Source organism: Ruditapes philippinarum, unplaced genomic scaffold (assembly GCF_026571515.1).
Source record: "Ruditapes philippinarum isolate M1 unplaced genomic scaffold, ASM2657151v2 ctg4304_1_1_1_1, whole genome shotgun sequence".
In the NCBI taxonomy this organism is placed as follows: domain Eukaryota; kingdom Metazoa; phylum Mollusca; class Bivalvia; order Venerida; family Veneridae; genus Ruditapes; species Ruditapes philippinarum.
In genome coordinates this window covers 1-68,315 of record NW_026862784.1, presented here as the reverse complement: position 1 = coordinate 68,315, position 68,315 = coordinate 1, and the positions used below count along the sequence as shown (strand labels likewise).

Genomic DNA, 68,315 nt, shown 5'->3' with positions numbered 1-68,315 from the left:
TTTGTGACCGATTGTCATTATTGATAAAAAAATGTGTTTGAAATCTCACTTAAAAAAGTACAAACAAGCAATTTTGATATTAAACCTGTTTAGTTTATAATTTGAAGACAGGTCTGTTCCAAATGAAAGCATGACAGTCTATTATACAGGGTGAAGTAAGATTGCCATTATACATGGTGAAATAAGATTGCCATAATACAGTGTGAAGTAAGATTGCCATTATACAGGGTGAATTAAGATTGCCATAATACAGGGTGAAGTAAGATTGCCATTATACAGGTTGAAGTAAGATTGTCATTATAACAGGGTGAAGTAAGATTGCCATTACACAGGGTGAAGTAAGATTGCCATTATACAGGGTGAAGTAAGATTGCCATTACACAGGGGTGAAGTGAGATTGCCATTATTACAGGGTGAAGTAAGATTGCCATTATACAGGGTGAAGTAAGATTGCCATTTTACAGGTTAAAGTAAGATTGTCATTATACAGGGTGAAGTTAGATTGCCATTATACAGGGTGAAGTGAGATTGCCATTATACAGGGTGAAGTAAGATTTGCCATTATTACAGGGTGAAGTGAAATTGCCATTATAAAGGTTGTGAAGTAAGATTGCTATTATATAGGGTGAAGTGAGATTGCCATTTTACAGGGTGAAGTAAGATTGCCATAATACAGGGTGAAGAAAGATTGACCTTAACATTTAAACAGAATAAGCCAGTGAAGCTGATATTTGGGTTTACTAGCAATAAGGAACCAGACAGTTATGGTCTGATGATGTACCATAAGAACCGACTTATCAGAGCCTATGAGAAAATTGGTTGTCAAAAACAAGTAAGTGACTTCAGTTATTTCACTGAATTAAATGGTTACATATAATCATTATGGCTTTCTTATAGGGTTGTTTGACAGTAATAACCACATAAATTAATCTTCAGAAAGTTTTTAGACTTTTAGTTTCTACGTTTAATTATGATCCAAACGTTTAATTTTAATAGTAGTATGTTTTTCAATTCTTTATATTATGAAATGCAGGATTAATATAATCAGCTTGATTTTCATGTATATTGTGGTCAAATTTCTTAAAGGGACTCCACTGAGGTTTAAAAGCCTAAACACATAACATTTGAATTTCTTACATAAATGAGCTGGGGCACTTTAAACAGAAAGATATGCAAAAATAGTTAAGAAATATACTTTGCAATAAATTGAAAATCATATTTTTATGCTTTTCTTAGCCCAATTTGAGTGAAAAGCATTTAAACGCTTTTCATTTTGGGTCATTTTTTTACAATTTGAATAACTATTCTGGAAAAAAGAAGTGCGCAAATGATCTGAAATTGTGCACAAAGATTAGTGGTCTTAACCTACATTCAAATGGTACATTTATCTGGGAAAAAATATTTTCAGTCCCATCATGTCACACAATCTCAGTGGAGTCTCTTTAAAATGAAACCTTGAAGAAAATGGTCAAGACAAGATTTGAACCTGCAACATTCAATTTAAAGCACTAGCTTAATATTCTTGATACTTGCAAGGGACATTATACTAGCCTCCTATGAAATGACAATCTTTCTTGTGGGTGTTACTTTTGGTGACTGTAGATAAACATATGTGTTATAAAAGTGACAATGTTATATTTATACAGGCGAATGATCATGGTGTTGGTGTGATTGGGGTTGTGGAGTGTAACTTTCTAGATCCAATACATAATAAACAGGAATTCAACAAGACAGATAAATACTTGTAAGTTTGACATTATGTTGTAAGTCTATTTTAGTTCTAGTTTTCAGTACTAGCATATTTAATGTAATGCATGTTGAAAATTATAAGAATTAAAATAGCATCCATGACAAATACATTCTGAAATCTGTATTTATTGTAAAAACTGGAGTATAACATAGTATCATGATTGAGATGGGCTAACATTATGATAAAAGTGAAAGTGAGACCTACTTGACTATCTGATTACATTGTAAGGTCCCTGACTTATAATCACTTGCTATTCACTAAAGTGTATACTTATCCCACCAGTGACTTTGGATTCTTTCATGTGAGGAAGTTATCCAGGTAACTTGATGAAAATTTGGTGTTTTCTGTGCCCACTTTTGCCTTAAAAATGCACAGAGATACATCTAAGGTTTTACATAAGACCTTTACAGTGTTGGTGCAAGTGAATACCTGGCATAATTTAAAGACAGTAAGGAGACAATACCTTGAATGCTACTGGCTTTAATGATTTGCCTGAATCAGCCCTCACTTCAGCACAGTATGATTATCCCACCATAAAGTTGGCTGCTTAACATTTTTCTTTTTATATCAAAATCTTTAACATTAAATATGGAAAATACAGGCACTGCTTGTTTGTAGTATAAATGTAGCTAACCATCAATATAAGTGTATTAAACAATATTTCTTTTAGAGCATTTATGCAGAATGCAGCTAACAAGTTAAACGATTACTTCTACGAGAAGACAAAATGTGAAAATCCGAATTCTAAGTCAATACCTCATACCTCGTAAGTATTTTATTATGTTTTGATAATTTCATTTACTGTTGTTAACATTTCCTTAATATGAGTATTATTTAGTGTACAAAAATGCAGAAATAAGTTGCAAATGGAAATTGTAATTGTAAAATAAAAGTACTCTCATGTCATTTGATAAAGAAAAAATTCAAAATTTACACACAAGAGCATTTAAATCATACTCTTTCAATATTAGCACATTTTAACAAAAGTTGATTCTCTAAAAGATACCTTCGGGTCACTCCTGTTTGATTTGCTGGGTTTTTTTTCGGGAAAGGGGGGTACTTTCACTTTTGGTGAACAGAGCATTTATAATAATAGGAAAACCCCCCTTTATTTTGTTGTCTCTGTATTTAATGAATAATTTAAAATTTAAAATTATTAACAAATACATTATACTGTCCTGAAACCCTAATGAAGCAGGGAAGGGCTTTTCATTTTTTTTTTTCAATTTTTTTTAACATCTATATATATTTTAAGGGCACAGCTTCAACTGGACTTGGCACAGTGTATAATTGTTGAGTTGGAGAGTTCCAACAGGGTATAGTGAGAAACACCAGACAAAAGGTATGCTACCCTTAAACCCGACGCTCATTTCAAGTAAATTTATTCTTTTCCCTTATTCCGAAATAAAAAAATCATAATAATTGTTTTTAAAGTTGAGTTAAATAAAAATTACTGTATATTTCAAACTGTTTATCAATTTTCATTGTCATATTGTTTTATAAAATTCATGAACATCTGTCTGATATATTTGTTTAAGAAAGGAATGTTGGTGACGCAATGAACATTCCATGGACACAAAAAAAATTGTTGAGTTGCTTTTAAAACAAAACTAACTTTGTGGTAGTGAAATGGATAAATAGATGTTGAACTTCCTATGATATTTTCATACATAACTTTGATTCAGCCTTTATTAAATCAAAGAAATTTGAATAATACTGAATTTTAACCAGGATATATTTGTACAATCAGTGAGGTATCCCACCAGCTGATGGAAGGTCAGTGGTTCTACTTAGGTACCCATTACTGACTGAAATAATGCACATATTGGCATTTGAGGTAAACCATCACCAATAAAGCTCGGAATTTGCCATATCAACTTTACAGCTTCAGTGTGACCAAAACGAAACCAAAAAATATATATATTTGTACAGTTGCACGGAGTAATAGAGTTTTGTGTTTGGTTATATCAAATAGGAATGTAATAACATCTGATAGACATTGAATAACAAATAATAGAATTAAATGACACGGTTTTTGGCCGGGTTGCACTGGTGCAAACCCGGGTTTATAGTATGGTGAATGTCGGGCGGGCGGGCGGGCGGCGGGCGGGAAAAACTTTCATAACAGTTTTCTCAGCAACTACTTTATCACAGCCTCTTGATATTTGGCATACAGCATTGACACATGGTCCCATACGGTGGGATTTGGTTTCAGGTCTGTCGCTCATCCACTTCCTGTTTATCGACTTAGTTAAATTTTCAACATTAATGGTCAATGGTAGGAAATTTTCATAACAGTTTTCTCAGCAACTACTTATCACAGCCTCTTGATATTTGGTATACAGCATCAACACATGGTCCCATACGGTGGGATTTGATTTCAGGTCTGTCGCTCATCCACTTCCTGTTTGCCAACTTAGTTAAATTTTCAACATTAATGGTCAATGGCAGGAAATTTTCGTAACAGTTTTCTCAGCAACTACTCATCACAGCCTCTTGATATTTGGCATACAGCATTTACACGTGGTCCCATACCGTGGGATTTGATTTCAGGGCTGTCGCTCATCCATTTCCTGTTTATCGCCTTAGTTAAATTTTCAGCATTAATGGTCAATGGTAGGAAATTTTCGTAACAGTTTTCTCAGCAACTTCTTATCACAGCCTCTTGATATTTGGCATACAGCATCAACACATGGTCCCATACCGTGGGATTTGATTTCAGGTCTGTCGCTCATCCACTTCCTGTTTATCGACTTAGTTAAATTTTCAACATTAATGGTCAATGGTATTATTTTCATAACAGTTTTCTCAGTAAGTACTTATCACAGCCTCTTGATATTTGGCATACAGCATTGACACATGGTCCCATACGGTGGGATTTGGTTTCAGGTCTGTCGCTCATCCACTTCCTGTTTATCGACTTAGTTAAATTTTCAACATTAATGGTCAATGGTATTATTTTCATAACAGTTTTCTCAGTAAGTACTTATCACAGCCTCTTGATATTTGGCATACAGCATTGACACATGGTCCCATACGGTGGGATTTGGTTTCAGGTCTGTCGCTCATCCACTTCCTGTTTAAAGATCCTGTATGTTTTGTAATTGAGATTGCATATTTTTTTTTTTTTTTTTTAATGCGTTTATTTAAGGTCGCCGCCGGAAAGCCCATATGGGCGACCGTACACTCAAGTCGGGCCATCCTAGAGCGTCCCGCCGAGATTTTTTCGACGATTTTTTACCCCAGCTTTTATTGGTGGAGGAAGACCCCAGGTGCCCCTCCGGGCATTATTTCAGGCTCGAGCGGGCACCCGGGTAGAACCACCGACCTTCCGTAAGCCAGCTGGATGGCTTCCTCACATGAAAGATTTCGACCCAAGTGAGGATCGAACCTACAGTGGTGAGGGACCAGTGATCTCAAGTCAGCGACCTTAACCACTCGGCCACGGAGGCCCCCTGAGATTGCATACCACTCTTCATTGAATTATATATGTATGTAATTATGCAAATTTGTCAATTTTCAAACATGGAAGAATATGTAAAATATGTATTGCAAATATTTGTACATATTTAAGGTAATCATTAAATTATATGCATTCATTTCTTATTGGAAAAATTGACTTAGAATTTATAGAAAACTAAATTCTAATTACCTCCCTTTATTTACATGAAATATTAAATTCTGTAATATCTTTATAAATAATGTTTTTTGAAACTTACAATATCGATAAATCTTAATTTGAGCATCATAATTTGTATATAAAACCATAAAAATAATGTGTTACAGGATCTTTAACAACTGAGTTAAATTTTCGACATTAATGGTCAGTGGTAGGAAATTTTTGTAACAGTTTTCTCAGCAACTACTCATCACAGCCTCTTGATATTTGGCATACAGCATTGACACAGGGTTGCATATGGTTGGATTTGATTTCAAATCTGTCGCTCATGATCTTTTCCTATTTATCTACTTGGTTAAATTTCCGACATTAATGGACAATGGTAGGAGGAAATTTTTTTAACAGTTTTTGCAGCAACTACTTATCACAGCTTCTTGATATTTAGCATACAGCATTGCCTCATGGTCCCATACTGTGGGATTCGATTTCAGGTCTGTCGCTCATCCACTTCCTGTTTACCGACTTAGTTAAATTTTTGACATTAATGGTCAATGGTAAACATTTTTTGTAACATCACAGCCTCATGATATTTGGTATACAAATGCAACCCGGCCTTTTCTGTCTTTGACCCATTTTTTCTATCTGAGGCAACAAATATACCAATGAAAATAACCGATTTGCCCAAGGGTCAAGTGGGATATTTTAATCTACTGGGTTAAAAAATAACCAATTTTAACAGCATTTCAACTGATGATATGGATCTCCAATCTGTTAATAATGAACAAATATACTGTATATTTGCAGTCGTTGTGACATTCCAGAAGAGCCCGAGGATGATGACGAGGCATTACAAACTACATATCGTAAAACATACAAAAAAACTCAGTATGTATGACAATTCTCATATGTGGAAAATTCAGTTTAAACTTAACTTACTTACCTGTGTTAAATGCATGCTTTCAAATTGATTTTACCAACAGGACATGATTTTGTCAGTAATTCAGTGTACCATTATTAGGACACAAATCTAGATTAAGAGGTCTTGGGAGAACTCTGCTAATTTTTTTGTTTTTTGGTGTGTTTTTTTTTTTGTGTTTTTTTTTTTATCAATTCTATATTGCTTCTTTTAACTCAGTTGTACATAAAAACCAGAGAGGACAGTATAATTATGTGGTGCCATGATATATGCTGCCTTAAGGGGATTGAAGGAAAAGTTCTAAAGATAAGAACAAGGATTCTAGTAGTGCAATGACTTGTTGTTGGGCATTAAAGATGGTGAATTTGTCCACAACATGAAAATAAGCCTATTAAATGCATTAACTTATTATATTTATTTTATTATTCTTTTTCCAGGGCTGAGAAAAATAGACAAGCACGTCTTATAGAGGTAAATTTTATCAAATTTTATATTCCAATTGCCTTTACTGCAAAAACAACCAGTGTTTGTGAAATTGTATTTCCTGCAGCACATTATTAATGAAACCCCTGAAACATTTGTCACAATACAGTCAAAAGGAAGACCAGAAATTTATTGATAGTCAGTAGTGGGAGGTTGCATTGACCTTTACACTTAAAGTACTTTTATCTCAAGGTCAATAGATAAAGAGTTTTTGGAAGGATGACTTGTTGTGATGTTTAAAGTCAGTTTTGCATTGATATGTTGCTTTTTTATTAGCTTAAGAAGGCTTTATGATTAACATATTAAAATCCTCAGTTTGGTTCGGCAATCTTACAATTATAATATAGATAAAGCTATAACCAGGTTGTGACACATAAAGCTTACACCTAGCAGATACTGGAAAAAAATCTATTACCTGTCAGCTAAGGCTTACATTTTTATTTCACAACCACCTCACACAAGCCCATTTTAAGACCTGTAATATGTATTTTCATAATTTACTTTTACATGAAGATGAATTAATTGATATATTAAAGAACTGTATTGGAACTTCTCTAAGATTCTCAACTGTGAGAAATAATTTAATAATAAAACTTTATTTGATGTACCTTCTGTTGAAACCTTACAGGAGAGAAAATTGAGGGAAAAAGAAGAATCATTAAAAAGGAAGGAAGAATTGCTGCAAAAGAAGCTGTCTGAAATTAACAGAAAGCAGACAGAACTTGAGGTACTTGGTTATAACAAAAAAGTACAAGACTTGAATGAAATTTGCACCGACCAATAAACATTTAATATAGGACAAACAAAAGTTCAAGTTTCCATGAGTTTCCATATTAGATTTTTAATCCATTGTCCTTTACTGCACTTAAAGCAAATTTATCCTTTTCTAGAAGTCTTCACTATGAAATTTTATTCACTGAAAAATTTCTGATTATGTCCCAAGCTTCGGTAAGTAAGAACCACTTTAAACCACAGAAAATCTTAGTGTTTTCTTATTTTTCCGAGTCATGAAATATTGCATATTGCAGGAAGTATCTTCAAGCCAGGACAAAGTAGATCGAAAACCAACTGTGGCAGATCTGGACCATGCGAAAAAGTCATTAAAAGTTTATCAGGCGAAGATGGCAATGCAGGAGAATACAATAAAACAACTTGAAATACAAAAGAAGCAGATTGAGCAGAAGTCTACAGCCATGTTACGTATGGCAGAGTCGTTACGGTTAACAAATGTTGCCAGTAAGGTATGCAGTGATTTATTCCCTTTGTTTTATTTTTAAAATTCAGCATTTTAACCAAAAAGAAATTTGGAAAAGTTTGTAAAACTTCTAAAAACATACACTATTACTCAATTGCTGATAAACAAGAAAAAACAAAATCAGTATATATATGTAATAATTTAATCATATTTTACCATTAGATACTTAAGATTTGTAAAAATTTAATCTTCAGAATTTAGAGGAAAAAGTTAAAGACTTGACAGGTACTAGCAGTTCTGCAGTCTCTTCAAGCAGGTATATTCTTTTCTTATTATATGTTTTTGCACCAGGCAGTTGTATTACATATGGAGTAGCAGGGGAAACAATCAAAGTACTGCCCCACTGCAGAGTTGTTAGTTTTGTTTTGGCTGGTGGGGCTTAATTGGGCGGGACATGATGAGCATTTAAAAATCATTTTGCACAAATGGCAGACTACCATAGTGTGACACAATGCCAGATACTTTATTGTTCAGATGAAAGTCAGCAATTTTTATTGGCTGAAAATTGTTTAGCATCATGAAGTCCAGGATCAATGTTACAAAATGTATTTTCTCCATCAAAAATCATTTTGTAAATTGAAAGTGAAATAAACACAAATAAACACATATAATGCCTCTATGTTCATCTTATTACAAAGCAAAAGCAGTTATGTCCTGGAAACATGTTTCATTTTGATTTTTACCAGGGATTTAATTTACCAGGGATTAAATTTTGGCTTATTTCATGAATGTTGGCTAAGTATCTTAATATCTTATAAATGTAATAGAACTGAAAGCAGAAATTTGGGAATATTTGATCTTGTTGTTTGTCAGAAATAATTTTGGCTTCACATTTCCTGATAATACAGTATAGGGTTATTAACATAATATTATTAGGTTGTCATAGGCTGTTTGACTTTGAGATTTATGATGTTTGTTATTGTTATATTTATTTATATTTCCCCAGTCATGCACTTCGTCCACCCCAGAAAAGGAAGAGTACAAGCAAAGATGAAAGCAGTGCGAAAGTAGCAAAAATAAAAACAGAAGGAGGAGGATTTGTAACCATAAATTTAGATGATGATCGTGTTGTAGATCTAACACTTGATGAAGATGATATTTCTAATGACATGGAAGTCGAAAGTAGTGTTTCATCTGACAATCAAACTAAATCTAAAGATAAGACTTTGGATAAAAATACCTCAGTGTCAGTTTGAACCTGGAATACCACTAAAGACAGTGGTACTGCAGGTGCCGTTGATCATGAAAATACCACACAAGTTAATGATACCTCAGAATTCGTTGATCCTGAAAACAAACTCTCAAGTGAATGATACTGAATTGTCGGTTAATCCAGAAAATAATACTGAAGATACCTCAGTGTCTGTTGATCCTGAAAACAACTCAGAAAGCAGTTCTAAATTAACTGAAGACAAATCTAAGACTATTACTCCAGCTACCCATAAAAGTATTGTAGAAACACAAAACTAAATCTGATGCTAGTCTAGGCACTAAAGAAGACAAGGACAAAAACAAGTATTAAAAACAAAAAGATGGAAGGCCAGAAGACAAAGAAATAGATACAAACATTAGTGAAAACAATATCTGATGACACTAGAACAGAAAAGTGTGATGATCAAAAGGGAACAAATGATAAAAGAGATGTAAGTGAAGGGTAGTAATGATAAAGAAAATGTTAAAGAGATAGATGGTTTTGTTAAGGAAAAAAGATGATACTGTTAATGAAATAAGTGATGCAAGAATAAAGAAGCCAGTGTTGGCACAGAAAGAATAAAAGAAGACAAGGGTAAAAAGGTTGATGGAAGTGCTAATGATAAAGACAAGGTTGAAGATGTTTAAACCTGATAAAGGAAAACTGGATAAAAAGTTGAGCGACATTAAACCTGAAGATAAGATTGAGGCAATAGAAGAAAAGAAAGTTTTTGTTGCGAAAGGGGTACAGACAGTTCCAACAGTGGTGAAATTTGCGAGTCCTGAAGAAGTTGCGCTTTTTTAAACTGTGTCCAACTGAACAGAAGCACGTTTTGCTACAAAGGGCTAGAGAGTTAGAAGAAACAAAAAAGGAATTGGGGGAGACTCAGACCACATTGAAGGGCTTACAAGACAATATTTGGCAATTGCTGAAGATTATTGTTCCTGAAATTTTGATTATGGAACCCCCTGAAAATATTGAAAAAGTTATTTTAGACTTTATTCGTGTAAATGGTGCAGAAAATAATAGTCCATCAACTTCTGGGTAAAAAGTTTTATGTTGGTGATTGGTAGAGATTTTTGTAAACAATATAAAGTTATTGTGGCATTTTTCTTGTATTCTGCAATTTTTTGCCTATTAATTTTCCTTTAATGGAGAAAGTAAGCTTCTAGAAAAAAATGCACAGAAATAGAATTTATGTTGATGACAGTTTTAGATAAAATCAGGATTTTGATGTAAGTCTAAGCATATGATAATAAACTTGATGCTTTCTGATCCTTTAGATTTTCTGTACTAATTGTTGTGATATTACATGACGGTCAAAGAAGAGCAGTGTGTCTGATAATGGATGTTATCCAGAATTCGCCAAATGCGGGTTTTTCCAAGCTAATTCCTCATTACAAACTTTAACCATTATAGCTTCACAGTTCACTACCAGTCACAATAGATTGGTCAACCTGTTGTGCTTAATTCCAAAGCTGTAACTGTAAAAGGTTGTTTGTACCCTCGGATAAGCTAGGAAAACTCCAAAATATTCTTAACTCCATAGTGAGTCTATTGATAAAATCCTATTTTGACCTTTTATTTGAATAACAATAGATTTAACCACAGACATTCACATGTGTTCTTTTGTTAACAGAGACATTGTTGTGAAATTCTTATTGTAATTCCAATCAGATATCTTTAATGAGACAGGCTAGGGTTATATAAAGATCTGTGAAAGGTTTTTGTTGTTAAAGTTACTATTCATAGTTATTGTGGAATAATTTGTATAAAATTGCGAGAATTTTTAAGTGCTGTGAATTTCATAGTGATTTGTCTCCAATGTTAAGTTTTAATTGAATTGAATTTGAAAAAGAAAACATGTATGTGTACATATTATAGATATTTTAGTATATAATTGTTTTGTGCATTCAAAAATATCTATGAAATAGTGACAGGACATATTTGAGTAACTACAGGGCAGAACATTATTGTACAGAAATGAAACATTATTATCATCACCTTATAGCAGTAATGGATTAAGTCCTTTTAAATTTAATAGGAGTTAACCAGTTATTGCACTAAGGTGATGTTATGTTCACCAGTGAACATTATGTTCATCAGTGAAACAGAGAATTTAGCATTCAGCTTTGGTTGGGAAAAAACTCCCCAACCACCCTCCATATACTTCAATAATACTAATTTTTTTTATTAAGTGCAGAATATCCAGAAAATTACCATTATTTTGACAAAATACTCATTAACTACAATTGTACTTATTGCCAAAAGGCAACAGAAGCTTAATCCTTTCCTTCATGAGCATATTGTGAAAAATGGCCGTTTTTATTGAAAAGCCTATTATTACAAGTTCAAACTGCTATGAAATATGCTTCAATACTGATGAAACTTGGCACAAATGTTGACTGGACCATGACCTCTGTAACAGCATGCTAAATCGTAAATTTTCTGTTACCATGGCAACGGGGGGGATGTCTCAAAATTGCCAAAAATCGCTATTTTTTTGCATTGTTTTTTTTACATCAAAACTGATTTCAAAGTGTTGCAACTTCTCAATGGATTGAGATAGAGTTAACGTCTTACACGTTACCTTACCATCGACCTGAGGCCACTTTTAGCCTGTCACATATCCAAAATGTTCAAACCCCCGAAACAGAAGGGGGCACATCCCCCTTCTGGTAACCCCCAGATGAACCTTTTGGATGGGGGCGGAGCCGAAAAAAAAAATTTATTAACATTTCTTAAACGAAAAACATTGTTTTGATAATTGGCCAATGAATAACTTTTTGAAAACTTTAACAGGTCATAAAAAATAAAAACCTTCTGAGAAATAAGAATAACAGCATTTCTGGGGCATAAGGGGCTTTAAGCTTGCATAAAAAGCGTGCATAAGACTCCCAACAAAGACTGTCCAAAATTGTTAAAATTATATTGATTTGATAAACAAGGCCCTTCAATGTGCCCTGGGATTGTGTAACCCTTATATGTATTGTGATTCATGTAAATATTCTTGTACAATGTGGTGAGCTATACAGGGCCATCATGCCCCTCTTGTTTAATGATATTGAAAAATATGATCGATTGTTTTCACTGTTCACAGATATCACCAAGCTTTTAGGCGATAAAGCTTACAAAATGTAGTTAGTATTATTTGATAAGATGTTAGTGTTGCCTATATAGGTATTTCATTAGTATTAGTATTAGTATTTTGTAAATAAAGTAAGTCATTGCAAAAAGATAATAAGAATTGAAATGAGCCTTAGCCATAAGTATTTCACATTTAGACCTAAAATAAGGGTGACCTTGGAGAGATGGCCTTGTGGTTAAGGTGTCTACCTCCCAAGGATTGTAGGATCAAGCTTTACACTGGTCTTGACCATGTTTCATCATTTAACACGAGTACTTCATATATCCTGGAATGGATTTGAGAATGGTTCATATAAGTTGCAATAGCCTTTTTTTTCATATGGAGATCAATATAAAATGATAACATTTTGCACCAGAGATCATGTAAAAGGATGTCAACAATGGATACTTGTTAGTGTCAGAGATCAATATAAAGTTATGTTGTTTTGATGACAGAGATCAATATCAAGTGATGTTGTTTATGTGCGTGAGATGAGTGGAAAGTGATGTCATTTTGGTGCCAGAAACCATAATAAAGGAATGTAATTTAGGCACCTTAGATCAATATAAAGTGATGTCATTTTGGTGCCAGAAACCAAATATAAAGGGATGTCATTTTGTGCCAGAGATCAATATAAAGTGATGTCATTTTGGTGCCAGATATCAATGTAAAGTAGGGTCATTTTGATGCCAGAGATCAATATAAAAGTGATGTCATTTTTACACCTGAGATAATTCTAAAGTAATGTCATTTTTGCACCTGAGATCAATATAAAGTCATGATGTTTTTGGTGCCATATTGGTTAAAGAAGAAGTAAAGTTTACTGCCAAAAATGTTTTGTTAAAATCATATTATCGAAGTAGTTCTGAACCTTGACCTGTTGAACCCAAAACTGATTAGTGTTTGCCACTAGTATAGAGCCAGGCAAGCCTACACATTCATGCAGTCTGAAAAGACTCTATACTATTGGTAACTCTATTTCTGTAATTTGATATCCAAATCCATTTAACATCAAATGTTCCATAGTCAAAATAGGGCAATTCCATTACACACTTTCAACAGGTTAAGGGTCATGTAATAGTAGCCTCTGTGAGGTCTCGGCAATGAATTCTATTATATAAATACATTTCATCATCAGTTACAACTGTATATTGTAATTGTGTATCCTGTTGTAAGATATATTGTGTTCAATGAGTATAAATGAACCAGGACTATATCACTGGTTAGCAAAATAATTTTAGACCTTTGATATGAATAATGTACAAATGTGTTCATTGAAAAGTAGAGTGAAGGTAAATGTATGGAATGTATTCCCGTGCCAAATGTAATGTAATTTTAGGTTTTAGACCAGTTTTAAATTTTCTTCCTTTCTTCTATTAATCATGTAGCAATATTACAACTTCAGCTTGTGTCGTGTTTTTGTTAGATTTAGCATCATTTCATATTGCACGATATCATAATGTTGTCATATTCTGTCAAGCATTTACCTAATATTGTATCATGTGAGTCTGTTATCATGTATTTTGTCTGGTGTTGTTTTTTTTTGGGGGGGGGGGATTTGTAAGAAATCTGTTTTCCACCTACGTTCGACAAAATTCCCCTCAAGTGTTTCCAACCAATTCATCTTGGAAAAATATATACTTTCGTTCTAATCCCTTTCAATTTATGTAACAATTATATACATATAAAATGTAATATATGTAAAATATTGAAATAAATATGTTTAAAAATATACCCCATGTTGCTGTTTTTAGGTAACTTCAGGTAATATTCATTTCATATCCTGGGAAATAAATTGTGTTAAAGTTCTGCAATAGAAAACTTATATATTGTTTCATTTCTGCCATAGAAAACTTATAAAAAGACTAGATGCTTTCAGTTATTTTCAAATTATTCAACTTTATTACTTGCTGTTCAGAGACAAGCTTTTTGGCAATATTATAATTGCGCTTTTAGTAAAGAAAATTTGGCGGTTTATAATGAATTCAATATTGGTTACAAATTTTTCACTTGCATCCACTGTTTATTATTTACTACTGGCAAATTTATTTTAACATACCCATAACATTTTCATAAAAAACATGTAATTCAATCGAATTAAACTTGAAAAATATTCAGATTGCCCCCCTTTGATATAAATAAGGGCAACAGAGTATTTCCCCATTATGCTATATAAAATCAGGTTAACACAAACCCACTACATCTTGTTTTAATTTGACCACTGTATGTCCTTTATTTAGACATTTTCTTTGTGACTTTGTATTTTTCCTTGTGACTTATTTTTTTATGCAGGTAATTACTTAATAATTGTGTAATAGGTGCTACTCTCTATTTAGTTATGAATCAAAATGCATGTTCATTTGTGTTACTTTGTTATCTAATTTATAGTCTAGTCCATTTGCATATCTCAATAAAAAAAAGTGTTAGGTTATATATAAATTCCTTTTGCACAAAATAAATCTTGTCATCTTTGATACATATATTTATCAGAAATCGTTGATCAAATGCCTTGTACCGGTATTTGAATTGGTGTTTATTTTGCAATAGTACGGTAACTTTTATATCCTTATTTTTATCATCAAAATTTGTTATATGCCATTTTGAAATAAGAAACAAGGTAAATGAATCAATAGACCCTCATCATTTATTATTACATGTATTATGTTTTTTTAAACTTATAAATTTTGTTTTTATTTGTACATAATAAAATTAATGAACAACAGTAAGTTTTGCTTGTTTGTAAAAAATGGACATATTGAATTTTATAGTTAATTTATGAATAAAAATTAACTATAAAATTCTTGAACAACAATTTTTGTTGTTGCTCATGAAATCACTTATTTAATATTAAGCTTGACTGTCCAAAAACTAGCCTTAGGGAGACCTATTGTACTCTCCCAGGTGTTGGTGTTGGCTTTGGCATTGGTGACACTCTTTGGTTAAGTTTTTGTGTGGAATTTTGTATGAAGGGACTTTGTTGAAACTTCAGACACGTATTTGATAGTATAATAAGTCACTACCAAGGCCCATAACTCAAACATGGATTTTTACAGAATTATGGCCCTTTTTGAACATAGAAAATTCTACATTATCCTGACTCTAGTTTTACTATCCAGCATTGAGAATAGTCAAGTACACTGTCCTACCAACAGTACTTTCAGTATGATCATTAATGTTAATGGGCAAGATATGTCAGATAACTTATCTGCAAAATGGACTTACAATCTTGAAAGGCCTTGAAAGTCCAACCCTGGATAAAACAAAAAAGTGCCTGAACGTTTTTCAGATTAAGTTACATTGTATATACATGTATATATGCAAATTTGACTCATGTATGCATCAGTGGTGTGACCCAGTGTACATATTCATCATAACCATTTCTCCAGCCGGTACAGATGGGAATATCTTACTCAAGTGTAACTGTTAATGAACTGTAAGTGATCAGCCTTTGCCACCAGTATAGAGCCTGGTAAGATTGCACTATGCTGCTTGAGTGCTTGCTGACCAACTTCAAACTTTGAAACTTTCATACTAGATCTAATATCGCGAAAATTGATAAAAGACAATTCCAAAAATGAAAGGTGAACAAGTCCATTTAAGAAATTGAACAGGTTAGGGTATTAAGTCTGTATTAAGTCTTGGTTTTGACATAACTGTCGGATAACACAACCTTAATCTACTAGCTACTCTACAAAAACATGCAGCCACAGATGTGTTATTAAAAATCTTAATTTGTGGTTTTTGAAATTAATAAACCTATAAACTATGTACAATGCAATAACATCTGATATGTATATTTCCTTGAAAATTTAGAATATAAAAGAACTAGCATTACATGTTCATGTGATTTTCTCGTGCTTGTTAACTGGTAGCCTACCAGTTCAGACGGATGTCAACCAGCTTATCATGCGCTGTTCAGTATTCAGTCAGTACATGAAAATCTTTTTCTTTTTTTTTATAAATGATGGTTTTGTCCAGATTAAAAAATTGACATTTAACATGTTAAAGGTTAAAAATTGATTAATCTGGGGGAAAAAAAAGAAAGACTAAAACATGGAAATTTGCTATTATACATGTATAAATGGTTGAAACTGTTACACTGAGTCGTATAAATTGACACTAGCCTTTATTACTAATAATATAAATTATAGAGGATATTGAAAAAAAAAAAAATCTATAAATACATGATTTATTTTCATTGAGTGGTATGAAAATAAATATTTCATGAGCGGCAGTAGCTGAGCTAGTAAATATCTGATAATTTTCATTCTACAAGATGAATTGAATTTTCTGTTTATTATATACATTTTTATTTTTTATGTTACAATTTGAAAGACTTCACCATTAACTTTTTGTATTGTCTTTATTTAGAAGAAAGTAGTCTGACAAGACACCAGTGAAAATATGGAAAGTATGTTTCTGAAAATAGAGAAAATGTAAATTCGCATTTTATTTCATCAATATGTGTAGTTCTTGATATTTCATTTATAAGTACTTGTATATAATAAACTAGTACATGGCCACTGCTAATTAGTGGATTTATTTTTTATTTTTAAAATCAAAGATACTTTAAATTGGTAATCAAACATGGCAGGTTAAATACATACATGTACACCATATAACCTGGTTAAAATCTTAATGACTATATATTTATACTAAGTATACAAGTATACATACTAATTAAATGTATGTTATGTTGGTTTTATCACTTGTGACTCACATATAATAGAGGGGATTTTTTTTTTTGGTTTCATAACACAGTTATCTATCATGACATAATAGAATGTTAAAAAATTGCACCAGTGTGATTTTGACTAAAGTTAAATGACAGACAGACAATATTTACATTACATTTATCAAATTTAAATATAGAAAGGTGGCGTGAAAAGTTCATCTGGGGATAAAAGTTGGACCTTCAACTCATACTTGATGAGTCAAGGTTGAAATAATGAAATGCAGTGGCGGGTTTGTATGAACTAACTTTAAGAGGTTTTCAACTTTTATGACCAGAATTATGACATGTATATAAATTACTAATTAAGCTCTATTTTTTTTACCATGTTACAAGCACCCTAACTGAAGAATATGTTCATTTCAATATACATAAAAAAGTACTGAAAAACATAAATTTCATATTCTGAACTTCATATCAGATTTCTCAACCACTGGTATTAACCTCTACACCAGTTTATGGACATTCCGATATAATAAAATGTACAGTGCATACAACGTCCCTTGCCACTTCTTGTAGACATTCGATTGGTGGACATCACTCTAACACTAATTAAGGAAGGGAGTAAAATGTCAAAAGTTTGTAATTCAAGGAATTGTATTCATCGTGAAAAAGGTTTGATTATTTTTCATACTTTATAGAAAGCCATAAAGTTGCTTTTTAATAATTTTGTTATAATTATTGAAATATTTCCTTTTTACAAATATCTATTTTAGATAATGTACATGACTGAATGTCTATATTTTACATTCATGGTGCATCCAATGTCTATGTACAGTTTTCATTCATGATACATCCAATGTCTATGTACAGTTTTCATGATGCATCCACAGTGAGTGTATACCTTTTCATTCATATTGCATCTAATGTATACAGTTTTCATTGTGGTATATCCACTGTATACATTTTCATTCATATTGCATCTAGGTACATCCACTGTATACCTTTTCATTCATATTGCATCCAATTTATACAGTTTTCATTGTGTTGCATCCACTGTATACCTTTTCATTCATATTGCATCTAATGTATACAGTTTTCATTGTGGTACATCCACTGTCTACCATTTCATTCATATTGCATCTAATGTATACAGTTTTCATTGTGGTGCATCCACTGTATACCTTTCCATTTATATTGCATCTAATGTATACAGTTTTCATTGTGGTGCATCCACTGTATACCTTTTCATTCATATTGCATCCAATGTATAAAGTTTTCATTGTGGTGCATCCACTGTATACCTTTTCATTTATATTGCATCCAATGTATACAGTTTTCATTGTGGTGCATCCACTGAATACCTTATCATTCATATTGCATCCAATGTATACAGTTTTCATTGTGGTGCATCCACTGTATACCTTTTCATTCATATTGCATCCAATGTATACAGTTTTCATTGTGGTGCATCCACTGTATACCTTTTCATTCATATTGCATCCAATGTATACAGTTTTTCATTGTGGTGCATCCACTGTATACCTTTCCATTCATATTGCATCTAATGTATACAGTTTCATTGTGGTGCATCCACTGTATACCTTTCCATTCAATATTGCATCTAATGTATACAGTTTTCATTGTGGCGCATCCACTGTATACCTTTTCATTCATATTGCATCCAATGTATACAGTTTTCATTGTGGTGCATCCACTGTATACCTTTTCATTCATATTGCATCCAATGTATACAGTTTTCATTGTGGTGCATCCACTGTACCTTTTCATTCATATTGCATCCAATGTATACAGTTTTTATTGTGGTGCATCCACTGTATACCTTTTCATTCATATTGCATCCAATGTATACATTTTTTATTCATATTGCGTCCTTTTTCATGATGCATCCAATGTTTACAGTTTTCATCACCCAATGTATACATTTTCATTCAAATTGATTCAGTGTATACAGTTTTCATTGATGGTGCATTCTTTTTTCGTGGTACATCCAATGTGTTCAGTTCTCATTAATGGTGCATCCAATGTCTTGTACAGTTTTCATTGACATACATGTACAGTTTTCATTGTGTCTACAGTTTTCAGTCATGGAATGTACATCCAATGTATACAGTTTTCATTGTGTCTTCATGGTGTATCCTACATGTATATAAAAAAGTTGAGCATTCAAAAAGCCCAATTCTCCATCATGTTTATGAAATTAAAGTGGATTTTGTTAAACAAGTAAAATATGATTAATTAAGCTGGATGGATGCCTCATCTGTGTGAAATGTTAAAAGTTTTTTAAACGGATGAAGCCGGGGACTGGGTCTCATTACAAAGATCGTGATGACCCCCAAGACAGTGTCTGTGCTATCACGGACTTACCTACACCGGTGCCTATACATTTAGTCTATATAAATAAATTATATTTTTATAACAAGGGCTTTTTTTAAAATTATTTATAGGCATACAGTAGACTTTATTTAAGTATTGTAGATTATTATTATTGTCCTATTATTTACTTTCGTAATGAAGATTACTGCATAACACTGAAGATTATTATTACAGCATAATCAGTTCAGCGGTACAAATATAGGCTATTTATAGATTAACTGTGTCAATGTCAACGGAAAATTATAACGGATATCATGCGGCACGCGCATGATCTATTTATAATCGTGGGATTTTCCTACATAGGTAGTTATAGTTTGACCTACATAACCTGCATGATGAAATCATGTAAACACATCATGTATATTCACGATTTGCTTCATGGGCTTTCATTACTGATCAGTCCGCTGTTTGGAAAGCACAACAAAAGTGCGATATGATAGACAATTTAATACTAAATTGTGGAATTGATAATATTGGAAGCATTAAATTTTAGGTATGTTAATTGAATAAATTATCAATATTTTTCATATTATGCATAAACGATGATAAAGTGCTCGTAAAATAAGTTTTGTTTTCTATAAAAGGACTATTTTTATACCTTTTTGTAATTAAAATATCATTTAATACCTTTCAAATATCATATTATTTTACGTTTACTTTTATTGCTTACTAATTTTCAGTAAGTACACATGTAGAAGTACATGTACAAATAATTTTTACTGTAACGATGTATGGGGTTACTATGTATAACGTTTCGGATGATGAAATAGTTTCGTTGATTATCCACTCCATATATAATCGTATTATTAACATATATGTACATTTTCTAAATGAAAGTATATTTTATATATTGATCGAAATGTCCCTTTTCGTGAAAATGCACTGATTTGTTATATATTACACTTTCGTATTAATATAAATGTAATATGCACCGGTTAATTAACAGATTAAGCAGTACGTGTTGTTGTTCTTGCATTAAAGTTACAGAGGGTTTAATTAACTGTTTAATTGGTTAGAAAAATTGGTGTGAGTTGATTTCAAAATGGTTTGTTAGAAAGAACCTAAACCATTAGAAATTAGGGTCTCGATCAGGACGTCTCATCGGACTATTTTGTTTGTTTGTTTATTTTGATTGATTTCCGATTTATACGATGCAACTCTGCACGTGTGAGTTAGTACTCTTCTGGTACCAAGTTTGGATAGTGGGGTTGTTTAAACGTTGCTCTTCCTTTCATATTTCGTAACATTTATCAGTTTAATTAAATATGAATTTTACAGAAACATATTTTTTATTTACAGTTGTAGAGGGTAAACTACCAATGTCCCCAGATTTTGAAACATTGAAAGTGCGGTGTTACAGCAACCCAACAAGCAGCATAAGAATGACGTCACGAGGAACCGACATGCAGAAAAATAATGGGTTCGAGTCCAAGGGTCTGATTTTACTACTGATATGTGGGTTTTATGCTGTTATCCTTTTTATAGTAGCCCGTTTGTTGAGCTACGCAGCATCTAAAATATTATCACCAGGTGAGAGAAATTTAATTTTTAGAAAATATTGTAAGTGCAATTCATAAATTTTTATAGAGGTCAACTTTTTAGCATTGTTTCTTTGTCTTGATCTTTTAAAACTTTTCTATTTTATGTTTTGATCCAGTAATGTTGAATTTTCATCAACAAAATAGTGTAAATGACACTTAATATGTTACGAGAAACAAATATCATTTTATAAAGATATGTTTTCCAACATGTAGTTATATTTTAGTATTTTAATAAGTTTTTTTAAAAGACTTGATCCAAGAAAATAAAACTGCTATTTACACTTAAGATCGATTTTTAAATAGATCTATCTGAATTTTAATAAAATCTCCTTTCAACCATTTTGACAAATTTATATACAAAAAAATATCAAATAATGAAAACCTTTCTGCTTTATTTTCAGTGAAGTCAGCTATGTTCAGAGTTGAGAAAACCGAGATGTTTGTTAAAGACCTGTCTGACCAAAACAACAACAGCAGTCCAGTGTTGAAATTCAAACGAGAACAACAACAACGAACGCGGACATTCTCGCATGGGTGAGAATATCACTTGAAATTCTCATGGATTAAAACTTCATTCTCCAATGATTGGACAAGAACTTAAGCTTAAATTTGCTTAGTTTCATCCATTAAACCCTAAGGGAATTGTGGAAATAATCATAAGTATGTTTTTAACACAATGGAAAAATGAACACAAAGGTCCAATTCTTGTGTTTTAAAAGCGGCTGGTCCAGTCTTGCTACTGTAACTGGTAATTCGTTAAATGAATAGGTCGTTTAACAGAAAACCGAACATTGGTAATGCGCAGGATAAAACTGTCCAAAAACTAAAATAACAACCAGTTACGAATAATGCCATCAATATAGTGCATGTTTTATGTATTCGGTTTTGAAACAGATTGCATTATTATTCAACACGTGAATAATCACACCATGTACCAGATATGGCAAGATAAAATAATCTTGACATTGAACTTTGACGCTCGCCTTGAACCAGATAAAACTGGATAATGTTTACACGTTGGAAATTGTACTTTGATAAGCACCTGTATTTATGTTTATCTCATATGTCTGCTCATAGGTACAAGGACTAACTGATAAGCTGTCAAGGACAACTATTTTGTCTGCAACATAAATTTGTGGGTCGCGATAAGAAGCGCCTTCTAGCGGTGCGACCTGAATGCATTTGAATGTTTGATTTCAAAGTAGCTAAACGCTTCTAGATATTATTGTCTCTTATCAGAAACTAACTATTTTGTATTAAACAAAGAATACTCAGACAAAATAAAACAATAGTGAGCGACTATTATTAATACTTTTAGTGTTAGATATACATAAACGCATCAGTTTTAGATATTTTGTTATTTTTATGCCAAAGAAATTAATATTGAAATAAAAGTGAGTATAGATAAATTGTATAAAACAATTTAATGAGTATAGATAAATTGTATTAATAAAAAATAAACAATGTAAAATAATGCAAAATGTTGATTCTCACATTTGATTGAATGAGAATTTATGTTGCTTTTTTATTTGTACAGTTGTGTTAAAAAAATGGCATTTTTATTTTGTTTCGACTATGTATGTACATTTTGTATTTTTGAATATTATTTATCAAAATGTTTATGATAATATGCAACAAAAGAAAAAAAAACGAAAAAAAAAAAAAAAAAAAAAAACAGGAAGGAAAAAAATGAAATAAAAGAAAGAAACCAATGCTTGTTTTATTTTGATTTTATTTTCTTTATTGAGACAAATTACCGTTTCTCACTAATGAATGAGAATAATTCTGTAGTCTATGTAAGCCGATACTTACTGAATGTTTACGTCACATTTCCACAGTATCGACTTGACCAAATGTTCGTCTGCAATTCCTTCTGTATATCTTTCTACGCATGTGCGGGCCAAAGACAGCTCAGCCGTCTCGAATAAAATAAAAGTGATTACTTTTGAAGATTTAGGGATTAACCCTATTAATTCAGGCGAATTGCTAAATGTAAAAGCAAGATAACAAACTTACTTTTTTCAAAATAACAAACTTAAACAGGTTTTTTTTAGAAACTTTGCACGGTGATCCAAGCTTGATTACTGAAAACTTGATTTCCATTGGAAATAATATAGAGATACTTGTTCTAATTAGTAAACATGCTAACAACTGAATGATTCTTTATGCACGTTATTGCTTTCCATTGAATATTATTAATAGGGTTAGGGTTTTAAGTAAAGCATTCTTACTCCGACATTGTTAATATTTTAAGATTCACTAATTGAAGAAGACCTCAGTTGCCTGTTTCAAGCACCTTAATGAAACCGCTAGCTAGCTTCCCCATATGAAAAAATCCAAAGACAACTAGGGTTAGAACCACAGCAATGAGGGGAACGTGGTTGGACGAATCAAAACAAAGATATATGCCTGTTAAGTCACTTGACGATCGAAGCACTTTCCTCTTCTATATAAAATTCTTTCACCCGAGGAAGCTTAGGACTGTATTCCAAACATATGTTTTACAAAAAACTATTTAATACACAGTATCAAAACTAAAGAAAACAAGGGTGCCATAGTAGTCACAAAATACGCCCGTTTACGAAAGCTTTAGATGGAGAAGGGGGCATTATGGATAAGTGTTATCTAGCAAGCAAGTTTTTATCCTTGGCACTGTGTTATTAAATGAACCTTAAAACAAATCAGGAAGGAAGATATGCACAGGATGTGTGACCTTGACCTTGGTCGCAGGGACCTGAATTTTATGCACGGCACTCAGCCTCACAATGATGAACATTTGTGCCAAGTTATATTGAAATCCCTCTATGCATTTTCAAACGGGCGTATAAAAAGTACATGTAATTGTAATTTAATAACTAAAAATTCTGATTTAAGATTTTATTCTAGGGAAATACATTTCATTACAATTCTTAATCTTTGAATGAGCTGAACTGATATTTACTTGAAAATTAAAATATAATTAAATTTCTATGAGAAAGTATTTACATTTGATAAGGTAATTACTGTATGATCTTTATGAACAAATACCAAGTCTACAGAACACCATAGTTATCACAGTTAAGAATCTTGACCAATGAATGAAACATGTGTAAATAAATGTTACATTCTTTAGAACATACTCAAGTCAACGAAAGAGGATTATTGTATGCTTTGATTAAATTCTATTTTTAGAATTGAAAGTGAAAGTAGATCAAGGGGAGTAATTGTGTAAGTCATTTATGAACAAAGTAATAACTTTGTTGTCGCCCTTTGATTAAATTCTATTTACAAAATCTGGATATTTCATCATCTTTAGTGACCTTGACCTTGTATATATTGACCTAAATTATATGTATCACAGCCATAGTCTTGATAATGACCATTTGTGTTACAATCCCTCAATAAATGATGACTAAATGGTCCATATACACATCTTCATATTTTTATCTGAACTTTGACCTCTATGTGTGACCTTGACCTTGGCCGCAAGGACCTGAATCTTGCACGCGACACTCCGCCTCACAATGGTGAACATTTGTGCCAAGTAATATTAAAATCCCTCTATACATGTGGAAGTTTTGCTCCGGACAAGCATTTTTCAATTAGCTCTAAGTGTGACCTTGACCTTTGACCTAGAGACCTGGTTTATGTGCGCGACACTGCTCCTCATAGTGGTGAACATTTCTATGAAGTTTCATTAAAATCCCTCCATACATGTAGGAGATATGCTCCGGACAAAATTGGACGCCAAACCGCCCGCCCGCCCGACCGCCCGCCCGCCAGGGGCGTCCCCTTTATACGTCCCGTTTTTCAAACGGGCGTATAAAAATCTGGTACTGTGACAATGGAAACAACACTATTAGACTCGATTCATGAGAGATGATATGAAAGTGCACATCTCTTACGCACCCTAGCAAAGGCTTAAGAGGTCACTACCGTGCCGGAATCATTAGTTTGTTAAAATATCTTCTTTTTTGACTGGGTGGGTTGTGATAGCTTTTGCTGTGGAGCTCTCTTGTACACAGTAAGTAGTAAGGAAAGTTAACTCAAGGAACGGTTACTTTGAGTTGTCTCTCTTATGTTAGCGCAATGTGCTTGCAAAGCATGGACGTTCATGGCTCCTTGTTGAAGAATGATGAAAATACTTGGTCAGTGACCTACAAAAATACCCTGAATTTCTAAATGAATGTATTCATTGGTTATGGGGATAGAACATATAATTTCAAACAAAACCAAAACAAATATAACACCAACACCATAGTAATTAAGTAGGATAGTCAAATGTTTAAGGTCCCACATCGCTGTAGATTAGAATACAAATGAGAATTTTATCCAAGGCCAGTGGTTGCGTTGTCACTCGAACTTCAAATTATTTCAAACAGATCATTTGTTCTATTAGAGTGGCTGCTTAATCTACAAAACAATTCACGGAGGGACAACCTAAGATTTCACCTCACCATCGCCATGTGATCTTTTTGTACAGAGTCAATACAGATTAACATTCCTGGTTGAGAATGTTTAAGACTCGGACTGTGAACGCATCAAATATCTTAAACATTAACCTTTCAATGCACTTAAACATTAACCTTTCAATGCAATAGTGCGCCATATCAATTCTTTTTTTCCTGTCCGCTTCCTTGAACTACTATAAACTATAGTACATGGTGTCACATTGTGACCCGATTAGGAATGGAATCTACGATCTACGTCATCGATTCCGACATAAAGAATATCTTGGTTTCACATACTCTTTATATAAAGGTAAGATGTCGAAGGAGCACTGATGTATAGTTGACAAAATGTTATCACTGCTGCTCCTTAGCATACAAAGGATCGATAAGTACCCTGTAATCGCTTCTTATGATTTAATCAAAATATTCATTGCTTAGAACTGTTTGGATCCAGGAACGGATTCGAGAGTTTCATTAAGCTAACAGCTTCCAGCATAATCGAACTAAAATAAATTTGTATAAACTAAACTAAACAAAATAACAAAAAAAATAGTGAAAGTATTTCAAGTTGATTCAATTTTTTGTTCGACTCTATAAGGGCAGATATAAAAGGAAGTTTTAAGACACTTGTTTTTAGGGCTACATGCATGTATTGTGATAAGAGCTTCATACTTAATCTGAAAAACTCTCCAGTCCACTTCCTGTAAAATAGTGTCAAAAAAGAGAAAGAAATTTGTCCGCCCAAAGCCAGTTTTTAAGAGCAGATATAAAAGGAAGTTTTAAGACACTTGATTTTAGAGCTATGGTGATAAGAGCTTCAAACTTATCTGGGAAAAAACAAACTTTCCACTCCACTTCCTGTATAATAAAGTGTCATGTAAAGAAATTTGTCCCAACTCGTGTTTATGCCTATGCCAGTTTTCTATCTTTCTTTTTTCTTTCTTTTTTCTTTTTCTTTCTTTCTTTCTTTTTGTCATCGTATCAGACGACAAACGGGAATAAGCGGGAAAAGTACATGTGGCTGTCCGGACTAATCTGGTTAAAAAGGCTTGAGCGATGTTACATTAATTCTTTCAAACTAAATAAATGAAATACATGTGTTCCTATCGTCGCAACCGTGAAAGCAAATGTTTAGGATTGTTACTCCGAGGTGAAGAATAAAGTTTGACTAAAGTATCAATACATGTATCTTTAAATAAGGCTAACTTAAAGGTTCATTAATTAAGCCTCAAACTGCTACTACCTTTTTTCAGGGATATACTTTTATGACAAATGAGTTCACATTTACCGCTACTTTGTTTAGGTAATAAGCATCTAACATGATCCAATTGTTGTTTAACCCAAGTTTGTCTTTTCTGAAGAAGTATAAATGTGTTCGTTTCTGAGGCATAATTTGCATTGAAAGGCCATAACGAATATCCGATTATTTTAAGTGACACTTTAGAAGTTAAAGTACTACATGTATTTGTTTTGGCTGGTTATAACTCGTTAATATTGATGTACTGTATATGCAGAAGACTGAGTAACAATTTTGTTATGTTTTGTACAATTGCTAAATCAGCAGATCTCATTTAGGAATTGTCCAACAAAATGGCCTCGAAACAGTCTTAACAAATTTTTACAAAGTTAATATATTTAGGGACTATGCTACCATAACTTTAACGTGTGTTATGACCGTTACAATAAGGCATGTAAAATTGCAGTGAATTTGCAAGTGAATAAAGTTGACGTAAAAGAAAACTTTTCCACTCACTTATGGTAAATACATGTACATCCACCGTATTATGAGGTACCACCATTCCATATTTAACTTGAAATAGTAGGTGGCAATTTCTTATTGCATAACTTTTTCTTGCGTTACACTATTGTCAACTAAAAATCGACTGAAACTGACTTTCTTCCGTTATCGTTGTTCTTGTTTTTTTGGGTTTTTTTAAAGTTCATTCATTTTTACCACGGATTTATATTACAATTATTTATTGTAATATAAATCCGTGATTTTTACTTATCATTGTTTTTATTAGATATATAGACTCTACATACAAATGATTACACACTTTGTATTTGTTTATGTTTCTTCACTCATTTATCAGTAAACTAATTAATTTGGTAAACGTAACTGAACTTATGTCAACAACAAACAAAAACTCCTTCTTTGTATACTTTGAACATCACATGATTTTGACAAAAAATTAGTACATATAAAAGTATCTACTTACGAAAAATGATTATTTAATGAATGATCTAAAGAATATGTTCAAAACCGGAAGCAGTGTGTCGTCTGTAGATAATTGGAATTTTATTACATGTAACAGCAAACGGACATTCGTTAATGAAAGAATGCACATTAATAAATAACTGTGCTATTTTGTTTGTTAATAATGCTATTTCAGCAAAACTTTTATTGTTCAAATATAATTGCCATCTTGGATGACGTCACTTCCTGAATATTTACTGTTTCCCGTTTCCATTGACGGGCATTTTCTTAAATTCCTCTGTTTCCCGGTATTTCTTTAAGTTTGGTCGTGAAGCCATGCGATCATAGAAAGCTTTGAGGGTCGGTAATGCGTCTATACAGGTAGGCGTCAATATTTGAAGAGTGTCGAGCAAATCAAAAAGAATATAATCAGCAAATGATATCTGAAAAAATGCAGAGGATAAGAAACAAGAGGGCCATGATGGCCCTGAAGCCGCTCACCTGAATATTATAGGCCCCCATAGCGGGGCCAGTTTAAACCCCAGGAATTTTATTAGAACAAACTTGGTAGACACCCATTAGAAGAAATTTCATGCTTAACATCTAAGGCCTACCTGGTCAAGTTTTTTCACACATATAGTTAAAAACAATGACACACCTTGGGCAGGGCGAGTTTGGACCCAAGGGCTTTTAATTTGAATTATCTTTGTAGACACTTACTAGAAAATGTTTCATGCTTAATATCTGAACTCTAGCTATTTGGATTTTTCGAAGAGGATTTTAAAGTTTTTGCTATACACATATAAGGAAAATCAATGAGCCCCGGGGTGGGGCCAATTTTGACCCCAGGGCTTTTATTTGAACAAACTTAGTAGACACTCACTAGAAGATGTTTCATCTAGTTTCATTCTAGCTATTTGAGTTTTTCCAAAGAAGTTTTTTTAAGTTTTTGTTATACACATATAGGGAAAATGAATGACCCTGGGGCAGGGCCAATTTTGACCCCTTTTGACCCCAAAGCTTTTATTTGAACAAACTTGGTAGACACTCACTAGAAGATGTTTCATGCTTAGTATCTAAACTCTATTTGTTTTTTTTGAAGAAGATTTTTTAAGTTTTTGCTATACACATGCAAGGAAAATCAATGACCCCCGAGGCGGGGCTAGAGCTCTTATTTGAACAAACTTGATAGACATCCATTAGAACATATTTCATGCTTAATGTCTTAGCTCTAGCTCTTTGGGTTCTTTAAAGGAAGATTTTTTAAGTTGTTACTATATGCATATTGGGAATCAATGATCCCCGGGGCGGGGCCAATTTTGACCCCAGGGCTTTTATTTGAACAAACTTGGTAGACACTATTAGAAGATGTTTCATGCTAAATATCTTAGCTCTAGCTCTTTGGGTTCTTTAAAAGAAGATTTTTCAAGTTTTTACTATATGCATATAGGGAAAATCAATGACCCCCTGGGTCGGGGCCGCATTTGACCCCAGGGCTTTTATTTGAACAAACTTGGTAGATACTCACTATATAGAAGATGTTTCATGCCAAATATCTAAGCTCTGGCTCTTTGAACTATTTAGAAGAAGATATTTAAAGTTTTTTTCTTTTGGTTGCCATGGCAACAGGAGTTCTGCATGGAATGGAAGTCTTTGAACAACTTTGTTAAGGCTTCACACAAGGAACATCCCTGTGATGTTTCATTATGATCTGCCTTATGGTTTCAGAGGAGATGTCGTTTTAAAAGTGTGAACGGACAACGGACGACAGACAACGTACGACGGACGAAGAGTGATCCTAATAGCTCACCCTGAGCATATGCTCAGGTGAGCTAAAAACAAGCACGGAATATAACATTTGCTGGATGACAAGTATTAATTGTTGAATGATCATTGCTGCTTATAGAAGAATCTATGAATAAATCCGAGTGTTCCAAAAATAACAAATGCAATTTTCTATATGCCTTTATTCACAACTTTACATATTCTGTATTTCGCAACTGGCCTGGCAGAATGGCTTTTCTCAAAAAAGTCGAATGTTCATCATGCGCAATTCTTTATCATGTTTATGGTTATAATCAATATAATTTTGTGATATTGTTACTTATGTTTTACACTGAAATATCATGTATTCTATATAAAATTTATCATTTTAATTAATTGGCGTTTTGCATTCACCGGTTAGTTCAGCAGGAAATGGCTTGCATGGCAGTTGTTTGAGTAAAGAGTTGCATAACTGTGTTTGCATAACGACAACGACAACGAGGATGATACAGCGATCGAAACAGCTCGTTTTTTATTCGAAACAGACCAGATCTTAAAGTTACAGGACCGCCTGCAAATATCACCATGACGGCGGAAGAAGCCCACTGACGGACACCAACAAATCAAATGAAAAATGGAGATACAACAATGTTAAGAAATCGATAGAATAAACCATTTTGCAAATAATTCGCCAGTCGAAGCCGACTTCTTTTTGTTGGTTACAGTAACACTGCCTTACAACGATGATCACTCTAAAATATGTTCATTTCTCCGACGGATAAATCCCATTTTTGAAATTGTCCTTACCAAACGTCAAAGAAATGAAAATAGCAAAATGTTGTGAAATCAAAACATACCTTCGTTGTAATGTATTCAGTCCCCCACTTTTTGAACAGGTTCTAAAAAGTTAAAATAGGTCTGAATATTTATTCAAGTAAATAAATTGATATAATAAAGATCATTATATATTTTAGTAAAAATCAATCATGATGAAAAGTACAGCGAAATTCTTGGTAAAAAAAATTAATTTGTAAAGAAAGCAATTTATGTTCGCTGATGCACGGTGGCTAAAACACATACCTCGATATACCCAAGTTTTTCGGGAAGAGTTTTCACAAAGTCATCTTTTCCATTTTCCTGAAGGAAGAAGAGGAAATATTTTTGAGTCAAGATTATATCCGAAACTTATCATGAATATATACAGAGAAATATTCATTTTACATACACTTACACGTAATAAGGTTTTACATGAGGCCAGAAGATCATGGTCATCCTCTAAAATTGCATAGACATACTGACTGCATCTCTAGTAGCGGGGAATGGCGAGGAGTAAATTGCTGCCTGTACCCTCAAAGCCGAGCTATTGTGGTTTTCTAAGTTTGCCCCTTTGACATTTCTTAAATTACTACAAGCTCTTTGAAGTATTTACTATTTCAAAAGACTATTTGTATCAGATTGGATGTGATATGGATCAAATCAGCTGTTAAAGTAATTATATAAAGCAGTGGACATCTTCATTTTGCAGTGAGAGGACATTTAAAGGAAGTTTTATACTATCTGACAGTCCCCACAGATGATTTAATTAACAAATAACTATAAACTGACATTTTAGTGTATTTTGAAAGGAAACTGAAGTTGTGTAACATAGATGAGCAGACTTAGTTCTTGACCAAAATCTAGTCTGCACAATTGTTGCATATGTGAGCAGAAAAATAACAGAAGTACCGGACCAAAGTCAATGATTCAAATAAAGCAGGGATACAATGTACCATTTAAACATAAGTTTGGTTTGTAAGGCCTCAATAAATTAAACAAACAAAGATAAGCTTTTTATTTCATGCTTTCCAGTGTTTTATTGTAATATATCAGATGATTATATTCTGGTAAACCACTAGTGAAATTTATAAAATATAATTTTCACTGTAGCCGGACTATATCTGAATGCGGATGAAAAGAAAATTAAACTAAATGGAATAACAGGCAGAAATAATTGTCATCATACGTAAATTTTGCTTCTATAGGAAAAGAAAGTCGATGTCACCATACATCATGTAAAAAATGTAACAAAATTAGAGAATTTAACAGAACTATATTTCAAAATTGATGATGTGACGTCATGATGTGATGACGTCACAAAGGAGAATGCGCGACGTTACGCGGCAAAATCAGTAAAAAATACTTAAAATTACTTTAAAGGCATGAAATAAAAAGAAAATTTATTTGTTTTACATATAAGATTGAAATATATTTCATTCGTGAACACCAGCTATTATATTTTCACTCGTGGCTACGCCACTCGTGAAAATATTGCATCTGGTGTTCACTCAGTGAAATTATATTTCAATCTTACATGCAAAACAAACAAATATCCTCTATAAAAGATAGTGTAGCTGTCCTTATTTTATGTTCTCAAACTTTACCCCTTTAATCCGTCCTTCGTAAAAATCAATCACATCTTAGGTTAAAATACGTTACTTAATGGTCCCTTGAAGGAAACTATGAAACGCAGAACATAATACATATGTATGTCTTATAGATTAAAAGAAAATTAAGGCAGGTAAATTATAGCGATACATGATTTGGTTAAATAAGAATTGAGAAAAACGGAATCACCAAAAGAACACCCAAAACGGCAAAGTTGAAAATGATGCAGACTCGGTTTGATTGAGTCTGTTCATGGCGAAAGTTGTAACTGAAAGATTCGGTTCACACAACCTAGCACCGACTAAAGCAAATATTTAACATTTAACATGAAATGGTTCATTTGAATTTAGAAACATCAGCAGATGTGCTCATTCGGCGTGTTTTATGGAACCTGCAATGTGACACGTTCATGCCAATCCATGAATAGTCACCAAGTAAAACAATGCATGTGCGCTCAACAAAAAGAAAAAATGCGCATAACTTAATACAATGGAAGTCACATTCTGGTCGCAGAAAATTCCCTCCTTTACTTCCATCTACACATTAAGGTTGTTCATCCCTGGAACTTTAAGCAAAATCTGCCATCCGGTTAAAGAGGAGTTGCGTTCACAAAATTTCTATATGGTATATAGTGAAAGAAATCAACAAAGGGCCATAATTCTCTTAAATTTGGTCGGAGCAAAAATTCCTTCCTTTACTACTATCTACACATTAAGGTTGTTCATCCCTGGAAGTTTAAGCAAAATGCGCATCCGGTTTAAGAGGAGTTTCGTTCACAATATTTCTACATAGTATACAGTAAAAAAATCCACAAAGGGTCATAATTCTGTAAAATTTGGTCGCAGCAAAAATTCCTTCCTTTACTACCATCTACTGTTCATCCCTGGAAGATTTCGGGACAGACGGGCAGACGTACGGACGGACGGACAAGTGCAACGCTATATGCTCCTATTTTGTTGGGGCATAAAAATGTGAAAAACAGGACCAACAAGGAAGGGCGGCATTCAAAAATACATGCACAGGATCACCATCAAGCAGCCACAATACACGCCCACAAACTATTTTATTGTGACTGAGCAATTTTTTTTCAGTTTAAAGTAAAAATGTAACGTACATAATTCTGGTAGATCATTCTAACATACGGGCCTCTGATGTCCTCCACGTGATCCGTGATCATATCAGCTTTGGCTGCCTCTTGTAAATCGCTCGGATACAATCCTGTATGGAAAGAAAGTAAACACATGAACTTTTCCAAACGACAATTTAAGAGACCACCTGAAAGCCGAGGTCAGCGGGCTCCTGAGTAGATCCACCTACCGCCTTGTCTAGAATGATAGCTTTGTACCATGGAATAATTTTAAACCCACAGCCAAGTGAAGGCAAGCGACTTGATGTCAGATAGCAGGTCGCACGAGAACAAATGTGTAAAGCAGAATGGCTCAGGCTAATTTCATGAAAATTTTGAAGAAAAATATTGTGAAGTGAATAAAGAAAGTAATTTGCACATTTCAAACGACAAACTCCACATAAATTGATAAAATGTTGTCAAAATATGCAAAAATATATCTTACTGCTTTAGTTATGCACGCAGTAGAAATACCAATTTGGTAAAACTAGCCTTTAATCGCACATAACATGTTAGTTATAAATTAATCTTGAATATTTTTACTTTTCTTAAAATTGTAGTACTTTTTTCTCAAGTTTATTTTCTGGAAATATTTCCGCTTATCTTGAAGTTGAGGCTTAACTATGCTAGATATATAGTAACAATATCTTACCATGTTTTCTGCCCAGATGACGCATAATGGTGTTTGACTGGGCCACTTCAAAGTCGCCATCTTTCAATAAAGGCGATTGACCAAATGGCTGGAAAAAATTTTAACACATCAGAAAGTGGTGCGTCCATGCAACAATTTTGCAGCAGTTTGCAGCTAAATTTGCAAAATTGGGAAAAAAGACTATAGTACTAAGATTTTAAAAGAAAATTATTCACGAACGAAAAAAATAATCCACCAATTAATACATCAATGAGGAAATGAACACAGCTTTAACTTGGGGGAATTTTTCATTTGTTTATGTTAATTAACAAATTAATCAATTAATAAACCATTTTCTGGTAAATGAGGAAAAAATAACCTTATTTGGCTTTGTTTCGGTACTATAGTTGGACCCTGGTAGAAAGAGGTCTTCCGTCATAATTCAGTTAGTATATATGATTTACTATAGAGAAACATCATATTTTATACATACCATTTTTGGTTTATATGTTTTGATCCAGTCCTGTGCACAGTTTTCTTCTTTATAGTCGATTCCATTATCAACAAATAAATATCTTGTCGCTTGGCCACGTCCTGGAACGTAAAAAGTAAATTAGATACTTCCAAATCCTGGATAACCCAGGACACCCGTGCCCACGAGTAGCCGTTATACGTTTGCATCCGTAATAAATGTAGTAAGCGGAATTTTGGGTTTCGACGATGCCAAAATGAAGGGAATTGTAATACTAAATATCAAATTTCTATATAATTACAAAAAGTACGAACATAATTATTCCATAAAGAGCATAAATACAAATTGCCACTTTAAAAGCACAAACAAGAAGACACCAAAAGTCCTAGATCCCTCACATGAATCCCATTGTTGAAGCTTAAAATTGCACGTTCGTTACTTCATTTTGAAATTTGTCCAGTGAACATTACGATTATGAAAGTTTCCTATACAGAAATTTCAAACTATAATGCATTTCAGAGCTATTTTTGCGGAGAGAACATTATGTAGTGTTAATCGCTATAAAGTATGGAAGAATAGGACGGAGGAAATTGAAACGAAGGTGTTAAATAAGTTTATTTTTATCATTGGCTTTTAAAAACACCGGCATTTCCTACTTTTCATACAGTTTTACTGTTACAGAAAGATCTTTTATACAAATATGCAAGCGGAATAGCATCTTCAAATGAAATGATCAAATTTCTGGGGGTAGGGGACGGGGTTGGGATGTTTACTATGAGGAGAATGCATGTGATTCATTTTCAGTAACCCCTAAAAAAACAATATGACAATAACTGTAAATATACGTAAATAATGCCTTTTTCGATATATTATTATATTTTACTATACAGAGACACGTATCATCATACATGCTTTCAAATGACTATGATTACAAATCCATTTAACATTCAACGTGTAATACGACACCATGAAATTGTCGTATTCATAAAAGGAGTTATATGCATCGCTTGGTCTGCACATTAATGTATTATTATATAAGCTCCTTGTACCCTTCATTCAATGATAAACGATACTGCGATTTCTACACTTCTTTTGTATCTGTGGTATTTATTTTAAAGCAGAAGGACACTATAATATGTGCAATCTCATTGAAATCAAATCTCAACATTCGCTCCACTACCTTCCCTTGTGAATTTTGTAAAGGAAAATAAGCTTGTAATGAGTTAAAATTGTTGTGAATGTCCCGAAGGAAAACATGTACGTATTTAGAACACTAGGTGCATTTCATGTAATAAGTTTTCAGAAACCTTGGTGCATTTTATGTGAAATTAACAGTCCTCTGTGCATTTAATGCTTATTAGGATTCAAAGAGATATCGGTATAATTTCGGGCGGCTGATGCCCTTTTTAACAAAACAATTGGAAAAAATCTGTAACATGAACGAAATATTTTACACTAAATCAATAACAATAATAATTTCAGAACCCTCGTTGCGGTTTATGTCATTTAAAATAAGAACCCTCGGTGCAATCATTTATAATGTCAGAACTTATATATACACTGATTGCTTATTGGATAGAACAACTTAAATCATATATGGTTGCCTTATCAGAGTAGGCCTTAAGATCGAGATAGCTGAATAGCATTGTGTCACCAAAGCCCGTATCAAGCCTATGCTAGACGTACTCTATAAATTCATAAGAGGTTGGAAAACAAGTCAACATAAGAAATTAATTTATCTTATTTAATGTGAAAATGATATAATGAATAATGAGACTGTAAAATACGCAGAAGTCAGTTGTAAGGAAGATGCCCATGCAGCATTGGGCCGTAGCACCCCGGTTAGAGCCCCGGCGGTCGTGTAAAATTCATGCACTGCAATCTAGACATGTTTCCGGCCACTTTGGCACCAAAAACAAACCTTGATCTGGAAGTGCGGGTACGAGCGAAAGATAAAGGCCCGTCTTCTTTGCCCTGTTTTTCCCCCGCCCTGTCCAGTGGAAAAGGGTCGTGTTTAAAACTGATTAATGTACAAGATCTACTGATCGAAGAGCCCGGGGTTCGCACGCGACATGAATAGACTACCCGCTCAATGTTCTAAAATACATAGATATAAACATACCTCTAAGAGGAAAATAAATCAGTTGATAGTTCGACACTGAAAAGAAAACAATTATAAGATAAGAGAATCTACATTTTGTAATACTAAAAAAATATATATATTAAGTATATATTTTCAATCTTTAAATAATATCAGGGCCTGTATAAGGTTGCATTTTCCCTTTATCAATCTGTTTGATACTGTTAAACTGTTTAATTAACAGATAACTAAAATGTATAACAATTACATGTATAAGATGACTACTATACACATCCTTTATCAATCCGTTATGTATTATATGCAAGTACACAGCAGCATGTATAAATTGTAATGTAATATAGCTAGTGCAGTAAACACTCTTCAAAATTACATAACAGAGATCTGACACCTGCATATTTCCCTAGGGTTAGTTGCGTTTAACATTTGCCTTTTGAAAATTTATTATCTTTTAAAACAAAGTGTATCAATAAATTTTTAAGAAAACTTACTTGTTATGTTTTCGAAATTATCCTTATGTTCACTGCGCTCAAGTGTTTTACTCCGCGCACACTGTAAGGGGAGATCACTGCGTAGGAGATCAAGAAGAGCAGATCGATGAGGCCACGCAAATTGAAAAACTTCGTTTACTAGTGATAGTGCATACGTAACAAGTTTAATATTCCCTAAAGTACACATAGATCAGTAAAGATTACAATCCTTAAAGTTGCATGCTTTAAGATCAGTCAAAGTTCTTAAGTTTGATTTGGTTGATTTTGATTTGCAGTATCTATATTGCTTTTTTATTGCTAACAAGAAAGCATAATATATTATAAACCAGAGACATAAATAACAAAGATAAGCAGCACCTATATACTCCATTGAAATATCACTCATGCCATCAAAAAGTGAAAAATTAGGCATTTTGCAGCAAATAAAACTTAATGGATGTACATTTGATCCTTTAATATTATATACCATTTGAAAGGTAATTCTTTTATCTATTGCTGCGTGTTAAAATATTGGTAACTTTCCATACCTTTCACTTAGAAAAACACGACAGAACACCGAGCCAGTTTATTGTCATATGAATGGTTTAGTAACAAAAAATATTATAATGACTTTCACTAAAACACGGCAGCCCACTGAGCCAGTTTTTCGTCATATGAATAGTTTTGTAACAAAAATAATTATAATAGTTTTGTTTAAAAAATTATTTAACATTTATTTAAATGGGAACCATAGATATTTTACCTGCAGCCATAAACAAATGCATAAGCTTTTAGAAAATGATTTATTTTACAGATAATATTTTTTTTGCATGTTTTAACAGACCAGGTAAATGAACAGTAACGTAAAGATGAAGTTGATGTATTCTTGAAGTTTACTATAATTATGCCGGTCCTATAGTTGTTTTTGGGGGAGGCTATGACTCCCCAATGTTAATACCATCCGTCAAATCTTACCGCCGCGGTAATCAGGTCAAAAAATAGTACCTTAAGTTTTTCTAAGCTGACTCATTACACATCATAGACATTTACAATATGAAAATATTTTCATTCTTTTATTTCATATCTGCAATTTGTAAAGATAATAATTCTCTGAAAAATTCTTGATTTTTATTTGTAATTTTTTCAAAATCACTACTCCGTGACGTCATACTGCCGCGGTAATCAGGTTTAGGCATACGTACGTTGGTAATAAATAGTTCTGGTATGAAAACCCTTCTATATATGATAACTTTATCAATATTTTTTAAACAAAAAGCATAAATAAAAATATATAGGTATATGCTTTAATTAGGTGGCAAATATTCTTTATTATTTTGATAACAATTTTCCAATTATTACGCAGCGACCAACTGTTTATGACGGGTCATTAACTAGAACGTTGCAACACCGTAGTCTCAATATCATGCATGTTCTTTTGTTGTTATAAACCATTAATAGTCCTTGATATTTTTAAAGACAAATAATGGTAAACTGTCGCTTACATCAGAGACATGGATCATGCTTGCGTGATAACTAAGGAAAACTAACTTATTAGTACACATTAGGAGGCTGTACGCGGAAAACGCTTATAACCCGCGATATCCTATAGCTGTTTAGTAAATATTTTGCATACATTTAACTAAAATTCACTAATGGTGATGAACATATAGTTTGAAAACATTATATTCTTAAACCATGTATCGCCGGAAAAAAAATATTTAACTACAAAATCCGTAAGGATCCTCCGACAAAATTTCACCTCAAGATTACATTTAATATAGCAAAATAAAAAAAGCAATACTTATATTTTCATCTTACATAATTCATTAATCAAACTTTTAACATAAAAGTATCTTTTAAAAATATGTCTGGCAATTGACAGATCCCTAATCTGATCTTTTATTTGTAAAGGAATAAATTTAAACATGTGCTCTTTTGTTTAGGAATATTTTGTAGTGAAAGTCTTAATATATCCACTAATCTCATAATTAGAATTAGACAGGTCAGGGATTTATACAACCAGTAGTTTAGTTATCTACGCTCATTTTAATCCCAATAGAAACATTAAAATATTTGGGGTAAAAAACATGACCAAAGTACCTAGTAGTCGCTTACCCGGTGGTGACCCCATTAAACTGATTATAGATTCGAATAGAAAACACAAATAGAAACGTGTGTTTCGGTACAACAAAAATCGGAAGTAAAGTGAACAGTTAAATGACAGAAATATGCGGTCAAATATGTTTTAACAAGGAAATAATCATTTCAGAGAAAGACGTAAAGATCAGTCTTCAATCAAATGAATAACCCCGTATTGTGTAATTAGAAAGTTTATTCAATTCTAGAGCAACGAATCATAATTTGATGTGTTATAAAATTTTCAATAAAGATTATAAGATACATAAAAATATAAAAGAATAAGAAGCTTTAAAAAACAAAACAAAAAAACGCATATATATATACTTACAGTCTTACAGTCGAGCATCGGAAATTCATCAACATATCTTATGAAATTCTAAACTGAAACGCGCTGAAGTGATTAATGTTTATTTGAATAAATCAAATAAAAAGAACTTATATGTTTGTGTTCTAAAAATAATTGGCGGCATAAGACGAATTTCGTTTTCATTTTACAACACTTGAAAAATTACTACAGAAAATATGTTGCTGTTTTTTTTTGTTTTGTTGTCAACAAGAGTGTGTGTTTTAAGTTCATTTATTCTCGGCACCGGGATAACCATTCTTCGTTCGTTAGTGGTAAAGGAGACGACAGTACTGTCAAGGCATCAACTTCCTGACTGACGACAACAAAAACGGCATTTATTAGCGCCAAACCTCCAGAGTAAGTTACGACAGGTCAACCAATCACCTCTGGTACTTGAGATGACTTGACCTTGACCTGCCGTGTGCTTTCTCCTCGACGTGCATACATCTGGAGGGATTTGGAGAAGTTTCAACAAAAACATCCAAAACACGCTATTTTTAACACCATTCATAGCACTGACGCTTCTATGTTCTCATCTTTTTGCGGGAAATGGTCGACAAGGAAAACCCTACGTAATAACCGCACACCCTGTTAACAACAGATTTTCCGCAGTATATATTCCAAGCTAGTGAGATTTAAAATCTATCGATTAACTACCAGAAGAAAGAAAAAGAAGATATAACTTCCTGATCAATTTTCACTTAGGTTGATTCAATTTTGAATAAACTTTGCAGATATGTATATTTTCAAGAAATATTAAGCTTTAATATAATCCGTCAAAGTCAGCGACGAGTAATGAAATGGGAATAATTTTCTGAAACGTGATTTTATTCGAGAGAAGACAACTTTCTGTCCGTAGAGCATGAATATTAATACTCATCACAAGACAGTGTCTTATTGATCTCAGTTATGGTACATTTAATTTTTATATTCATTTAAAATGTTGCTTAACTTGCAGTTGTTATTATCATTCAATGATATTAAAATGACATAAAGTATTTATGATGAACATTCCTAGAATATTTTGATAAGAAACCGTCAGTTGTAAAATGGTATTATGATCTTTTAATGAACAGTGTAGCAACGCTATATGTCGCAACGCCGCTATATGTCGCAACTAACGCTAAATGTCGCAACGCTGACGCTATATGTCGCAATCAACACTATATGTCGCAATTGCCTACCGCTAAATGTCGCAACGTTGCCGATATATGTCGCACACAAATCGATTGCCGCTAAATGTCGCAACCCCTTGACGCTAAATGTCGCACTTGGTAGGAAAGTAACAGATGGAACTGACACAAAAAGTAAGTGTTAAAACATTTAAAGTTTATATCATTAACACATGAAAACATATCCTAGTAACCAAACAAAAGTTATATTTTGCAGTCTATGGCAAAACCTTGTATGGCCATAGAAACGGTTTTAGATTAAAGGGATGGATTTGGTTCTCAACCACGTACCAGGTGTGAGATCAAACTTTCTCTTTGAAGATGTCTTTCTCACAAAATGCATCAACAAAAGCATTTGGATATACATATATATTTGTTATATTATTTGACATAACTGAGCAAACCGCTTGTTAATGCTAAGGGGGAACTATATCTTAACATTTTATGTTAATAGCTGTCATTATAAATAGTGGTCGAATAGCCCAGTCTAGGTAATTCGAATTTGGTATTTGTCCTTAGCAGATATATACTTATGTATTGAGTAATAAAATGTGAAACATCAGTTTGTTCTCTTTCCGTTATACGACAAGGGATACAACAATATTTTGATATCCGAAGTACTGTGTCCAATTTCTCATATTATACTGCGCTTTGTTTAAGCCTCGTTTTTTCTCCGTTACATGGATACTTTTGTAATTGTTTGATATTGTAGCTTCATTTTTACTTCAACAAGGTTTCGTTTGTGGCGTTTTCATAATGAAGTATCATTTTCATTTTTATAATGATACATTTGCCTTGTTTTACCATTACATGAAATACTTTTGTAAAGTTTTCCTTATTGCAGCCTGGTTTTCAGTGTCACATTTCCTTATTGTAGCCTCGTTTTCATTATAATAGGGTTACTATAGTCTTTTTTCCTGCGTTTAACTGTATCGCGAATACGTTTGTAACGTTTCCTTACTGTTGCCTTGTTTACACTGTAACGCGGATATGTTTGTGACGTTTCCTTACTGTTGCCTTGTTTTCACTGTAACGCGGATACGTGTGTGATGTTTCCTTACTGTAACCTCGTTTTCACTGTAACGCGAATACGTTTGTGACGTTTCCTTACTGTTGCTTCGTTTTCACTGTAACGCGAATACGTTTGTGACGTTTCTTTACTGTTGCCTCGTTTTCACTGTAACGCGGATACGTTTGTGACGTTTCCTTACTGTAGCCTCTTTTTCATTGTTACATGGTTACGTTTGTGACGTTTGTTACTATAGCCTCGTTTCCATTGTTACATGGTTACGTTTTATGACATTTCTTTACTGTAGCCTCGTTTTCATTGTTACAAAGTTACGTTTGTGACGTCTCTTTATTGTAGCCTCGTTTTCATTGTTACATGATTACGTTTGTGACGTTTCTTTACTGTAGCCTCGTTTTCATTGTTACATGGTTACGTTTGTGACGTTTCTTACTGTAGCCTCGTTTTCATTGTTACATGGTTACGTTTGTGACATTTCTTTACTGTAGCCTCGTTATGGTTACGTTTGTGACGTTTACCTTCTGTAGCCTCGTTCTCATCGTAACATGGTAACGTTTATGACGTTTTCTCTCTGTAAAGCACGTTTTCACTAATACATGGATTCGTTTGTGACGTTTCTTTACTGTAGCCTCGTTTTCATAGTTACGTTGGTCACGTTTCCTTTACGTAGCCTCGTTTGTATTGCAATATGGTTACGTTTGTGAAATTTTCTAATTACGTGTATATTCTCGTTTTGATCGAAAGAAGGACACGTTTGTGAATGGTTACTCTATTTCCTGATTTACATGAGCACGAACACGTACGTTCATGACATTAAATTATTATCTCATATTCTCCCTTATATGTTTTATCCTCTTTTTCCTCGTAACACTGATACATTTGTTAACTTAATGTATCGTAGTCTCATTTTAACTTCACCATGGTTCAATTTTTGATATTTCTAAATTATTTCGAAGCAGAGTTGTTCGTTCCTCACATTTATCACATCTGCAATATGCTGAATGACAAGAATCTTGTTAAAACGTAACAATTTTTTAACACTTTGACTTTAAATATAAAACTATAGATAAAATGCACAAATAGAAGCACGTTGTAAAGTATGATAAATTTTATCATCATTTTTATTGGAACTTTTGTCTTGTCTAAGTATGCAGATGATGTCATCACGCAGATGCAAACAAAAAACTTGAAAGTGATTTTAATATAATTTTAATATGTGGTAGAAACATTCCTGTTTGGACCTCTGTCAGTTTGGAGGCAGTGGCCTTATTCTGGCGACATAAATCGCAAAATTATTCATTTCCAAAATGTAAACATACGAGTATGTCAGTGCGGTTTTGGGACTTCTTTCTGGGCCAACTATACTAAAGCGAATGGGATAGATTATATTTTTCTTATATGCTTCGTTTTCATCGTTACATAGATATGTTTGTTACGCGTTTTGTTACAGTCTAATAGATTCTAGTACATTTGTTACGTTTTGTCATTGTAGTCTCGTTTGCATTGTAACATGCCGTTTGTGAAGTTTTCTTGTTGTTTTCTTGTTATTATCGTAATATAGATACGTTTGTAACATCTTCTTCTCGTAATTTCATTTTCAATGTTACAACTTAATACATGTAAATGTGAACATAATATTACCATTCACAAACGCATTCGTTTTCTGATGAAAACGTGACTTAAATAAACCCTGTTTCGATGAAAGCGATGCTAAGCAAACTTAGAGCTGAAAACGAGGCTACAGTAAGAAAACGTCACAAACGTATCTATGAAACAATGAAAATGAGGCTAAAGAAAAAACATCCCAAACGCAACCGTGTAACGACGAAAACGAGGCAACAATAAGAAAACGTCACAAACGTAACCATGTCAGTTTTAAAACGAGGCTACAATATCAAAACGTCAAAAACGTGAGCATGTTTCAATTACAATAAAACGAGGCTACAATAAGAAAACGTCACAAACGTATATATGTTGTCATATAATATAACCCTTTAATGATTTATCTAACGACAAATTGGATGTATAATTCAAACGATATTTGAATTATTCTGAATTTGTCGCACACAAGAAAAAATGAACATTCGGTACATGCTTATTGAATTATAATTATTAATACATGTGTATACATCTAGATATCTCATACACACGATCTTATGTCTGGTTGCTTTTGAAAATATTATGACATAAGTCATGGAGGATATTCAAGTGTTTTCTATAAATACAGGATTTATTTTCATCTAGTGGCAAGACAATAATTATTTTATTAGTGGCGGTAGCCATGAATGAAATATGATAATTTCCATACCACAAGATGATAATAAATCCTGTATTTATAGAAAAAAACTTGAATTTTCTGTTTATCATATAGATTTCTCTTCTTTTTTTTTGACATTACAATTTGAAAGAATTCTCCTTAAATTATGTGTTTGGTCTGAATTTAGAAGAAAGTAGTCCGACAAGACAGCATGGAAAATACGGAAAATATATTTCACTACAGTGAAAAATAGCTTTTTACAGTGAAAATACTAAAATTGAAAATACGCATTTTATTTCATCAGTATTTCTCAATATTTCACTTATAAGTATATGATAAACAAATTTCTTTTTGGCTTGATTTTTAGTTTCTCTATTTTTTTCATGGGTCAGCCTATAACCTCTATATGTAAACGGATAAAAGAATACCTCTATTTATTTATTTTTATTCATTTTTGTATTTATTTATTTATCTAATTGTTGTTGTTTTCTAGTGGGGGAGTAAGCAGTTGACAGTAGGCAATTGACAGTAAGCAGTTGACAGTAAGCAGTACGCAGTTAACAGTAGGCAGTAGCTAGTCAGAAGTAGACAGTAAGTTGGCTGTCGTTTATGGAATTCATGTTATAGTCCATGCATTTATTAATTTATCAGTGAATTCCTTTAAATGTTGTTCTAAGAATATATATGTACCTGTAAACTATTAAAGTAAATAAGGAGGCAGAAAAATACCAAGGGTCCAACCGGGTTTTGAACCACAAACCTTTTGGTCCGTACACGGACACCTCAACCACGTCGTTAAAGGGTTAATCTAACAGCAAGGCTGATGGAAGTGGTCTATATACCTACAACCAATACACTCCCCCCTCTTTACTTTTCAGAGCTAGCCAGCTCTCCTGAATGTCACTCCCTGCTTACCGCATGAGTCCGTCAAACACTTCTGACACCATTTAAGTAAATAAGAAGGCAGAAAAATACGAAGGGTCCAACCGGGTTTTGAACAACAGACCTCTTGGTCCGTAGGCGGACACCTCAACCACATCGCTAAAGGGTTTACCCAACATCAAGGCCTATATAACACTGCACTATATTGTGCATGACCTCCAGAACGGCAACTTTTTCGGCAACAGAATAATTTTTTGACCAATACAGTTGTAATAGATCGTCAATTTTTATTTTAATGCTATAAGCAGTGAATAATAAGTAGTAAGTCGTAAGCAGTTGACAGTAAACAGTTGACAGTAAGCAGTAGGCAGTCAACATTTCCAATAGTATATTGATTCATTAATATTCCCAACGAAATATTGAGATAAATATAAAAAGTAATGAAAGTATAACAATTCTGTCTTAAACCTTAATCAATACACCGCATAGTTACGAATATCGATCAACAGATCAATTGGCTATTATTTAATACTTAGATGTAGTAAAGCCTATCTAGTCGGATTATGAATAGGTATAATATAAAATATATATTAAGATATAGTTCCCCCTTAGCATTAACAAGCGGTTTGCTCAGTTATGTCAAATTATATATGTAAAATTTACATGTATATCCAAATGTTTTGTTGATGCATTTTGTGAGAAAGACATTCTCACACCTGGTACGTGGTTGAGAACCAAATCCATCCCTTTTGTCAAAAACAGTTTCTATGGCCATATAAGGTTTTTGCCATAGACCGCGAAATACAACTTTTGTTTGGTTACTAGGATATGTTTTCATGTGTTAATGGTATAAACTTTAAATGTTTTAACACTTACTTTTTGTCTCAGTTTCATCTGTTACTTTCCTACCAAGTGCGACATTTAGCGTCAAGGGGTTGCGACATTTAGCGGCAATCGATTTTTGTGCGACATATATCGGCAACGTTGCAACATTTAGCGGTAGGCGATTGCGACATATAGCGTTGATTGCGACGTATAGCGTCAGCGTTGCGACATTTAGCGTTAGTTGCGACATATAGCGGCGTTGCGACATATAGCGTTGCTACAAACAGTCGTCATGCCTGCTGGTATGTCATTTATAAATGGTTTTTAGGTTTTTCAAAATTTGCATGATTAACAATCCGAATGTAGACCTCAATGAAATGTTCTGTAATATTAACAAAATGAAAAGTCAACCATATTAACCATATATATGAATGGTTGAACGATAAATAGCCCAATGTGCATATCTTCTTTTTTAACAGCACATTTTAAGCAAAAAGAAAAGAAACAATAAGTCTGAAACATTCTGTCATAGCCTCCCCATCAGTACATTCAGTGCTTTGATTGCTGATAAATGTATGCTTGAGTACTGTAAATTGCAGCCTTTAACTGTAAACACTGATAAAATAAAAATTGTTATATTTTCTCGAGCTAAATTAAGATGTAAGTCTGTATTTTCTTTCAATAATACGCCGCTAGAAGCTGTTGATGATTTTAATGGTAAATTTGATAAAACAAAAAAGCACTTGACAGATCAAGCTTGGAAGGCCGTATTTAATATTTTATAATTAACTATTTAAAAGAAAAACACCAAAAAACCCCCAAAAAACTGTGATTGCCAATTTATATTCAGTTACAGTTGATTCACAGTATGGTCAAACCAATTAATATCATTGTATGGGTCGGAGGTGTGGGGATATGAAACTATAAAAAATGCTTCAATACAGATCAAACTGGCACAAATGTTGACTGGATCATAGCCTTTATAACAGCATACTCAATGTAAAATTCCTTGTTACCGTGGCAACGGGGGACGTCTCAAAATTGCCAAAAATCAATGCGTGTTTTTTTTTTCACCAACACTGATTTTCAATGTGCTGCAACTTCTAAATGGATTGAGACAGAGTATAAGGATTTTCAGCGTTGGTTACATGTTACTTTGAGACCGACCTTAGCTCACTCCCAGCCTCTCACAAGATTGCCTTGGCGATGTTGGGGCATACTCCCTCCTTCAACCCCCCTCCCCCAAACAGAAGAGGACACGTCCCCCATCTTGCACTCCCGTGAGGTACCATTTTTATAGGTGGCGGAGCCGAAAAGTGGTCATTTCTTAACAACATTTCTCAAACGAAAAACAGTGTTTGGGGGCCTAAATAGGGCATTTATTTCAGTATTTGATGCCTCAAAAGAGGATGGGTGAAAACCCGTATGAAGGAAAAAGTTAACCAAAATTGGTGAAAACCCTTGGAATTACCCAAAATCGAGTTTTCCATGAAAACACGTTGTTGTTTTATGGTATTGTCATACCTTCTGATCAACAGATTATAAATTGTTGGGCCATATACCTCCATGGTATTAACGTGAGTTATAGCCGTCATAATAACGCATGTAAAATTTTAGATGTTTGCAAGTGAATAAATTTGACGTTGAAGAAAACTCCTCAACTGACTTACAGTAAATACCGTATATCAAGTACATCCATCAATTTATGAGATATAACCAGTCCTTATTCATTCAACTTGAAATAGTAGGTGACAGTTGCATAACTTCTTCTCACGTTACTCTAGTGGCAACTAAAATCCGGATGAAACTGACTTTCTTCCGTCATCGTTGTTTTTGTTATAAACCTCATATATTAATACTTTTTACAGCGTTTTTAATAACATTTTCAAATAAAACTAAACTATTTTTAAAAATATAGAATCTACATACAACTAATCATACAAAACAGTCTTAAACTTTGTATTTGCTTATGTTTCTTCGTGCATTTACTGTTGTACTAATAAACTTGGTAAATGTAACTGAATATAACGCATATCATCAACAGCAACATTCTTTATATATCTTTAACATCGCATGATTTTGACAAAAATATAGCAAAAGTAACTATTAACATAAAATAATTAATGATAGATGATTATTTAATGAATGATCTTAAGAATATGTTCAAAACAGGAATCAGTTTCTTTCTGCAGACCATGGGAATTTTATAACATGTAACAATAAACGGGCATACGTTAATAAAATAGTAGTTTTCACGTGCACACTAGCAACTGATTAAGATGTTCACTTTGTTAATGATGCTGTTTCAGAAAAACTGTTATTGTTCAATATCACTGCCGTCTTGGACGACGTCATTTCCTGTATATTTACTGTTTTCCGTTTGCATTGACGGGCATCTTCTTAAATTCCTCTGTTTCCCGATATTTCTTTAGGTTAGGTCGTGAAGCCATGCGATCGTAGTAAGCTTTGAGTGTCGGTAATGCGTCTAGGCAGGTAGGGGACAATATTAGAAGAATGTCGAGTAGATCAAAAAGAATATAATCAGCAAATGATATCTGAAAAAAATGAAGATTAAATTATGAAAAAAAAAAAAAAAAAAAAAAAAAAAAAAAAAAAAACAGTATATAACAAAATTATTCAATAGAGTTTAATAAGTTCTAATGACTTACATTGTATATCGAAAATTTCATGGATCACCATAATGATGTACATTTGTGAATAAATATAATATTAGTTGGCAGAACACTCGAGATTCCTCTGTGTGCAGCAAAGTCTACTTGCATTTGTCACCAAACAAGGGTGATTTCGTATTTCTCAACTAGCATGTCAGAATGGCTTTCCGTAAAGAATTTGAGTGCTCAAAATGCGCAATTCTTCATCATGTTTTACAATTTTGTGATTTTGTTTTACTTATTTTGTACGAAATACCATTGAATTTTTAGTATTTCCAATATCAATCATTATTTAATCATTACTAACACTTGGATCCTCTGCTCATATAGCATTCCTTTAAAACTTTTCTAATTGTAAACAGACATTTTTTGAGCCTCTTCAGTCATGCCAATATTTCTTCGGTGTATAAATGCATTTAGCAAGTTGATATTTGAAACTCAGTCCTTTTTGTGCACTGCGATAATCCTTTTGAGAAACTTATATTGGCATTTAGCAATTCAGATTTCAAATTTTTCCTACATCAGTTTCTATCTTGCCTTATTATTGACAATATTCAGATTGATCAAACACCAATCTCGCAGTAACATTTAAGTTGTATCTAAACATATGACAACAAGAGGACCGCATGTGGTGTTAACACTCGTCTGTTACAACATCTAAATTAAAAAATGCATTACTCCAAAAATATAGTTTAAAGAATAATTTGCGGATACCGAATTCTTTTTGTTGGTAACAGTACATTTGTATTACTTCCATACAGTGGCGAACACTCTAAGGTGTGTTTTTTCTGTAGTTCGAAAATTATCCTAACAAATCGTCAAAGAAAAGAAAATCGCAAAATGCAAGTAATCAAAACATACCTTCGTTGTAATGTATTCAGTCCCCCACTTTTTGAACAGGTTCTAAAAGAGCAAAATAAGTCTGTATATTAATCCGATTAAATAATATAATAAACATATAACATATTTAAAAAAAAATCAAGCATGATGAAAAGTACAGCGGTATTCTGGGTATGACAAATTAAATTGTGACAAAGTAAGACAAAAGAAGACAGTTTAGGCTTGCTGATGCACGGAGGTTCCAGCTGCCAGTCCACACATTATTACTAAAATCGAAAACAAGCATAAAAGTGTAACTAAAACACATACCTCGATATACCCCAGTTTTTCGGGAAGACTTTTCACATAGTCATCTTTTCCATTTTCCTGAAGAAAGAAGAGAAAATACTTTTAAGCCAATCTTATTTCTGAAAATTACCATGAATATACACACAGAAATGTTCATTAACATGTAATAAGGTTTTACATCAGGCCAGAAGATCCTTGTAAATTTCACAAACATACTGACCCCATCACTGGTGGTTGGGGATGGCGAGGAGTAACGTTGGAAATTAACTACATTTTCCCGCACAAAGCCGAGCTATTATGGTTTGCGCCTTTGACATCTCTTAAATGAATACACGTATTTTATTTCAAAAGAGTATTTGTATAGAATTGAATGTGATATGGATCAAATCACGTGTAATTGTAATTATATAAAGCAGGGAATATCTTCACTTTGCAGTGTGAGGACATTTAAAGGAAGTGCTACACTATCTGACAGTCCTCAACGGTGATTTATTAAAAACTGTCATTTAAGTGTAGTTCCAAAATAAACTGAAGCTGTATAACACAGACTTTGTTCTTATCTACGATGGTTATATATGTGAGCAGAAAAACAGCGTCAGCTCCGGACCAATTAAAGTCAATGATTCAATTAAAGCAGCTAGTGATAAAATGTACCGTTTAAACGAAAGTTTCGTTTGTAAGGCCTAAACAAATTAAACAAACTAAGATAAGCTTTGAAAGATAGTGTAGCTGTCCCTATTTTATGTTCTCAAACTTTACCCCTAAATCCGTCCTTCGTAAAAATCAATCACATCTTAGGTTAAAATATGTTACTTAATGTTCTCTTGAAGGAAACTTTGACACGCAGAATGTAAAACATGTATGTCACATAGATTAGAAGGAAATTAAGGCAGGTAAATTATAGCTATACATGATTTGGTTAAATAAGAATTGAGAAAAACAGAATCACCAAAAGAACGCCCAAAACGGCATAGGTGAAAATGACGCAGACTCAGGTTGATTGAGTCTGTCCATGGACGCAAGTGGTGACTGCAAGCTTCGGACCACATACCCCTAACGCACCGACTGAAGCAAATAGTTAACATTAAACATGGCATGGTTAAATTGAATTAAGGAAACACCCGCAGATTTGTTTTTCAGTCTGCAATTTTTAGGAACCTGCAATATGACAGGTTCGTGCCATTCCATGAAAAGCTGCGAATGTTCCCCAAGTAAAACAACGCGTGTGCCCTAAACGAGAAAAAAATTAATGGGCTAAACTTAATAAAATAGAAGTCATACGAAACTCTTTAGGTCATTTAGCGGAAATACCATTTCAAGCTCGGGTTGAGATACTGATGCTAATACTGAACTTTTAACCAGTCGAAATCGGTATAACTATAATAATGTGATCGGTATAAAATAGCTGGATCTACTAGTAATTAAATTGTTGCATGGTTCGACCATATGATAGAGGATAGAGGAGGACTATTATGAAAGAGTCGGTGCTATTTCTAAATTGGGATATTTATTCAACCCTGGTAGATTTGCTAGACCACATAAACAACGGACTTGTGCTTCTCGTGAAATATTGCCCGTATATTGTCACTTCGGCAGAATATGAAAAGCAAGATGAACGAGGAAAGAGCGGCATACAAAGAACGCATACCCCAACATAGGACCATCGGCAAGCAGCCTAGGAAACCATACAATAATCCACAAACTTTTTTTTTTACATTTTCAAATCCTTTTTTTTCAGTTGAAAGCAAAATGTTACGTACATAATTTTGATAGATCATTCTAACATACGGGCCTCTGATGTCCTCTATGTGATCGGTGATCATATCAACTTTGGCTGCCTCTTGTAAATCACTCGGGTACAGTCCTGTGTAGAAAGAAAGTAAACATATGATATTTTCCAAACAAAACTTAATTAAAGAGACTAGTCCGTCTGAAAATCCACACCTGAGAAGGTCCATTTTCCGTATTCTAGCTTAATAGCTTTGTAATACGAAATAATTCGCCTTGGAAGATTTCAAACTCACAGCCAGGGTCAAAACTTGCGACTTGATGTCAGAGAGGAGGCCAGACGAATCAAAATGTCTAAAGCAGAATTACACTAGATTCATGATTTTTCATGATTTTTTTGAAAATGTATTTAAAAGTAAAATATTGTGAAGTGGACAAAGAAAGTAATTTGTACATTGCAAACGCCAATTTGTACATTGTAAACGGCACTTACAATCCACATAAATTACTAAAAAGTGGTCAAAATATATAAAAACTAGAAATGTGTCCATAGGACACTGATGCCCCCACACGCCACTGTTCTGTCAATCTTATGACTCTAGGTCAAATATTTTTTGGACTACATGTGCCACAAGTTGAAAACTAAAAATCAACAAAGGGCCATAATTCTGTTAAATTTGGTCGCAGCAAAAAATCCTTCCTTTACTACCATCTACACATTAAGGTTGTTAATCCCTGGAAGTTTAAGCAAAATCTGCCATCCGGTTTAAGAGGAGTTGTGTTCACAAAATTTTTATATAGTATATATTGAAAAATCAACAAAGGGCAATAATTCTGTTAAATTTGGTCGCAGCAAAAATTCCTTCCTTTACTACCATCTACACATTAAGGTTGTTCATCCCTGTAAGTTTAAGCAAAATCTGCCATCCGGTTTAAGAGGAGTTGCGTTCACAAAATTTCTACATAGTATAGAGTGAAAAAATCAACAAAGGGCCATAATTCTGTTAAATTTAGTCGCAGCAAAAATTCCTTCCTTTACTACCATCTACACATTAAGGTTGTTCATCCCTGGAAGTTTAAGCAAAATCTGCCATCCAGTTTAAGAGGAGTTTCATTCACAAAATTTCTACATAGTATATAGTGAAAAAATCAACAAGGGGCCATAATTCTGTAAAATTTGGTCGCAGCGAAAATTCCTTCCTTTACTACCATCTACGCCTTAAGGTTGTTCATCCCTGTAAGTTTAAGCAAAATCTGCCATCCGGTTTAAGAGGAGTTGCGTTCACAAAATTTCTACATAGTATATAGTGAAAAAATCAACAAAGGGCCATAATTCTGTTAAATTTGGTTGCAGCGAAAATTCCTTCCTTTACTACCATCTACACATTAAGGTTGTTCATCCCTGTAAGTTTAAGCAAAATCTGCCATCCGGTTTAAGAGGAGTTGCGTTCACAAAATTTCTACATAGTATCTAGTGAAAAAATCAACAAAGGGCCATAATTCTGTTAAATTTGGTCGCAGCGAAAATTCCTTCCTTTACTACCATCTACACATTAAGGTTGTTCATCCCTGTAAGTTTAAGCAAAATCTGCCATCCGGTTTAAGAGGAGTTGCGTTCACAAGATTTCGGGACGTACGGACGGACTGACTGACGGACGGACGGACGGACAAGTGCAACGCTATATGCTCCCACATTGTGGGGGCATAAAAATACCTTATGCAAAATCAGTCATTAATTGCACACAACATGTAAACTATTACTTGCATCTTACATATTTTTATTTTTCTTAAAATCTTAGAACAAGTTTCTCAAGATTTGTTTCTGAAAACATATTTGCCCATCATGCATCCATAACTATGCTAAATATATTGTAACAATATCTTACCATGTTTTCTCCCCAGATGACGCATAATGGTGTTCGACTGGGCCACTTCAAAGTCGCCATCTTTCAATAAAGGCGATTGACCAAATGGCTGGAAAAATAAAACACATAATTCACAAAGACATATTCAGAAAGAGGAAAGTCATGTAACAAGTTTGCAGCAGTTGCTTAATATGTAAAATTTGACAAAAAGTTGTCGATTAAACCAAGATTTTAATAGAAATTTAAAACCAATCATGAATGATGTTGAAACCACCAGTCAACCAATACATGCATACGGAAATAAAAATAGCTTTGAATTTGGAATTATTCCTTTATTCATTCAATTATTATATTATTTAATTATTCCATTAATAAATCATTTCCTGTTGTGGAGAAAAAAACAACATATAACTACTTGACCAATTCCGTTGCCAAATTGATTTTGTACAAATATAGAGGATCTTCTTTACATGTTTTAAGTTTTAAATTTCTAACCAAAGCAACATGACCAGGAGAATTGGCATTGTTGATGGTTTGATAGTTGGACCCTAGAAAAAATGGTTTGTCGCCCTTATTCACTTAGTTTAATATCATTTACTATAGAGAAAACATATTTTTACATACCATTTTTGGTTTATATGTTTTGACCCAGTCCTTTCCACAATCCTCTTCTTTGTAGTCGATTCCATTATCCGCAAATAAATATCTTAACGCTTGGCCACGTCCTAGAACGTAAACAGTGAATTAGAAACCGTGATAACCCGGGATAACCTGTCACGCGTCCACGCCCGTAATGAATATGATAAATGTCAAAATGAAGAAATTAGTATAAAAAATTGCAAAACAAATCGAACACAGTTATTCCATAATGAGCATGAATACATATTTGCTATTAATAACAGAAAAAAGAAGACATCGAAAGTCCTAGATCCCTCACCTGAATCCCATTGTTGAAGTTTCAAATTGTACATTTATTACTTTATTTTAAAATTTGTCCAGTGAAAAATTCATACTGTATGGGATATCAGGGCTATTTACCGGAGAGCAGAATATGTATACATAAAGTAATTAAAGTGTTTGTAAAACGCCAGACATGATAAAAGAATGAAGAACAGAGGAAATCGAAGCGAATGTAAAAAAATATGAAAACAAGAAAACATTAGGAATTAATTTATCCTATATTATGTGATAAAGGCAAAATGAATAATGAGACTGTGGAATCTGACACGTATGCAGATGTAAGCAAGACACACAGCATTGGACAAAAGCACGACTTTTATTTTAGGAATTTCGAATCCCGGTTAGAATCCCAGTCTGGTCCTGCAATATGGTAAAATCGTCGCTAAGATCTTAACATGTTTTCGGCCACTCTAGAAACAAATATTGATCTGGAATTGCAGATACGACGAAATTTAAAGGTCAGGCTTCTTTGCCCTGTTATCCCCTGTCCTGCGAAATGGGGTCGTGGTACTAGTGCGTTGCTCTACTGAAGAGCCCGGGGTTCGCACGCGACATGAATAACTATACCTGCTCAATGTTCTAAAATACATAGATATAAACATACCTCTAAGAGGAAAATAGATCAGGTGATAGTTCGACACTGAAAAGAAGACAATTACAAGATAATAGAATCTACATTTTGTAATAAATTTAAACATAGATATATAAAATTAATAACATCATGACTTGTAGTACAGACTGTCTTAAGGTTGCCTTTTTCTTTTGTCTGTTTTTAAATACTGTTTAATAGACGACTTAAAGATATGTATAACAATAACATGAATAATAATAATAATAATAATAATAATAAAATAATAATAATAATAATAATAATAATAATTAATAATAATAATAATAATAATAATAATTAATAATAATAATAATAATAATAATAATAATAATAAGTTGTACACTCAACACACAGAAATCTCTTCAATACGTTATCTAAAGTATGCAAGTACACAGCACAGGGACTTCTGCCATGTTTTTCTTTTCTCACTAGTATATGTTTGTATCATGATATAGATTAATGGTGGCTGATTTGTGCCATTCGTGTTTTTTTCGAAAATTAACACGTTAAAATGGCGGGGTGCGGAGCGGAAAAACGCTTATTAGCGAGGGAGTGGGGCAAAGTAAAATAAATAAAACTTCGTCCCGCGTGGCGCGAAGCGAGATTTAAGAAATAAAACGGTGGGGTCGCGGGACGAAAACACGATAATAAGCAGGGCGCGGTGCGAAGTTAAATGTATAAATTAAATAAAATTTTCTTTTTCTTTGTCTTCTTCTTTTCTTCTTCTTCTTCTTTTTCTTCTTCTCCTTTTATTTCTTAAACCTCACTTTGCGACCCAGCGGGGCGAAGTTTTATTAATTAATTATTTGAGTGAAATAATGATACAAAGTTCAAAAATTGACAAACCAAAATTTATTCTGTTTTGTAAATATAGTTCTACATGTAAGTCCTCTAAAAAAATGCAAACATAATCGGAGCATTATTTAGGCATTGACGAAGACCAATTAAAATTTCAAAAAAGTCTGTGAATGTGTTGCAATACTTAATACATGATTTAACAACAATATACATAGCCTGGAACATTTTTAAAATTTTTCCATCAAAACCCATGTTAAACAATTTGAACCATAAAGCGTTAAACAGAGTCAAATGCTTTCGTGAGATCTATGAAAGCGCATGGCAATCGCTTTTTTTTAGTTAAAACATGTTCTATCAAGTTATGTAAAAAAATACCGCGTCGACTGTACTACTATCCCTACGAAAGCCAAACTGTGCATCTGATAAAAAATTGTTTATCTGCCGTAGAGATAAACAAGGTTAGCTTTTAAAAAAGCTAGTAGCGACTCGCTTCGTAGTTTTTTTCAAGGGGTGTGTTTAAATGTAAAAATGACAGTTCTGTTAGCTGAAGAGACTTCAGCGAACATCAAAATAAAAGTGAAGTCAACACTGGCCCGGTGCCCGATGGCCAGTGTATATAAGTTCAGGCCAGTGTAAATTTAAGAAAATTTTGTTAATTATTTAGTAGAATAAATTCAAAACTGGAATTCGGGCCACTAAATTCAAAATCTTAAACTCATTGACTGAAAGTGACATATAAAGTTCTCTCAGTTTAACCAAGATGAGTATGAGTATATATGAAGGTGCATGTAAACAGATAGAATGAAGAACCTATGTCTTTGCACATTTACTATATGGCCTGTTGACCTTGACCACAAAATGTTAGATAGGTAGATTTCATAAAGATGTCTCTTTATACAAAATTAAGTTGTAATACATGTATGTTATTTAGTATTGGAATGAGAGGCACAAGTCCTAAAGTAAACACAAGTTGTCAATCAATTCAGCTAGAAAAGCCGGGATCCTATTAAAAAATATAGGGATCCCGGAAATTGACCAGTCTAAGAAGATGTTTTTCAGATAAGCCGGGATCCTATTAAAACATATAGGGATCCCGGGAATTGACCAGTTCAAGAATATAGTTTTCAGAAAAGCCGGGATCGTATTAAAATGTAAATAGATCTCACGGATTGGCCAGTTCAAGTATATAGTTTTCAGAAAAGCTGGGATCGTTTTAAAACATATAGGGATCCCGGGATTTGACCAATTCAAGAAAATAGTCTTTGATTTTTCCAATTAATTAGGCATATAATTATAAGTATTGTGATTTCCGCATTTTAAGTTTGTTAATAAATAGCTCTAAATATATCTATATTCTAAGTTAAATTAATTTAACGTTCATTATATAAAATAAAAAAAATTTACGTTTAATGGCCTTTCATTACGACAACAATCAACACAAATATAGTTCATTAGGTTTTTCCTCCATATCTTATACGATCCCGGATCCCGGGCGTCCCGGATCCCGGCCAGTAAATACATATACTAAATACCGGAAAGGATAAAATGACCGGAAAAAAGGAAAAATAAAAAATGCACAGAACCAGATGTACACTTATGTTAATTAACCAAACGAAAACTTACTACAGAGAAAACAGGTGAAATCGCTAAATCAGAAGTCAGTGTAAATATGATTTATTGAAAAGAATTCATGAAGACAAACATTTTAATCATCTTTGTATCTTTGCGCTCAAAACAATACTTGCTGATTTTTAAAAATGGCGTGAAAATTGAAGGTTTTTTGACGCTATGTAAGATTAAATTTGATTGGCTAAATAATTTTGGATCCTAGCCCTGATAGATAAATTTTGAAGAAAGCTGGAAGCCAAGCTTCGATTAAATTTTTGGATAGCTTCGGAGTTTTAGGTTGTTTCTCAGTAAAATCCTACCGTAATACCGGCTCGCCGTGGCGAGCCGGCAATATTCGTTTCACAAATTATCGCTTGGGCAAGATGATTTGTTACTTTTATTTTATAAGACGTGCTGACAGTACCTCATTACAAGTAATAGGAGTATTTAATTCCTAAATAAAACGGCGGGGTCGTGGGACGAAAACACGACTATTAGCGGGGGGCACGGGGCGAATTTAAATAAATAAAACCACTGCGGGTCGTGGGACGAAAACACGACTATTAGCGGGGGCGCGGGCGAATTTAAATAAATAAAACCACCGCAGGGTCGCGGGGCGAAAACAAGAATGGCACAAAGCAGCCGCCATATAAATTTAATAATATATATGTGGCGTAATAATTGAGCGAATATTCACTCTAATAAAGGTCAGCTATATATTTCCCTAGCGTATTTTGCATTCTAACATTTGCCTTATTAAAATTATAGTATCATTGAAAACTCTGTGTATGAAAACTTACTTGTTATCAACGTTATCCTGTATTTACACTGTGCTCAAAGTGTCTGAGTTGTCCCGTTTTAAATCTGGGTGTATGTGCAAGAAGTGCAGATTTATAAGGCCACACAAATTGAACAGTTTGTTATACATGTATTACAAATTCAATAGTCTGTAAAGTATTACACAGGCCGCTAAAGATTGAAATCTTTAAAGTTGCATTTCTCAAGATGATCCAAAATATTTCAAGAATATCAAACTTGAGAAAATACGTTATATTTTTATACCCCACAAAGTGGGAGCATATAGCGTTGCACTTGTCCGTCCGTCCGTCTGTCCGAGCAAACATTTTGGGTTTAGGGGCTATATAACAGTAAAGAGAACAAAAGAGAACAATAGGTTCGTTCCGTGATCAAAGGGTTTAGAAGCTAGTAGCCCTTAAGAAAACAAAGAAAATAACAAAGAAAATGGCGCCTAAAGCCAAAAGGTTTGGACGTCCGTCCGTCCGTCCGTCCGTCCGTACGTACGTCCCGAAATCTTGTGAACGCAACTCCTCTGGATGGCAGATTTTGCTTAAGCTTCCAGGGATGAACTGTGTAGATGGTAGTAAAGGAAGAAATTTTCGCTGCGACCAAATTTAACAGAAGTATGGCCCTTTATTGATTTTTTTCTATGGAAGCCTTGGAGGGTCATTTTTGAGTTTCGACTTATAGATTTATTTTACTTTTTTCTTATGACTTTTGATTTGTAACTTTTGATTTATGACTTTTGATTTTTGACTGGTGGATTTTGTTATTGTCCCACGTGCTTGCCTCATAATTTCCAAGGAAAATATGGCAGAATATGACAACGATTCAGACGAGGTAAGTTCCTTTACCTAAGTTTCCTGGAGACTTATTTAAAAAACAAAATATGTGGGCTCATATGCAAGAACAGAATGTTATTCTTATATAAGCCTTTTTAATTGATTAGGAAAAGAAAATACTTTGCTTGCATTGCATTGAATTGCATTGGGTATCCATTTTTTAATTTTGATTTCCGGAACAGGCATATATAATAGCGTATGAATCAAAGGCTTTATTTTTATATGGGTTCCAGTTTTAAATCCAAATAAGTCTCGCATTGTTGTTTGCTGCAGTTTCAATCGGTTTTCACCCGTAGTTCATTCTTCGTCCATCTTATATTGAATATAGACCAAATTATAGGCCTTATTTTGACAAAGAAATTTATAGTTAAGAAGTTTCATGAAAAATGGTATTTCGAAAACAATAAATCATACAGCTTTGAAACTTCACACACTTGTTTAGAAGACGCTCTAAGTTAGAAATCTTTGAACTTCATTGTTATCAAATTATGCCTCTTTTTCGACTTTGAATGTATGGTTTAGAATTTTCATGAAAAATGGTTTCTCAAAAACTATTTTAGCGATGTCAATGACCAAGTTTCGTATGAGTGGCTCACAATTTGACATACTTATGTCCATTTTTAAAGCTAAAATGTTTTGTCAGAAGGTTTCTGAAATATGGCCCCATAAACCAGTTATGATATGATATTGAAACTGTATGCACTTGTTCAGTAACAATAACTTAGGACACCTACCAAGTACAAAGAACATGTTATTTGTATATAAACTTTTGTATACAGTTATGTATTAAGGGATTTTTTCTATTTCATTTTGTATATATATGTATTTCATTTCAATTGAGATAACATACTTGAAATGTTTTCATTTTTAATTCTAGTAAAACTACCTGTAGGAATTAAGGACGTGCTGTCGAATGGTTTCATCTACAAAGCAGTTGCAAGAGCATCAGCATTACATATTTGTCAAGATTTCGGAGCCAGTTTAGAAGACTAAGAGTTTTCATTGCAAAACAGCGTTCGTTCCGAGTGGAAAGTAGTACAGTTTAGCAAATGCAAAATGTCCAAACACTGGTGATTTGGTTTTACTCGTTATTGTCTATGGAAATATTCAGACATTTTCGGAATACGAGTGTTACTGTTTCAGACGCTCGATAATTTTCAAGTTTTAACCCCACCACTTGGACGCTTTATTGGAAACACGGCCACGTTAATTTTATCCCGTCCATATCTCCAATATGGTATAAAACTTGTATCGATAGACAGGTCATGGTGAGACAGAGAAAAGTGTGAAAAATCATGAATTCATAATTCTGGCTTTCATAATTTTCAGTATTTGGCCATTGTAAATTTTAAAAACTTATATGAAAGGTACCGAAATCAAACTTTGCATGTTCATATAGCTTGGCGAGGCAGAAAGAAACATACTTCTTGCTATCATAGCTATCATACATTTTAGAAACTCCCCTTTGTTGTGTGTTGTTGTTTTTTTTGTTGTTTTTTGTGTCTTTTGTGTGTTTTTTTTTCATACTTAGAATTTGTTAAACTCATAATTATCTCAAAAACTGTTGAAGGCATCAACTTGAATTTACTGGCAGATATGTCTCGCCGAGACAGAGTGCATTGTGTTGTTTACAAAACTTTTGATTATAACATTTAATCGTTCTTCTAAGTTAAACATTCCCTTTCTCGACATGCTGTGGGTTGGGGGTATGCTCATTACGAAAGACTATGAGATTTCCATTACATATAAAGTCGGTCATTCTTCGAAAAAAAAACTTGTGGACGTTATATAATATATACATTATACAATGTATACAGTTTCTTAAAGTTAACTAGGACATTTTTAGCTAGAGACTGTGTTTGTTTTTTCTTTTTTCTCTCTTTTGAACATTTAGAAATGAAGAAATAACGCTCTGACAATGATTTTAAAAATCTTGACTTCAATAATAATACATACACTCTAGCGTTGCTAGTTTACCTAATTTATCTTATGTTTCCAAAAGCTTCGTTAGAACACTCATGATTTCTTAGTTTTTCACCAGTAACGTATCAACAATGTGTTGTTTTGTAGAAATATTGCATGTATATATGTCTTCTGTGACGTAAGTACTTGAAGTTTTTGTTGATGGCATGTGTTTATTTTTAGCTGTTCCTTAGTGTTAGCTTTTAAGTAAGGCATATGTGCTATTTTAGAAACAGTATATCTTATCTCTTTTTTTAAATTAAATACAATGAAGCTCAAATGCAGTTTGTTTTTGCATATCTAATACATTTGTTTTCTTATAAGACAACAATTTTGTTAACAAAATAAAGCACGTTTGTAGAATTAACAATGTTTGTTGTTATCTGTTTACACGCATTTATTCAAAAAAAAAATATTGATAAATCTGCCAACCTGTCACGGTCTAGACCGTGAGGTAAAAACCTTTGGTAGTGTGGTCTCTCGGTAGAGGTATATTTAGGTAGTCTGTTGAGGGAGTTGGCTGGTTCCACACAGTTTACTTCTATAGTGATTGCTATTCTATTTCTACTTTGCTCATTTCAACCACTTACTTAGCCTTTTAAAGGAACACTATCTCTACATAGATAAAAAAATTCTCTGTAACATATATATACTGTTTATTCCGGTGGTAAATTACAAGTTTATTTTGGTTATAACAAAGTTACAATAACACAATAATAAATTGTCAACAAATGAGGATTCTAATGCAAAAATGAGGCTGGTGGCTAAATGTACTTGTAAACATTATATGATTTCAACACCACTCTCGGCTGATGTGCTCCCTTGCGTTTGGTGATTGTATCACAAATTTGCTTATTTTGCATTAATCTAAAATCAAGTAAAACTAATGTTTATACCAAGGCAAATAGTAACAGCAAATGGCAAAAGTTATAAGTCAAAAGTCAAAAGATAAAAGTCATAAGTAAAAAGTGATAAATTATAAGTGAAAAGTCATAAGGCAAAACCTAAAAAAACGAGAAAATAACTCAGCATTTATAACAAAGATCAATTATTATTTTTGAAATAGCAATCATATATATTCCTTTTAAATACCATAATACATCCTATGAAGTATAGTTGCTATTTGTTGCGAATGAATAAGACGTTTGAATCAAATTACACGTATAACTTATATGTCACGGTACGAATCTATTCAGTATATGACGTGCACTCTCGGTCGGGACAGAACTAGCCCTGTAAGGGGGTCTGGGTTCAAATCCCGGTATGGCTGCATATCTTTCTCCCCCTGAGACATATGGCATAGTGGAAAGTGTCCCTGCCAGTCACGCGGGAGACCGAGATTCTAATTCTAGTCGGGCAGCCTTTTTGTAACCAGGGCTTGATAGAAGAGATACAACCAGAAGTCGATTCATATAGTGCAGTTAATCTTGTAATACGTATACCAAAAACAAAAAGAAATACTGATGTATTTTACGTAAAAAGTCACAAAATTGCACATACATATATTGTGATGTAAAAACTTTAAAAATTAATATATACAGACTGCTGAGTTGGAAATCTTCGAAAAGGACCATTAACTTGTACAATAAATGTATTTAGATTTGATTTTTTTAAAAACTTTAGGAAGATTCCCACTACACGTATGCTTTTCGTGAAAAATTACATGCAAAGACTGTTAAGAAATGACCCGTTAAGGTATGACCATTCTAATGCACTACCTCCATTTCAAGAGTATTTACATTAGTTGCATGAAATCAGATGGTTGTGGGTTCGAATCCCATAGGAGCCAACATTTCTTTCTTCATTTTTTTTCTTCAGTATTTTTGTATTTTTCTAGCTATATTTAGATGGAAGAATGTGCTCGTTTTCTATTATTATCTTTTTTTACAGATATTCATTGCCTAATTAATGCTAAATCTAAGAGCAAATACGACATATAACATTTTCAATGCTTTATATATCACAAACTAGCCGGTAAAAGCCTTCCATATTTCACAGAATGAATCAGTATACTTCTAGAAAGATTTTAGCAAACTTTGATACAAGCCCTTTGACTAAATAAACTTTTAGTGTGTTTTTTTAATTAAGAATGATATGATAGAAAATGTTCAAATGGGTGGGGTAAAGAAACATTTCCATGCATATTTCTATCGTGTCGAGAAAAGTCATGCATTTGACATGGATAGTTCATTACTAGAATGTTATTATTTGCATCTAAACAAACAACACTTGCAAAACATGATTTTACGTTATATATTAGATATATAGATATAATATATAATATAGATATATTATCAAACATAATAATGATTAGATGTCAACGGATATTTTTTTAGACTTTCAATACATGTATTTCTTTTAAAAAGCCTTTTTTCATGTATATGTTCTGCCTCATAATAATGCCTACAACTCCAAATCCGTACGGTTAATTTTGCTTAAATTTTGCATACATGTGTCCTTTAGGTATACCACTGAACAATGTTGTCAATTTTACAATGCCTTATAATGCAAATTAGAGTGGTTATAACTTAAATGGTTATTTCAAATATATTGTATTTTGCTAAATATTTACAAACCAATATCTTAAAACAACCATATAATGAAGTGAAATCGTAGACTATCGTCTTTATGATTTTAAAACATCATTTTTTTAAAACTTAACCTATAGTAACCTAGTATATATCAATAACGCGAGAAAAATCAGTATTAGTCGTTTCAAAGCGTATTTATATTAAATATATTATCAAAATTAAATCGTTCAACTCGGTACACAGTTGTAGTGCTGAATCAGCGTCCAATGGCATCTGTAGATCTGGCTTCAGAAGGGGTGCTAATTCTACGAATTCCCCACATTGTCTTTTTGGGTGTGAATACATGTTCTTTGCAAATATATACGTCTCTCAAGTTAACTGCATTGCCGAAGTCGTGAGTTTCATACAGACCTGGTAAAAACATTGTGTCAGGTTTACCACAAATAACAGAAGAACTGGTTTGTTGCCTTATTTCATGTGCAATCCGGTCTAACTCGGTTTGTATGAGGTCCATGAAGCAAAATTTTAAGTTCTCACATTGTATCGGGTCCAGATCATTAAATACACATGTATCGCGTAAGTCTTTGAAAAAAAGTCAATCTACCAATGGATTTCATTTTGTCGTAATGTACACCACCACTTCTCAATGCGTTGGTTAGATGTGCTTTTTCCAGCTACACTGCTTTGAGTACCAGCAATCGGATCTGTAGAATCGTGTCTGAAGTAGTATTGCTGCAATAGTAAAGCAATGCATTTTTCCATACCAACATCACAACGTAGTATTGGGTGGGGGGGACTTGATAATGTTCATTAAAGGTGTCTAAAAGTATCTTGCAATAAGGTGTGGGTTGTTATTTGAGTCATATTATTTTTCTACTATACCCATTCACAGCACCATGGATACAAAATCCTAATGGTTTAAGTTTAACCGTCCATATGTCATATAAAACTGGTCCTTTGGCGTAGTATACGCGTCGGCATAAGCGATGAGCTTTCCGTTCCTCAATACCATCTGTTTTTATTTCCATGACGTCGTCCCCCTTGACGTACATGTGGTAATCCAGCATAAACCTACGCCATACTTTACGGTATCCTATGCATTGCCCACTTGTTTGTCTTTCTCTATTTATAACATCAGACACAGTCTCAAAAGGAGTATATATTCCATTACGCCGTTTTAAATTTAAGCGTTTAAAAAGTCTATTCACTGTACTAAATGACGTCGTAATGCCATGCCGTACCAGAAAGTACTCTATTATCAGCAAAGTTTTGTTTGTTATAGATGTTGAGGGTAGGTATCTTGGCACGTTAGCTTTGGTAATGCCGAACAGTATAATGATGAAGACACAGATCAACATCAAGGTTTTCATCCTCGTTACCATTTGTCCAGTAGCTGTGTCTGAAATAAGAGTTTATCTTTTATCTAAATCTTTATACATTCATAGTATATAAAATGGGTAAATCTCTTAGCTCCGTCTTTTAAAGATTGATAGGTGCGAAAAAATATAACATTTAAAATGCTAGTAGGATATATTGTTCTAACTGGGCCTATATATATGTTTGCTCTTAAGTGTTCTTTTCTCAATTGTTAAAATATACAACAAAATTAGACGATGCTAAATGCAAATGGTGCTCGAGCACAATTATAAGTTAACTTTGTACTTGTGTGTATGAACATAGCACTTGCCGTTCTTTATGAAATTGGTCAACACTATCTAAGTACTTTAGAGAAATACTGATTCTCTGTTAGCTCAATAAAATGCTGAATTGCGATACATGTTTAATACTGTGCGCCATGCCATTGTAAGACGTAAAACTTGTATTCCCTGTCTACTTGTAAAAATTTGTTCGTTACTCATGGACAGATTTTGTGATGAGGGCAAAAAATGTATAAGCACTAATATAATGAACATATTTAGAACACAACAGATTGCACAAAACACACAGTCACACTTGTGGAATTAAAGTATGTGATATATTACCACTATGGAATTATATCAAATAACATTAAATTCCCTCCTTAACACATCCTCTCCTCCATGACAAATCTCAATGAAATTATTTAAAACGTTTAAAAAACATACCTGAAACCAAAGTTGCTGCTTTCAGCTTCTAAAGCACGTGTAAAATGGGTTAGCCAAAAGTCATAAGACGTAAGTCACAAATCAAAAATCAAAAGTCGAAAGTCAAAAGTTAAACATCCGTAAGTCGAAACTCAAAAGTGACCCTCCAAGGCTTCCATATTTTTCACTATATACTATGTAGAAATTTTGTGAATGCAACTCCTGGAAGATTAAGCTTATACTTCCAGGGATGAACAACCTTAATGTGTAGATAGTAGAAAGGGAAGGAATTTTGCTGCGACCAAATTTAACAGAATTATGGCCCTTTGTTGATTTTTAGTTTTCAACTTGTGGCACATGTAGTCCAAAGAATATTTGACCTAGAGTCATAAGATTGACAGAACAGTGGTGTGTTCAGGCATCTGTGTCCTATGGACACATTTCTAGTTTTTTTTTTATTTGTTTGGGTCGTCAGACCAAACAAATAATGGTAAGCGAAATTTCAGAATCGAATGCTGTTAATTGCAAATGCTTTAAGTGGTCCATTTTTTGAAGCGGTTACTCCCCTTTAAATGTTCACTAACGCCGAAAAATTCAGGGGAGATCAATGCGTAAGATTTTCAAATTACAGGCGCATTAATTTTCAAGCAAAGTAGTTCCCGAATGGTCGAAGATTTCTAATATTGTTTCATTCTTTATAGATATACATGCTTACAGAAAGCTCCATGATTATTTACATCTGTGTTAAACAACAGGTTTAGCGTCGAAATAATAAGAGTAACAAACCCTAATTTAGATTCTAACACGACCCGCATTTTTCCCTATTGGACATAGAAGAACCGAAAGTGTGTGTTATTATGCTATAAAATCACTGTTTGACGTTCTATATTTAGACATGTGACGTAATCATTATACACGTGACGTAACCACTAAAAATGTGACGCACTGACAATAAGTACGGAAACAAATCAGGCGCAATTAAGCTAATTATAAATGTACGGCAGCATTTATTTGTTGATGTCGTGTTAGAATCGAAATAATATATCCAAATCGGTGATTTTATTGCTTGATAACATCACTGTTTGTCGTTCGGATGCGCATCATTATATCACTCGGGCTACGCCCTCGTGATATAATTCCCCGCATCCGAAATCCAAACAGTGATGTTATTGAGCAATAAAATCACAGTTTGGGATATATTATTTCTTAAATAATATGGTTTTCTTCAGGCAAACAACATATATATTCACCGTGGCCGAGGGGTTTGCACGCTCACTTTTGAATCGAGAGGTCTGCAGTTCAAATCCCAGTTGAGGCAACTCATTTTTTCTTTAATTAAGTCAAATAAAATTTGAATTGACTATCAGTGTTGCAATTAGTCTTGTAGCCAATTTACTACAGTTAACATTGGAAAGCATTGGTGGCACTTAACAAAAACAAATTGGTTTATAATCTCACAACCTTCACTTTTCTGACATTCTGAGACCCAAACAAAGTCAGCGCCATCTGTGTTTTGATTTTGTACTTCTTTCGCAGTATCTATCACAATCTTTCTACTGCGTGTGCACATTTTGACCTCATTTCGGTAATTAACGTGGATTGTCAGTGCTTTTTGTGTTAATAACTTTTTTGTTCACTTCACAATATCTCATTTTAAATAAATTTTCAAATGTTTAAGAAAAATAAGCATGAAACTTGAGGCTCTTTCCCGCCAAAAAATGTCTAACATCGGCCAATGTCGTAATCGGTCATTTCCGGAATGTCATTTTTCACGATCTTCGGTATTCAATAATTTTTTATCGTTTAGGAACGGAATTTAGTACAAAACGATAATATATGAGTGATTCTAGTAACTTTTATAACTTAATGCCCAAGATTTTGAAGAAAAAAAATCTTCCGGAAATAACCGATTTGCTACGATATTGGCCGATGTTAGATTTTTTTAGCGGAAACGCATGCTCACAGTTTGTTTGTTTGTGTTTTTTGTTTTTTTTTGGAAGAAGATCAAAAAATTATGTAGCGCATCAAAGACTGACTTAGAATCTAAGTGCTTGATATAATTAAAAAGAAAACGTTTGAAGTTATACTGTCTTGCTAGGGGATAAATTTTGTTTAAGAATCCCAGTGGGAGCATCAAGGAAAACATGTCAAGACTAAACTAGGCATGCAGTAAAATTTAAAACGTTTTTAGTATCAGTACCTACATAAACTGCAGAAGACGTGAGCGTTAGTGAAACATTCGATCGATGCACAGGAGAGTAGTTTTTAACATTATTTATACCAATTGTCCTATGATCACTGCCCATTCTGTATACAAAGTACTACAGTTAAATTATCTTGAAATATTTTGGCTCATCTCGAGGCATGCATTTCTAAATATGAGATGCAATGGTGCACTTCCTAGTTAAGATGTACAGTAATATTCATTTTCTTACATTTATCTACCTTTTACCGTTCAGATATGGCTGGATAAAGCTAAATATAGCTCATTCTTCAGCCATGAACCATGTTCAGCAAAGGAGTAATTTATTTGATGTCATTTGGTCAATCGGCGTCGCCAATATTGCCAATATTTCTTTGTATATGTTAGTGTTCATCCGTGCTGCTCTACAGAGATTAGAAACTTCGACGGGAGCGATAGCGACAGGAGAATGTTTCTAATTTCTGTAGAACAGCTAAGGATGAACACTAACATATTAAGTGTCAAGCTTTATTTGGCCCTTGATTACGTCACTACGCGGTGCTATGAAGCACTTTGAAAAACAGAAGGCGACTTTGAACGGATTTCAACATAGTATCGACTTTTTTTCTTCTATGAAAATTAACACCGAAATTTTTAAGAAATACAGCGTTTTCACTGGATGACAAATAAAGCTGGACACTAAGTCCAAACTGCGCATAGCCCTACATGTATTTTTGAAATTTCATTAACTTTTTGATGGCTTATTGAAATAGCTGAGATGTCTAAATACCATGTATTGGGCATTATTAGTCGTTTAAAAAGAAGACAAGATTAGCTGTAGCATGGTCCATTGCTGTTGGATGTGAATTATAAAGAAAACACATTTAATTTCTTTGAGTTTTTTTTATTGCATTTCCGTTTTGCAAACATTATATTTGTAAGTGTTCCATAGGGTCTTTTTGTAAGACCCTGGTGTCCCACCACTAATCAGTCATTATGCTGAGAAATAGCTATATCAAAGAACCAGTATTGGAAGTATGATGTGAGAAATCATATGCTGCACATGTGAGAAATCAGCGCTAAACAAAATACATATACATAATCTAGGAAACTTTTACTCAATTAATTTTGCTGTGTTTTATCGACTTTAGATGAAACAATTATTGTTTTCATGGTTAATTCCTAGAGCATTGTGAATTTTGTAGATTGTGTCTCTTTCACATGTGCTTCCAGCTTTCCAGGCTCTTATTGGGCTTCTTTGTTCTACCTTTGGCTTCTTTGCTCAACTCCGTTACATATCTTCTATTGTGTTTCTTCATCTTGAAATAAATGAGTGAACACGTCCAACTCACCAGT

At 33.3% G+C, this 68,315-nt stretch overlaps 4 protein-coding genes and 1 long non-coding RNA gene across 6 annotated transcripts; 3 read left to right on the top strand and 2 right to left on the bottom strand.

The window, feature by feature from the left end:
• Positions 1-670: 670 nt before the first annotated feature.
• LOC132720215 (MORC family CW-type zinc finger protein 3-like) lies at positions 671-9,219 on the top strand. Its single transcript, XM_060704291.1, has 10 exons — positions 671-832; positions 1,647-1,744; positions 2,421-2,516; positions 3,093-3,125; positions 6,174-6,254; positions 6,723-6,756; positions 7,397-7,495; positions 7,797-8,009; positions 8,218-8,279; positions 8,970-9,219. The coding sequence occupies exons 1-10, from the start codon at positions 773-775 to the stop codon at positions 9,217-9,219; spliced, it is 1,026 nt and encodes a 341-aa protein (XP_060560274.1). The 5' UTR covers positions 671-772.
• Positions 9,220-12,721: 3,502 nt separating this feature from the next.
• Positions 12,722-15,064, top strand: LOC132720219 (uncharacterized). The gene is made up of 2 exons (XR_009624312.1): positions 12,722-13,049; positions 13,085-15,064. It is a non-coding gene; the product is annotated as an uncharacterized LOC132720219 (long non-coding RNA).
• A 2,484-nt stretch (positions 15,065-17,548) lies between these two features.
• Positions 17,549-23,190, top strand: LOC132720218 (uncharacterized). Of its 2 annotated transcripts, none has more exons than XM_060704295.1 (3): positions 17,549-17,689; positions 20,711-20,941; positions 21,354-23,190. In XM_060704295.1, exons 1-3 carry the CDS (start codon positions 17,644-17,646, stop codon positions 21,488-21,490), a joined length of 414 nt encoding a protein of 137 aa, XP_060560278.1. In that variant the 5' UTR covers positions 17,549-17,643; the 3' UTR covers positions 21,491-23,190. The 2 variants fall into 2 exon arrangements, 1 of the variants encoding a protein (XP_060560278.1); XR_009624311.1 differs by lacking the exon at positions 17,549-17,689 and adding an exon at positions 19,762-19,904 and having other exon boundaries at positions 21,354-23,189.
• A 4,337-nt stretch (positions 23,191-27,527) lies between these two features.
• Positions 27,528-36,787, bottom strand: LOC132720216 (glutathione S-transferase P-like). Its single transcript, XM_060704292.1, has 8 exons — positions 36,586-36,787; positions 36,119-36,154; positions 34,018-34,118; positions 33,546-33,633; positions 32,882-32,985; positions 30,424-30,480; positions 30,201-30,242; positions 27,528-28,022 (listed from the first exon to the last, which is right to left on the bottom strand). The coding sequence occupies exons 1-8, from the start codon at positions 36,770-36,772 to the stop codon at positions 27,834-27,836; spliced, it is 804 nt and encodes a 267-aa protein (XP_060560275.1). The 5' UTR covers positions 36,773-36,787; the 3' UTR covers positions 27,528-27,833.
• Positions 36,788-47,157: 10,370 nt separating this feature from the next.
• On the bottom strand, positions 47,158-57,485 carry LOC132720217 (glutathione S-transferase P-like). Its single transcript, XM_060704294.1, has 8 exons — positions 57,382-57,485; positions 54,170-54,205; positions 53,230-53,330; positions 52,627-52,714; positions 50,773-50,876; positions 49,034-49,090; positions 48,746-48,787; positions 47,158-47,767 (listed from the first exon to the last, which is right to left on the bottom strand). Coding segments are annotated over exons 1-8 (618 nt in total). The 5' UTR covers positions 57,383-57,485; the 3' UTR covers positions 47,158-47,578.
• Between the last annotated feature and the right edge of the window lie 10,830 nt (positions 57,486-68,315).

Bases quoted from the DNA above. Each gene is read 5' to 3' on its own strand.
- LOC132720216 (XM_060704292.1), bottom strand. From the start codon at position 36,772: ATGTGTACTTTAGGGAATATTAAACTTGTTACGTATGCACTATCACTA. The intron at 33,634-34,017 runs GTATGTATAAAA...AATTTTTTCCAG, and splicing joins AAACATATAAACCAAAAATG to CCATTTGGTCAATCGCCTTT. The intron at 30,481-32,881 runs GTACGTTACATT...TTCTTCCTTCAG, and splicing joins GAATGATCTACCAGAATTAT to GAAAATGGAAAAGATGACTT.
- LOC132720218 (XM_060704295.1), top strand. From the start codon at position 17,644: ATGTCAAAAGTTTGTAATTCAAGGAATTGTATTCATCGTGAAAAAG. The intron at 17,690-20,710 runs GTTTGATTATTT...TTTTATTTACAG, and splicing joins TTGTATTCATCGTGAAAAAG to TTGTAGAGGGTAAACTACCA. The intron at 20,942-21,353 runs GTGAGAGAAATT...CTTTATTTTCAG, and splicing joins ATCTAAAATATTATCACCAG to TGAAGTCAGCTATGTTCAGA.
- LOC132720215 (XM_060704291.1), top strand. From the start codon at position 773: ATGATGTACCATAAGAACCGACTTATCAGAGCCTATGAGAAAATTGGT. The intron at 6,255-6,722 runs GTATGTATGACA...TTCTTTTTCCAG, and splicing joins AAAACATACAAAAAAACTCA to GGCTGAGAAAAATAGACAAG. The intron at 8,010-8,217 runs GTATGCAGTGAT...TTTAATCTTCAG, and splicing joins TAACAAATGTTGCCAGTAAG to AATTTAGAGGAAAAAGTTAA.
- LOC132720217 (XM_060704294.1), bottom strand. The intron at 53,331-54,169 runs GTATGTTTATAT...TTTACGTTCTAG, and splicing joins GATCTATTTTCCTCTTAGAG to GACGTGGCCAAGCGTTAAGA. The intron at 47,768-48,745 runs GTATGTTTTGAT...CATTTTTTTCAG, and splicing joins CTGAATACATTACAACGAAG to ATATCATTTGCTGATTATAT.